The sequence below is a fragment of the Helianthus annuus genome, chromosome 16 (genome assembly GCF_002127325.2).
Source record: "Helianthus annuus cultivar XRQ/B chromosome 16, HanXRQr2.0-SUNRISE, whole genome shotgun sequence".
Taxonomy (NCBI): domain Eukaryota; kingdom Viridiplantae; phylum Streptophyta; class Magnoliopsida; order Asterales; family Asteraceae; genus Helianthus; species Helianthus annuus.
In genome coordinates, this window is record NC_035448.2 from 74,697,049 (window position 1) to 74,769,137 (window position 72,089).

Sequence of the window (72,089 nt, forward strand, 5' to 3'; positions counted from 1 at the left end):
CCTGTGTGCACTACTTGAACCTAGACTTGACTTATATGGTAACCATGTTAGGACGCGGTTGACCACTAGCAGCTTGATTGACCTGTTTGTATATCTGCCGAGCAAACCGAGGTGAGTTCACACTTTCTACAAGGCATGGGATTCCTGGTGGTTTGGGAATGGGTTAAAGAATTAAAACGGAACCTACATATCCTCCTTGGGTAGGATATGTACTGCCATCCTCCGTAGGTAGGATGCCAATATTAATCCTACGTATTCTCCTTGGGTAGAATACGTACGTTCGTCCTCATTGGGTAGGACAACAACCTTAAACTTACTAGACAAAACTCTTATGGATCGATCATGACATAAGCAATGACAATCGACTATGACGCGGAATGTGTAACTGCCAGCACAGTGAGTAGTACTTTAGGACGTGGCTCAGAATGTGGAAAGATGGACCTCGACGACAAAGAATCGTAGGGCCTCGTTTCGAGCAACAACATTGGGAGTAGCAGTCACAGCGACAACAAGGTATTCATAACCCTAGCCTACAGTAAGGAAAGAAAAGTGACTACAACATGGAATTGGCTGACGACAAGACAATTGACATTTCGTATGTTAGTTGGGATGCAAATCCAACCTTGTGGGACAAGCAATCGACATTGATTTTCCTTCTACTATCCTTCATGGTTTGAAGCAGTAGTTGGAACAGATTGGTAATCCATGCATCGCACAGATATGCCCTGCGAGAAGAAAACTTCGCGTATCCCTCTCCCTAGTGGAGAATCATCTTCTGTTTCAAAGTATCGGAATTGTTCAAAGGTTAGCGTCCTTTCTGCAATGAAAGCTTGGAAGTGCCCACGGAAGGATTATTCCGCTGTGTTAGCACTTATTATTGATGTTAAGGTTAAGGAAAAAGAGGATCGAGGATCCACCCTTTTGTTCGTGATACCTACCTATGTACTACCAGAAGAACTATCAGGTGCACCCTCACATCGTCAGGTGGTATATGAGACCAGTATCAGGTCAGAGGCAGCCTGATTTCTCGTACTCTTATCGTCCTGCACCAGGAGAGTTGCGAGATTTGTGTTAATCAACCACAGGGATTATTGAACAGGAGTTTTGTTGAACCTAGCTTTTCGCTTTGGGGAGCCCCAGTTAGATCCATGAATTTTAGTATGTTTACTAATTATCGAGAACTCAGTAAGGTGACAGTTAGGAACCGCTTGTCTCGACCATGTATTGGCCACCTGTCGAACAGTTGCAAGGAACAAGCTTCCATTCGGGGACTGGCTAGCGAACGAACTATCATCAGATGGTAGTCCAAGGGGAGGATGCTCTTAGAACAACACGTCGAACGCGATGCAGCCATTTCAACTTTGTACACCATGATCATTGAATTGATCAACACACCAACAGCTTCAGGGATCACATGAATCGACCTTATTTATTGATGACGTTCTGAATCATGATCAGGAGAAAGGGAATACCATGAGTGGCATATGTATCCTATTTTAGCGCTTCTGTGGGAGGAACCATTACGTGCGAAGCCTCGTTAAACGTCACATCTAGATTCGAGAGATGCAGCAATTCCTTGGTTTCACTAGATACTATCGCAGCTTACCTACAGGATTTTCGAAGGTCACACAGTTTAAATCTCGTTAGCACAGTAGGGTACTGTGTTCGTGAAAGACAAAACAGGAGGACGACTATTCAACTTTCGAATCCCAACACTACAATGCACTGAGCATCGCCTTTGCCTGAGGGTGCGGGTGACCTAGTGGTATACCATGATGGCCCGAATCAGATCCCGGTTACGCACAGACGCAGAGAGAGTGATGAATTATGAGATGGAGTTACAAGGGGGAAACTGCATGGCACACGACTGACGGTGAAAACCGTGGCCTTGGGATTTTAGTTGGAGGCGCTACTTGGACGGTACCAAATGAGTTATTTAGACCGATCACAAGGGCCTCCCATGTACTTTGGCTTCGACAGAACTAAATCAGCCACTGGAATCGCTGGAGGGAACGTTAGGATGATTGCAACTATGAAGCATGAACAAACACAAGCCTTGCAGCTCACTATCGACTCTAGCTTACCTGATCAGACTCGCTCTGTTTGAAGGACGAGGATTTTCAAGTTGAACCCATGCAGGGCATGGAGAAACAACCTATGACATGTCGGACGGTACTCGTTACCGCATGGAACGAACGTGGACCTCACTAAACGACTACAGTAGGGAACTCGTGTTGAGCAAAGCACATTGACCTTGATGTTCTAGTCATCTGGGTTTTGATGAGAGATATTAGGATCTATAAACCATGTACTGGAAATCAGGCATGAAGGCCCACCTAGCTAAGTATGGAGAATGATGTTTGACTTGTGGAAAAGCCAAAGTGAAGTGTTAGTAACCAGAAACAACTATATGGAAAGTGAAAACAGACAGCCATGGATTTGGTCGCTAGTCTACTTACAACTCGAAACGGAGACAATATCTACTGGATGATCGTTGATTTTCTCACGTAACTAGCACACTTTCTAGCCAGCAAGGAAACTGTAACAACTCTCACTAAAATTTAATACTTAGTATGTTAATTATCCAATAAGGAAACCCTAATTGAGACACCCAAGTGATTCTGTGCAAACGCTAAAATTTTAAGAACAATCAGAATCAGGATCAGGACCCCTAAAACTCAGGGGGGGGGGGGGGGTAAACCCTAGTTACGATTATCTAAATAAAACGCTGGCAAATTCGAATTTTACGAAGTTGTCAACTCAGCTAGGCTAGTCCCAGACATGGCTACCCTATAGTGGTTAGGTGTCCTTTACGGACCGTAAGGAAAAAAAAGTCTTACGGTCCGTAAGCAGGTCAAAATTCATGTATAAATAGAGGGCATTAGCAATTGAAATTTGGCATTTGAACGACGATAAAACTCAAATTAGACGCTGAGTTATAACAGAAACTGTCCACAACACACACCAATCTCGAAATGCTGCCGCAAAACAGGGTAATAACTCGATCGCTATTACGATTCTGTTGATGCATTTATTGTCTATCGCCTTCGTCAATTCGTGTCGTAGTGAAAAGCCGGAAGAAATCAAGCTCATAATGTTACAAGTAGATAAAATTAGCAAGGTGTCGTTTTGGTAATTAATGAGAATTCTCATTAATTCCAAGGCCTATAAATAGGAACTTTAGAATTAAAGTTTAAAAAGGGTTTGGAAGACTCTTGGAAGACTTTAGATCTCATTTTGTACATTTGGTGATTCAAGTTTAGAGAGAGAAAGTCTAGAGAGAGAAAGTCGTTGTAAACGTGAATCTTGTACCGGATTTGTCATATCTTTCAATAGATTCTCGTTACTAGTACGTTATTGTGTGTTCGGTCACGCACGTTCACGGATTCCGCACGTGAAACGTTCGTTACGCAATCGAACGGCGTAAAAACCGGTCCAACAAGTGGTATCAGAGCTAGGAGCTCGATTGCAGGATCAAACACATCGTTTTCGTACCAGATTTCAGCCGATTCAGATCCGATTTCATCTATTTCTTCATCTTCTACCTATTTCTCACGGTTTTTACGGAAATTCGTCAAATTGAACGTGTTTACACGGTCCGATTCGTCTGAATTTCTAGCATAATGTGCGAAAAACATTGAATTGCAACCCTACCAAGTTTCAGATCAAATATCCTAGTCGTTTAGGAGAAATCGCAGTTTTTCGGTCCGTTTTTGCGTGAAATTTCAGGTAGGTTCGCTCTTTTGGTATTACACAGGTCCGCTCGTGAGAAATTGAACAGGTTCGCTTTTTTGGTTATCATCAAACAGGTTCGCTCATAGAAAAAATTTGTGGTTCGCTCATAAAAACAAATTTTGGTCCGCTTATGTGACATAAAGGGTCCGCTCAAAATGTTTGTCAGTATGGTTCGCTTATGAGTCATCTTCTTCACATGATTGTCTGAACATTAAAGGTTATCGAAAACTAGGTGCATGTGCATACAAGTCTGTCCAATTAATATGCTTTTGAAATAATGTCACCGCCCCATTAAAAGTAATCGGTCCAATCATCCGTATTTTGGTTAGGGTGTTATTTTGGTTAGTGTGTTGTCATCGATCAGTGTAGTGTGTTGCTGCCCCATTAAAAGTAACAGCCCTATAGCATTAAAAAAGTTTGTCGACCCTATCAGCCTTTTATGTGATCAGATTTGTCGGCCATTTGTTGTTGCATTTGATTAAATGATATTAAATGAATGATTCTGTTGGTCGGCTTTTCATTCACAAAATGATGGCAATCAGTTGGTTATTACATGTGGCTTAAAGTGTATCGACCCAATCAAGACGTATTTTCCCACTGACCTTTCGGCCCAATCACGGTTAAAGGTGATTAATGTCGGCTGTTTGTTGTTAATTGTTTAGCATAATTGTTTGTTGATTAGTTGTCTGATATACTGCATGTGATAGAAAGATAGGTGTTGTTTGCCTCAAAACAAGAGGTCCAATCACTTTAATCACTATATTTTTGCGGCCCATGTGCGGTGTTCATAAAATCATGTTTCAGATCTAAGTTGAAATCGGATGAAGTTGTTATTGCCACGTTTTGGTTCAGAGATTTCAATATCAGATCTGAATGTTTGATTCGGACTGATACAGTTAAGTTCGTGTTAAGTCAATCGAGTTTCGAATCATTTCGATCAATTACGCTGTCATTGAATCAAATTTCGGACTGAAATAGTTGTTTTCGGTGTGATTTCGACGAATTTAGGTTCATTTCGGTGTCTTAGGATCGATTTCGGTCGATCTTCAGTGATTTTCCGAGAATTTTGAACATTTTTTTTGGTTAGATTCTGTATGCAAGTTCCGGATCTGATTTGTTGCTTTCTCGATCAGAAAATAGATGAAGCAGGATTGATTGAGTAGTGGATGTTGTGTTGAGAGTTTGCTGGATCTTACTGTTGATTAGATTTATCGAAGTTGCAGATTGTTGTTGATCGTTGAAAACGAATAAGAATTGAGAGGGATTAGTTGATAGTGTTAAGATAAAGAAGAGACGACGGCTGTTGTGTGTGATGTTTGTGACTGTTCGATATAACCAAGTTGCGGGTTTGAGATAGTTTCAACTGTGATATTCAACGAAGGAGTCTACGAAGGTTTTATTAGTTGATATTCAACGAAGAAGACAAGATTTGTAGTTGCAGATTCTTATTGACGTTCAGTAGTTGATTGATTTGTGTTGGAGAAGAACGTATAAGTGACAATGGTTTGGTGTTACTAAAAACTTTAGTGACTAAAAGGGCTTAAATCAAGTGTGCCATTGTGTGTGTGATCGTTCAAATTAAAATTCTTAAAACTGAAAGGATTTTTTTAATAAAACATCACTTGATTGTTTTACTAAAAAGATTTTGATTGAGAAATAAAATTGACAATTGATTGACTTTATAGTAGGTTACACGAATTTTAAAAAAAAATATTAAAAAAAAAAAACCAACTTTGACACTTCATTCATAGTACATCGAATTGGGCTGAAAGTTGTCGTGTTGGCTGAGTGTGGGTTCAATCTTTGAAAGATAAATTGGGCCGTTAAGCCTTTGTTTCAATAATCAAGTGGGTCAAAGATTGTGAATACATATTAGGCTTATTGTTTTGGGCCAGTTCTATACAAGGTCAAGATTTGATTTGATATTGGGTTATAATTGAAATTTTGAGGACTTTGAGCAAAAAAAAAATTTGATCCAAGTCGTTTGAAAATCAACATCAGTTCGCACACTCATTCGAGCGAATCCACACTCAATTTGTGGTCACCGGTTTATCAGATATTCATCTGATTCATTTGTTTTTGAAAAGGATATTGAACGTGTGTGAATTTTCGTATCATTCGAAAACCTGTTTTCGTGAATCTTTTCATTACCGAAACATGGATTCTGAGTTTTATACTGCACTGAAAAAATTTAATAATTTTTCAGGTATCAATGGAGAATCAACTAAAGAATTGATCAAAAGGTATATCGAGTTGTATTGGGAGATGGTGAGATTGAAGATAACCAAGACCAATGAGGAATGGGTTGACAAGTTGGCAAATGTTTTACCGGGTGATATGTGGAGAACGTATTTGTTAGACTTGAAGAAGATATACTTAAACTTGAATTTGAGCGTGTTTATCGAGAAGATTAAAGAGCGAGAACTTGAACTTCAAAAGAATAGTAATGCAGAAACTGATGAAGTAAAATTCAAATCTAAGGAAATCGTTCGAGATGTAGAGAAGCAGGTTAAAGAAATTTCAGCTATCAAGGTGGAAAAGAAAGCTGAAGCTGTAAAGATGACAGAGAAGTGCTCAAACTGTGAAAACCTAAAATCAGAAAATGCCAAACTCTTGAGGGATTTAGAGAGTTTGTCATTAGAAAACGAAAATCTTAAAAATTCAGAAAATGTTTTGAAAAATCAAATAAAAAATTCAGAAAGTGAAAAAGTAAAAATGGAAAAGGATTTTCAAAGTCAAATAAAAATTCCTGAAGATGGGAGAGATGTGTTTAGCAAAAACAATATCGAAAAGCAAAAAATGATAAATTCTCATCTTTAGAATATTATCCAACTTGAAAAAGAAGGAGAACAAGCTCGAAAGAAAATCAACGAGCTTGAAAATAAATTGAAAGGTTTTGTGACTTCTTCAGCGTATGTGAATATTTCATGCCCAAAACCCATCAATTCAGATCCAATAAGTGACAATGTCACAAACTTTGACAATGTCAAAGTTGAAGATTGTGATGAGAAATCTGATGATGAAAAAGAAAAAATTGAGAAACAAAAATTGTTTTTGAAATTAAAAGAAACGTTTCAGAAAACTGTTTTGCAATCAACCGAAACAGGTGAATGTTCAACACAGAAACCTGTTAAGAAGAGTGTAGAACAAAAACAAAACGGTAAAAATTTGAAAAATGTTAAAAAAGAGAATAACAGCTCATCAGATCGATCATCCAATCAAAAACAAAAATTACAAAAAGTAAAAAATGAAAACTCAAAAATTGTTGGTAATAAGTGGTGCAGGTCGGACCACAGTGCTCAAAAGTCAAATCCAGCAATCAACAGGAGAAAGGAATATCACCAAGCCAGACAATGTTATGATCTGAGCGTTTGGTGTGAAGGTGGTATACGGTACGATAACAGAATGTGTTACCGATGTGGTTATCAAGGACACATTGCTGTTAACTGCCGGAATTGGAGTTATGAGACCAGAAGATGCTACGATTGTCAGATCAAAGGTCACATTGCCAGAGATTGCCCAAGGAGATCGAATGAAAGATTGAGGGCTAAGTCTCAGAAATTGGCAAAGATTCCAGTCAATGTCAAGCCCCATGAACAGAAGGTTCTAAAACCTAAAGTTCAAGATCAGACAAGTCAAGAAAAGAAAGTTAAACTTTCACAGGGGCAGAAAGACAGACTGAGGAAAAAGAGGAAGAAGGCGAGAGAGTATCTCGAGAAGATTTTGTCCTCGGGTTCATCCGTTGGAAAAAATAAGAGTTCTGATGAATCAACTTCCTCGGCTGCAAAGTCAAACAAGATGAATTCATCAGATACAAATCTGAGGACGAAAGAGGAAAAGAGGAAGAAGAAAATGGTCGGCGATGAATCTGACAAGTCAAAGTCAGACAAGCCACCTGCGGGCAATGATTCTGGTTTGTCAAAACCAGAGGAGCCATTAGTTGAGGTAAAAAAGGAGAATTCAGATTTAACAATGGATGATGCAAATTTCCCACCATTGTTGAATAAGAATTCGAAATCATCCAAGGACCGTCAGGCTTGGGTGAATTTGTTTAAATGAAAAACCTGACTTGCCGGAGTTCCCAGGTTGGTAAGCGTGGAACATGAATCGGCACATTTCTTGAGAAATTTCACTCTGGTGATTTTTCATTTTACATGTGGTAAATCAGGGACATTAAGTTGTACTTGATTTTCTACAAGTGGTATTTGAGATCTAAAACTGAATTTGTTAAATCTGTCATGTGGAGGAAGAAAACAAGGTGATGAAGTAACCCCGTACCTACAAATGTTTGGTAAACAAACTAATTTTTCCAGAAAAACCATTTTGATTAAAACAAACTTAAGTGTTTTGAAATCATAATGGGAAAATAGTTTGTTGTAAGGGGGAGTTCTGATTGTTTACGCTAGGTGGATGGAAAATTGAAGTGATTCTCATCAAGTTGTCAAGTTTGTACAGTTTAATGTTTTCAAATTTTCCCAGAAAATCAAAATTGAAACATATTTTGATTTTAGGGGGAGAAAAATTTTAAAAAAATTAGAAAATTTGAAAATGTCAAAAACATTGAAAAATAAAAAATGAGTTTTTGTTGCATAAAAGAGGAAATGATAGTACATCAGTGGTCTATCACAACACGCTAAAGAATTGGAATGTTTAAAAGTGATAAACAATCTTACTGCGGACGTGTCAGTAGGTTTTCGCACATTTAGTAAATTGAAACGAGATATAAACCTAAATTCGAACTTGCTTAATTCGTGGGTAAGTATTCTTGGATATATGGGTAACTGTGACAACTCGAGCTTTCAAGGCCTTTCCTCGACACGTTACTTGTTTCACACTACCTTTTCATAATTGTTCGTGTTGTAAACTTGTGCATGTTGAATGAACTGTTGAACTAACGTGGGCCGCCAAAAATGCAATCAGTTGCATTAATCACCTTGAACCGTGAACTAAATGTGTAAGTGGGCCGATCACTTGGTGGACAAATAAGATTCTGAAGCCACACTTTGTCAATGCAACATTTATTGAATTAACTTTCAAACTCATGGATTAAAGCTATTGGACCAATATTGAATGCAATCTGATATTCACGTGATCTACTTTGAATATGATGAATCTGACAATGGAGCAATCAAGATAAATTTAATTGGGCCGCCACCACTTGTAATTGAATTCGGCCCAACCCCCTTCTTTCTCCATGTATACGTAAATTAAGTGTTGTAATACATAACTCGTTGCAAACCCTAAACCCCCCATCCTTCTTTGAAGTCGACGGCAGGCCCCACTCCCTCTTGAGATTCTCATCTATTCCATCATGTGTTCGGTTAGTGTTACTTTATTTTGTTGATTGTTTTTATTATATGTGAACAAGTATGATGTTCTGGTTGATTAAGTGATATGGATGATTGTGATTCTTGCATGATCATGGTTGATTAGTGCATCGATTCATGCCTGTCGCTGTGGTTTATGCTTGTATGTGATGTCATATGCGTTAGGGTTGCATGAACATATGATAAAGAACCATGGATACACTAGCATAATATAAACAGACTAGTTATAATATGTTAGTGTTGTATTAAGCGATGATTACATGATCTTGATATGTTATAATGTGCAATTTAAGATGCTATGTGACGTTATAATCTTTGGTGCGATGTGTGTTTATGTAAACATCATATGTGTAATAATAATAAACACTTTATTAAACTCACTGGTAGACCTAATCAAGAAATATTATGGTGATGGCTTGATAGTAAATATTTAGGGTGCATGATATCAATAATGCTGACTTAGGCGAAACGTGTATACGAACCCATAGTCGATTGATATTGGTAGATTTGGTAGCTAAGTTGATTATTGATGGATCAATGACCGTGTTTAGAAGATGAATGGTCTGTTAGAGGTTTACTTGTATTGATAATTACTTATTTGGGTTCAATCAACTAATTAATGCCGTTAGATATTCGCAGTTGATGCTTAACATGTTAGTTGAGCCCAATCAAACAAGTCATTATTAAAAATATAAGGGCCGTGAAACTGACCCGGGACAACCGAGTGGCATGACCGGGATGGGCTGGGTCAGTTGGGCCAGTCAACTCTCTAATTTTATGTTGGGTGGGGCTGTGATCTTGAATAAACCTTTAGTTGGGCCTGTTGCGAAACTGTGACCCACATATACAACTGGTAAGCATTTGAGTTTGGGCCGCAGCTGGGCTGGGTTTAAGAGTGGGTCAATGTGGGACGAATTGAGTTAGGAGACTTATGGCCGCAGTCTAGTGGGCCGTGCAGTTAGAATACTAAACTAGAGTTTACATTGTGTTGTGTTGGCAATTCGAAACTGGGCCGATGGGTGGCAATGAATCACATGAAATTGAAGAGGCTTGCTAACTTGATTAAATTATCTACTGTTGTGTTGTTAGATTTATTGTATGACGCGAACTACCTGCTACATGTCCAATAATTGTGCGATATGCAAACAAGGTGTACGTGAATTAATTGTGTATGAGATGCGTGTTTGATGTGCATACGAAACTGATTATTATGGTAATTACAATAGGGACTAATTAACCAACTTGGAATACGTGCTATAAACTTACCGAGCAAAACAAAGGTGAGTTCATCTCTCTTGAGCATGCATCCCAGTGGTTGGGACAGTCAGTGGGAATCCTGGGGAGGGATAAGTCTTTTGGGTAAAAACGGGAATGTTGGATAATATACTCTTCCTATCACCATTAAAGTCCCTCCGTGTTGTTTGGTTACCTGGAAGGTAACATGGTATTAGTTAGTAGCGCTACTTAGGTTTGGCAACCTCACCCCGTACCTGGGAGGACGGGTGTTGAACTAATGACCTAGTCATGACCAATGCTTTGATAGGAGCATTGGAGAAAGGACAAAATAATCAGAAGCCGTCTTGTATTGGGGTATTATCAACATTGTTTTCAACATTGCTTTCGGAATTAAATTCAATGGATTAACTAAACACTTGGTAACCAACGTTTTCGTAAAACTATGAATTCACCAGCGTTGTCTGATACACTTGTTGCATGCTCGCAGGTCGTTAGATGTCTTGAATTGGAACTTGCTGTCTGGTGTAGCTGGAGTGGTTGTGGGTCGATCTGGATGGATACATGTGATGGAATTATTGATACTATATATTGGTTTTGAAAAAGTTTAACTATGGTTTTCTATTTGCTTCCGCTGAACATGTTGGGTTTCATTTAAACTTATTGATAGTACTTTTCATTATTAATTGGCAATTTCATTTTTAAACTTGTGATTGGTTCAACATGATTAGTGGCTCGTTATTGGTTTGTCACACGCCTAGCAGAGTTTTCCATGGGTGGTATTTCGGGGGTGTGACAGTTTGGTATCAGAGCCACTGGTTATAGTGAACTCGGTTTTAAAACGTTTTTTATAAAACCAGACTATAACCGAACAGTTTTGACAACAAAGAATACGACCATGACACTCAGCTCCAGATTGCAAGGTTCGTCTCTTATATACTCATTGTACTGCATAACTAGTGAACACTTACATATGATATTGCATGTGATTGCACGTTTAGCACAACAGTATGAATTCATGTATTACTTGCATGTGTTATATGACTGATAGGGTGATACTTCCCTAAACATTCATGACTTACATTTTGTGATGTTCTTTGCTTACTACTCGCGTTTAAGGAACCATTTGACATGAGTTAAGAGGAGCTGGGATGAGCTTGCAAATCACAATATTATTGTGGGTGCACACATAATAATAATGTGGGGTGCATGTGAGTCCCAGTGAGACTTAACGAGTGAAAAAGGGGTTCTGTTCCGTTATTTGATCGATGTGAAACACAACAGTCTATAGGAGTCATAGTAGTGATTGTCTCCTACTCGAACATGATCTTTTTACTCCTTTCTGAACCCTTACGAATCTCGATGCTATCGAGTATTACCTAAACACCCATCTGAACGCCTAGCGAAACGTGTAGAATGTTAGGTGCTTGCACGAACGTCCTTAAGTTGGTTTATACCTTTCTCGCTTCTCTTCGTTTGCTGGAACTCTATGTATTGACGTCTTAGACTCCGAAGTGTGATCACTTTTGCAATACTCTCGCAGCATACCGCGTGTTACTCAATCGGCTTGCTAGATCGATGGACAAAAGGGTGAGCGTAGTATTTTACCGACCTCAGTAATTGGACAACCCTGATTACCGGCAACGAACACCAGCAAATTGACTTCAATCGAATTCTTAACCCTAGTCGGCGACTCATGGAAGTCAACTCTTACGAATCAATCGGGACACGGAATGTGTAACTTCCCACGCAGTGAGTAGTGTCTTTGGACGCGACACGGAAATGTGACAAGATGGACCCTGTTGGTGAAAGATTTTAGGGCTCCGTTTCAGGCAATGACGTTAGAGGTAGCAGTCATGACAACATCAAGATACTCGTAATTGTACCCAACAGTATGGAAATGGAGGCGTCAACGACATGGATTGGCCATGGTTAAATCAAGACGACAACAACCAAGGAAACGAAGTCAGTACTGGAAATCCTCGTAACGATAACAATAACATTGGAAATGATACTCATGGAAGGATATTTAGGATTGGCGTGGGCGACGCCAGGATTTTAGTAACATGGTAGCTAGCATGAGTAGCTAAACGCTTCGTCTCTGTTCTGTTTAACCCTGATGCTTCCTGAATCTGAACCTGATGTGGGATCGGCTGACGACAAGACAATTAAAACCTCATATGCTCATTGGGATGCAAACTCGACCTCATGGGACAAGTGTTCGACATCGACCTTCCTTCTATTATTCTTGATGGACACAACGCAGTAATTAGTGTGGATTGGTTATCCAGGAATCACACAAATATACCCTGCGAGGAGAAAACTTTGTGTGGAGAATTGTTATTTGTTCTAAAGCATCAGAGTGGTCAAAAGTTAGCACTATTTCAGCTATGAAGGCAGAAAGTGTCTACGGAGGGATTACTCCGCTGTGTTAGCAACCATTACTGATGTTAGGGCTAAGGAAAAAGAGGATCGATGATCCACCAATTGTTCGTGATTCCTCTCGGTTTGCTACCCGAGGAACTTTCAGGCTTACTTCCACAATTGTTAGACAGAATCTCAGATTAATCTCACGCCAGAAGCAGCGTGATTTCTCGTACTTCATACCGTCCTGCACCAGGAGGGTTACAAGAACTATCTAATCAACTACAGGAACTATTGGATAGGAGTTTTATTGGACCTAGTTTTTCACTCTGGGGAGACCCGATTATATCCGTGAGGATAAGCTTTTTGTTGGACATATGTAATGATTATCGAGAGCTCCGCAAGATGTCAGTCGGAAACCATCACTCATTACCTCACTGACGACTCTCTTGACCAGCAGCAAGGGTCAATCATCTACCCGGAAACCGACGTGAGATCGGGCAATCATCAGATGGAAGTCCAGGAGGGGGATGTTCCTAAGACAACATTTCAAACGCAGTACGGCCATTCACTAGATACTATTGCAGATTCATCACAGGATTTTCGAAGATCGCGCAGCTCTAACCTCTTTAGCACAGCAGGGTGCTGTGTATTCGTGGGAGACAAAACGGGAGAACGTATTTTCAGTTTTTGAATCTCAACTCTGCAATGCACTAAGCATCGCTTCTATCCGAACCAGAGTCTCAGTTACACACCGACGCAACACGCAGAAAGTCATGATCTACTCGGTGGATTTATAAGAAGATTTGCACGCGTCACAAACTACGGTGGAAGCTATGGTCCTTGGATTTAAGCTGGAGGCATTACTTGGACGGTACCGGATGCACTACTTAGACCGATCACAAGGGCCTCCAGTGTACCCTGGTTACTAAAGAGCTAAATTAGTTAATGGCACCGCTGGATGGAACTTTTGATTAAGTACGACCGTGAAACCTGGACGTGCACGAGCTTTGCAGCTCGCTATCGACTTTAACAGACCTGATCAGACTTGCCTTGTTCAAATTGGAGAACAGAAGGAAGAGAGTTCTCAAGAGTGACCCATGCAGGGCATGGGGAAGCAACCTTTGGTAGGTCGGACGGTATTTGCTACTTCATGGAACGAATATGGACCTCACTATACAACAACATTTGGGAACTGGTGCTGGCAAAGCACACGGATGTCGGTATCCTATTCATTGAGTTTTGGATAGGATGAATTAAAACCTGAAGACCGTGTATGGATGACCAGGCCTGAAGGCCCACATAGTAACGCATGAGAACGATGTTTGACTTGTGGGAAAGTCAAGGTGGGATATTAGCAACCAGAAACACATGTATGGAAATGAGGACAGACTGCCATGGATTCTATCACTGGTCTATTTACAACTCGAAACGGTAACATTATCACCTGGGTGATCATTGATGGACTCAAGTTACCAGCACACTTTCTTGCAATCAAGAAAACTGACGAGTCTTCACAGTTGTGAATGTTCCTCTAAGAGAGGCGGTTTTTGGCACGAGGTGCCAACTCCTGTTACCCCTGATTTTTTTAACTATATCCGATTTATGACAGGCAATACACAACACATTACTTATCACTGTAGGACAACCGGATAGAGTAACGAGCCATCCTGACACACGAAGACATGCTGTGAGCATGTGCGTGATTGACTTTAGTAAACATATGGAAAGGATACTTATCTTTGGGTAAGCTCTACTGCAGTCGTTACCATTTTAGTATGCATACAGCTCCGTTTGAGGCATTACGTGGATGATAAATCTCCTTGTGGATGGAGGTGGAAGACAACCTAATCACGGGTCTAGGACTTGCACACGGTATTGGAAATTGTGTGGCGACAACGCGTGATCGCCAGGAACCCGGATGACTTAGGAGACACCGGGAGTTCGCTGCAGGCAAACGTGTCATATTGGAAGTCTCACCCTGGGAGGGTGTGGCACGCTTGGGAAGCGTGGCAAGCCTAATTTATGTACACTGAGTTATTCAGAATTCTGGAAAGAATCGGTCACGTCGCCTACAAACTCGAGTTACACGATGAATTGGGTAACGTACATGATATCATTTATGCCTCGAATCTAAGGCGGTGTTTGTTCGATGGAACGCTTGTCATACCTTTGTTAGCGTCTGAGGTTAAAGACATGTTGCAAATGTTGAGGAATCTATCGAAAACATGGACCAGGAGGTCAAGGTTCGTTAGCATAGTTGTACGACAATCGAGAGAGTTCGTTGGAACGCAAGACGTGGACCGGAGTTCACGTGGGAACACGAGGGTCAGATGACGCTTAAGTATCCTCAATTTTTTTTTTCTAATAACCAATCTAATTCTGGTAGCACTGGCGAATTTCGGGACGAAATTCCATTTCAAGTTGGGGATGATGTGGCACCTGAGGAAAATCTAGAACCATCTTGATCTATCACCTCACTTCTTTGTGCTTGCTTATCAAATTTTGGGACGAAATTTCTTTCAAGTTGGGGATGATGTGACAACTCGAGCTTTCAAGGCCTTTCCTCGACACGTTACTTGTTTCACACTACCTTTTCATAATTGTTCGTGTTGTAAACTTGTGCATGTTGAATGAACTGTTGAACTAACATGGGCCGCCAAAAATGCAATCAGTTGCATTAATCACCTTGAACCGTGGACCAAATGTGTAAGTGGGCCGATCACTTGGTGGACAAATAAGATTCTGAAGCCACACTTTGTCAATGCAACATTTATTGAATTAACTTTCAAACTCATGGATTAAAGCTATTGGACCAATATTGAATGCAATCTGATATTCACGTGATCTACTTTGAATATGATGAATCTGACAATGGAGCAATCAAGATAAATTTAATTGGGCCGCCACCACTTGTAATTGAATTCGGCCCAACCCCCTTCTTTCTCCATGTATACGTAAATTAAGTGTTGTAATACATAACTCGTTGCAAACCCTAAACCCCCCATCCTTCTTTGAAGTCGACGGCAGGCCCCACTCCCTCTTGAGATTCTCATCTATTCCATCATGTGTTCGGTTAGTGTTACTTTATTTTGTTGATTGTTTTTATTATATGTGAACAAGTATGATGTTCTGGTTGATTAAGTGATATGGATGATTGTGATTCTTGCATGATCATGGTTGATTAGTGCATCGATTCATGCCTGTCGCTGTGGTTTATGCTTGTATGTGATGTCATATGCGTTAGGGTTGCATGAACATATGATAAAGAACCATGGATACACTAGCATAATATAAACAGACTAGTTATAATATGTTAGTGTTGTATTAAGCGATGATTACATGATCTTGATATGTTATAATGTGCAATTTAAGATGCTATGTGACGTTATAATCTTTGGTGCGATGTGTGTTTATGTAAACATCATATGTGTAATAATAATAAACACTTTATTAAACTCACTGGTAGACCTAATCAAGAAATATTATGGTGATGGCTTGATAGTAAATATTTAGGGTGCATGATATCAATAATGCTGACTTAGGCGAAACGTGTATACGAACCCATAGTCGATTGATATTGGTAGATTTGGTAGCTAAGTTGATTATTGATGGATCAATGACCGTGTTTAGAAGATGAATGGTCTGTTAGAGGTTTACTTGTATTGATAATTACTTATTTGGGTTCAATCAACTAATTAATGCCGTTAGATATTCGCAGTTGATGCTTAACATGTTAGTTGAGCCCAATCAAACAAGTCATTATTAAAAATATAAGGGCCGTGAAACTGACCTGGGACAACCGAGTGGCATGACCGGGATGGGCTGGGTCAGTTGGGCCAGTCAACTCTCTAATTTTATGTTGGGTGGGGCTGTGATCTTGAATAAACCTTTAGTTGGGCCTGTTGCGAAACTGTGACCCACATATACAACTGGTAAGCATTTGAGTTTGGGCCGCAGCTGGGCTGGGTTTAAGAGTGGGTCAATGTGGGACGAATTGAGTTAGGAGACTTATGGCCGCAGTCTAGTGGGCCGTGCAGTTAGAATACTAAACTAGAGTTTACATTGTGTTGTGTTGGCAATTCGAAACTGGGCCGATGGGTGGCAATGAATCACATGAAATTGAAGAGGCTTGCTAACTTGATTAAATTATCTACTGTTGTGTTGTTAGATTTATTGTATGACGCGAACTACCTGCTACATGTCCAATAATTGTGCGATATGCAAACAAGGTGTACGTGAATTAATTGTGTATGAGATGCGTGTTTGATGTGCATACGAAACTGATTATTATGGTAATTACAATAGGGACTAATTAACCAACTTGGAATACGTGCTATAAACTTACCGAGCAAAACAAAGGTGAGTTCATCTCTCTTGAGCATGCGTCCCGGTGGTTGGGACAGTCAGTGGGAATCCTGGGGAGGGATAAGTCTTTTGGGTAAAAACGGGAATGTTGGATAATATACTCTTCCTATCACCATTAAAGTCCCTCCGTGTTGTTTGGTTACCTGGAAGGTAACATGGTATTAGTTAGTAGCGCTACTTAGGTTTGGCAACCTCACCCCGTACCTGGGAGGACGGGTGTTGAACTAATGACCTAGTCATGACCAATGCTTTGATAGGAGCATTGGAGAAAGGGCAAAATAATCAGAAGCCGTCTTGTATTGGGGTATTATCAACATTGTTTTCAACATTGCTTTCGGAATTAAATTCAATGGATTAACTAAACACTTGGTAACCAACGTTTTCGTAAAACTATGAACTCACCAGCGTTGTCTGATACACTTGTTGCATGCTCGCAGGTCGTTAGATGTCTTGAATTGGAACTTGCTGTCTGGTGTAGCTGGAGTGGTTGTGGGTCGATCTGGATGGATACATGTGATGGAATTATTGATACTATATATTGGTTTTGAAAAAGTTTAACTATGGTTTTCTATTTGCTTCCGCTGAACATGTTGGGTTTCATTTAAACTTATTGATAGTACTTTTCATTATTAATTGGCAATTTCATTTTTAAACTTGTGATTGGTTCAACATGATTAGTGGCTCGTTATTGGTTGTCACACGCCTAGCAGAGTTTTCCATGGGTGGTATTTCGGGGGTGTGACAGTTTGGCATCAGAGCCACTGGTTATAGTGAACTCGGTTTTAAAACGTTTTTATAAAACCAGACTATAACCGAACAGTTTTGACAACAAAGAATACGACCATGACACTCAGCTCCAGATTGCAAGGTTCGTCTCTTGTATACTCATTGTACTGCATAACTAGTGAACACTTACATATGATATTGCATGTGATTGCACGTTTAGCACAACAGTATGAATTCATGTATTACTTGCATGTGTTATATGACTGATAGGGTGATACTTCCCTAAACATTCATGACTTACATTTTGTGATGTTCTTTGCTTACTACTCGCGTTTAAGGAACCATTTGACATAAGTTAAGAGGAGCTGGGATGAGCTTGCAAATCACAATATTATTGTGGGTGCACACATAATAATAATGTGGGGTGCATGTGAGTCCCAGTGAGACTTAACGAGTGAAAAAGGGGTTCTGTTCCGTTATTTGATCGATGTGAAACACAACAGTCTATAGGAGTCATAGCAGTGATTGTCTCCTACTCGAACATGATCTTTTCACTCCTTTCTGAACCCTTACGAATCTCGATGCTATCGAGTATTACCTAAACACCCATCTGAACGCCTAGCGAAACGTGTAGAATGTTAGGTGCTTGCACGAACGTCCTTAAGTTGGTTTATACCTTTCTCGCTTCTCTTCGTTTGCTGGAACTCTATGTATTGACGTCTTAGACTCCGAAGTGTGATCACTTTTGCAATACTCTCACAGCATACCGCGTATTACTCAATCGGCTTGCTAGATCGATGGACAAAAGGGTGAGCGTAGTATTTTACCGACCTCAGTAATTGGACAACCCTGATTACCGGCAACGAACACCAGCAAATTGACTTCAATCGAATTCTTAACCCTAGTCGGCGACTCATGGAAGTCAACTCTTACGAATCAATCGGGACACGGAATGTGTAACTTCCCACGCAGTGAGTAGTGTCTTTGGACGCGACACGGAAATGTGACAAGATGGACCCTGTTGGTGAAAGATTTTAGGGCTCCGTTTCAGGCAATGACGTTAGAGGTAGCAGTCATGACAACATCAAGATACTCGTAATTGTACCCAACAGTATGGAAATGGAGGCGTCAACGACATGGATTGGCCATGGTTAAATCAAGACGACAACAACCAAGGAAACGAAGTCAGTACTGGAAATCCTCGTAACGATAACAATAACATTGGAAATGATACTCATGGAAGGATATTTAGGATTGGCGTGGGCGACGCCAGGATTTTAGTAACATGGTAGCTAGCATGAGTAGCTAAACGCTTCGTCTCTGTTCTGTTTAACCCTGATGCTTCCTGAATCTGAACCTGATGTGGGATCGGCTGACGACAAGACAATTAAAACCTCATATGCTCATTGGGATGCAAACTCGACCTCATGGGACAAGTGTTCGACATCGACCTTCCTTCTATTATTCTTGATGGACACAACGCAGTAATTAGTGTGGATTGGTTATCCAGGAATCACACAAATATACCCTGCGAGGAGAAAACTTTGTGTGGAGAATTGTTATTTGTTCTAAAGCATCAGAGTGGTGCAAAAGTTAGCACTATTTCAGCTATGAAGGCAGAAAGTGTCTACGGAGGGATTACTCCGCTGTGTTAGCAACCATTACTGATGTTAGGGCTAAGGAAAAAGAGGATTGATGATCCACCAATTGTTCGTGATTCCTCTCGGTTTGCTACCCGAGGAACTTTCAGGCTTACTTCCACAATTGTTAGACAGAATCTCAGATTAATCTCACGCCAGAAGCAGCGTGATTTCTCGTACTTCATACCGTCCTGCACCAGGAGGGTTACAAGAACTATCTAATCAACTACAGGAACTATTGGATAGGAGTTTTATTGGACCTAGTTTTTCACTCTGGGGAGACCCGATTATATTCATGAGGATAAGCTTTTTGTTGGACATATGTAATGATTATCGAGAGCTCCGCAAGATGTCAGTCGGAAACCATCACTCATTACATGATCTTGATATGTTATAATGTGCAATTTAAGATGCTATGTGACGTTATAATCTTTGGTGCGATGTGTGTTTATGTAAACATCATATGTGTAATAATAATAAACACTTTATTAAACTCACTGGTAGACCTAATCAAGAAATATTATGGTGATGGCTTGATAGTAAATATTTAGGGTGCATGATATCAATAATGCTGACTTAGGCGAAACGTGTATACGAACCCATAGTCGATTGATATTGGTAGATTTGGTAGCTAAGTTGATTATTGATGGATCAATGACCGTGTTTAGAAGATGAATGGTCTGTTAGAGGTTTACTTGTATTGATAATTACTTATTTGGGTTCAATCAACTAATTAATGCCGTTAGATATTCGCAGTTGATGCTTAACATGTTAGTTGAGCCCAATCAAACAAGTCATTATTAAAAATATAAGGGCCGTGAAACTGACCCGGGACAACCGAGTGGCATGACCGGGATGGGCTGGGTCAGTTGGGCCAGTCAACTCTCTAATTTTATGTTGGGTGGGGCTGTGATCTTGAATAAACCTTTAGTTGGGCCTGTTGCGAAACTGTGACCCACATATACAACTGGTAAGCATTTGAGTTTGGGCCGCAGCTGGGCTGGGTTTAAGAGTGGGTCAATGTGGGACGAATTGAGTTAGGAGACTTATGGCCGCAGTCTAGTGGGCCGTGCAGTTAGAATACTAAACTAGAGTTTACATTGTGTTGTGTTGGCAATTCGAAACTGGGCCGATGGGTGGCAATGAATCACATGAAATTGAAGAGGCTTGCTAACTTGATTAAATTATCTACTGTTGTGTTGTTAGATTTATTGTATGACGCGAACTACCTGCTACATGTCCAATAATTGTGCGATATGCAAACAAGGTGTACGTGAATTAATTGTGTATGAGATGCGTGTTTGATGTGCATACGAAACTGATTATTATGGTAATTACAATAGGGACTAATTAACCAACTTGGAATACGTGCTATAAACTTACCGAGCAAAACAAAGGTGAGTTCATCTCTCTTGAGCATGCGTCCCGGTGGTTGGGACAGTCAGTGGGAATCCTGGGGAGGGATAAGTCTTTTGGGTAAAAACGGGAATGTTGGATAATATACTCTTCCTATCACCATTAAAGTCCCTCCGTGTTGTTTGGTTACCTGGAAGGTAACATGGTATTAGTTAGTAGCGCTACTTAGGTTTGGCAACCTCACCCCGTACCTGGGAGGACGTGTGTTGAACTAATGACCTAGTCATGACCAATGCTTTGATAGGAGCATTGGAGAAAGGGCAAAATAATCAGAAGCCGTCTTGTATTGGGGTATTATCAACATTGTTTTCAACATTGCTTTCGGAATTAAATTCAATGGATTAACTAAACACTTGGTAACCAACGTTTTCGTAAAACTATGAACTCACCAGCGTTGTCTGATACACTTGTTGCATGCTCGCAGGTCGTTAGATGTCTTGAATTGGAACTTGCTGTCTGGTGTAGCTGGAGTGGTTGTGGGTCGATCTGGATGGATACATGTGATGGAATTATTGATACTATATATTGGTTTTGAAAAAGTTTAACTATGGTTTTCTATTTGCTTCCGCTGAACATGTTGGGTTTCATTTAAACTTATTGATAGTACTTTTCATTATTAATTGGCAATTTCATTTTTAAACTTGTGATTGGTTCAACATGATTAGTGGCTCGTTATTGGTTGTCACACGCCTAGCAGAGTTTTCCATGGGTGGTATTTCGGGGGTGTGACAGTAACCCCCGAAATCTTGTTTGAAAGGTCCCTTATTCTGAGATACTAGGTCTTTATGCTCAGTGATATCTGGGGTATTATCCCAGGACTTCTGCTGTATGGAAGTACTGACCTAGTCCCCGGATAATGCTTTTCGCAAATGCTTGAAACACAGCATCGCCCTCAGCAAGCTGATGAAACAATAAAATTGATAGTCGCTGCTGTTGTAATCAAAAGACCCTCTAAAGGGGACACACCAAAAGTCGAGCCGTTATCTCTCTGCTGAACGGAAGTTCTGACCTGAGCTCTCACGGTTTCGCATTTAACCCCTGAACAGATATCATCTGTGGTATACTCACCTGTAAGACTGAATATTGGGATCTGGATACGGGAGTATATTCAAGTGGAGTGATACACAATTAAGTTTTAGTTTCTAAAACATTGATAACGTATCTCGAATCAATTGAAATCTGTGTGAAAATTTCAATGGACAAACATACTGACAATCTAGGTAAATTGTTTAGAACTTAATATGTAATCAAGCTTAATGGTGTTGGTGATGTGTCTCAAAAACTGATATGATCCTCTTGCACAAACTCACAAAAATATGTTTGTACATATTTCATTTCTGCATTTAATTTCTGCTATTGCATTTATGTTTTATAAAATCCAATAAGATTTTCGACAACTGATGGTGAAAAGCAGATATTCAAAATCTCAAAGGCTAAACAAGATGAACAGTTGGATTAGTTAATTGGTTTGAAATGTTGAATCAGAATTTGGAATGTTTCAAATTTTGAAAAATTTTAAATGTGAAAGATTCTCAAATGTTTAGTTGATTCATTTAGTTGAATCACAATATTGTTTGTTATAAATGTATGTTTGAGATTTGTGTAGGTGTTTGAGCTGAACAGAGAAAAAGCCAGGATATAATTTCAAAGGTGATAACGAATTCCAGACAGCGATCCCAGCTCGATGATAGGGGGAGTCTGACGAGAGTTAGATCCAGAGAAAGATCCAGGTACATGATTCCAGGTAGAAGTTCCTGAAGAAGACATGATTCCAGGAAGAGGTCCTGAAGAAGACCGATCGAGATTTCTGTTAGTGCAGTTGTCTGTCGACTACATCCTCGTTCGAGTCTTAGTTAAAGAAAGACAGGCCACTACGAGTTTAACTACGAATTGACTGCGGTAATATCCAAGGGGGAGTTTGTTGATGCATTTATTGTCTATCGCCTTCGTCAATTCGTGTCGTAGTGAAAAGCCGGAAGAAATCAAGCTCATAATGTCACAAGTAGATAAAATTAGCAAGGAGTCGTTTTGGTAATTAATGAGAATTCTCATTAATTCCAAGGCCTATAAATAGGAACTTTAGAATTAAAATTTAAAAAGGGTTTGGAAGACTCTTGGAAGACTTTAGATCTCATTTTGTACATTTGGTGATTCAAGTTTAGAGAGAGAAAGTCTAGAGAGAGAAAGTCGTTGTAAACATGAATCTTGTACCGGATTTGTCATATCTTTCAATAGATTCTCGTTACTAGTACGTTATTGTGTGTGCGGTCACGCACGTTCACGGATTCCGCACGTGAAACGTTCGTTACGCAATCGAACGGCGTAAAAACCGGTCCAACAGATTCAACGTCCGATCGATTGTAACTATCCAACGATTGTTTGGGTGCTGCTCAAATTGAGTTTATACTTTGTTATTCATCGTGATTCCGACTTGAATGTTTGAGTGTTGTACGAACTCGGACTATACTCTGTCATTCGTTGTGAATCCGCTAAATTGTTAAGTATTGCACTTTATTAATCGTTGTGAGGGTTTAATCTCGTGAATTGTCGTAACTGTTGTATTAGTTACTAACCCCGTTTGTGTGCATTGTTATTTAAATTAGGTTAATCAAGGCTAATCAGTAAGCTTATACACTGCTCGTTAAATCTGCAATGTGAGTCATTCTCTTTTTATCAACTGTTTTACAAAACTCCAAATATTTTTCAAAGTTATAATTACAGGGATTAAGTCTTTGTAGACACCATATTACATCCGGTATGTGGGGTTTTGTATACATTACTTGATAATCTTCACCATTGGGGCAGCCAATGGGTGATATTACCATAATCACAGAAACCATTGGACAATTAGAGGGCCAATGGATCGAGTGACAAAGTACCGTGGGTAGTTGGTTTGATATCAGAAACATTGTAATCGCTCTTAATACTGTAATTTATAACCAATGTGTCATTTTTAGTAAACTGAATGATTCACTCAGTATTTCCCCGCTGACAAAACCTTTTTCAAACATGTTTCAGGTGATTTATTGTAATCCAAGAAAAGTGCCATGAAGCACTACAAGCATAGAGAAGTGGCTCAATATAAATAAATAAAGAAACATGTTTTGTAAAATAAAGATTTCCTAGTGAAATCACCTTATTGTAAATTACAAGGTTTTATCCCTAATTTATGTAAACGGGCAGTTTTAATATTAAAAGATTCCGTTTTAAAAAGACTTCCGCTGTCGCTTAAAATTTAATACCGTGGGATTTCCTACCTCGCGGCTCTGACTCGGGTCAAACCGGGGACGAGGGCCGTGACAGGAAAAGGTGGTATCAGAGCCACTGATTTAAGCTTACTACTGATTTTAGCCTATTAAAGTAATTGAGAAATACTTAGTAATTTCAATTGCCATTCTGTAAATATGTGTTTTATTAACTGATTAATTGTTAAGTTACAATATGGGTAAACAAAGACTTTCTGCTATCTACCACAAATTAGATACTGCACCCACAGAAAAAGGAATCTCTTCCTCCAAATACCCAGCAAATCTGGAAGAAGGGATTTTTTTCCGTAACGCACAATATGAGAATCCTCTTACCCCAGAGAAAAGAAATTCGATTATTAGGAAAAGCCAGAAACCCCAAGTCAAGAAAGTGAGGTTTAATCCGGAAATCCAGGAATTAGGCAATAGTCCACCTTGGGAAGACAAATTAGATGAAAAATGGGCAAATCTTTATATGCTAGCTACCGTAGCAGAGAGCGCAAACCTCTAAACTACCAATAAGCCTGGTCTAGTAGCAAATTACTACTCCGTAAATAAATAAATCCTAGTGTGGTTTAAATTTTCCATTATCTTTTGTAAAATTAGTCTTTCAATATGCAATAAAACTAAATATTTGTTTAGATTTCTTATAAGATTTTAACTCAGCATTTTTGTGCATTTTGCATATATGCTAAACAGCATGAGTGAGCTATCTGAAGCATTTCAGAATCTCAATCTATACCCAGTACCAATCGAAGTCTCTCACGATTTTACTGGTTATTTTGCTGATGTGGAGGAACCCCTGGAATTTCAAGCTCCACCCCCAGAAAAAGCAAAGCCTAAGAAAAGAAGAAGATATGTAGGATGGAGGAAAGTACGCAGGAGGAAGGCAACCACTAGGAAACTTCCCAAAGTAGAAAACCCTATAGACAAAGGAAAAGGAATCGAGACCGGAGAGAGTTCTAAACCAGCAGAGATAGAAACTAGAGAAAATTTTAAACAAAGGGGAATAGAAGTAGGAGAGAGCTCTAAACAACCCGAAGAAATCACGTTTCAAGACGAAATAGACCGTCTACTGGCAAATTGTGATGTCATTAGCCCTATCAACAACAATCTATACCCTTACCCGGCCGAAATCCAACTTCCCGTAAATCTGGAACCAGTTATTCCGGACCCTCTAATCCACACTCGACCTTTAGGCGAAATGGAAGAGTGGTGGACGAATGACTGGCAATTTCAAAACATAATTAATAGTCCTTATACCTTTCTCCCACAGTTTGATCCAGAACCTATCCCCAATCCTCCAATGAGCAACGAAAACTTAGCCGAACTTCGTCAGTTCGGTGAAGAGCTGGTAGGTACAGGGAATAGGATCCGGGAAATGGGGGAACAAATCTCCTGGAAATACGACGAGAGGGAGCGTCGCTACTAAAATGCCAGTTGATGAAAGAATAGTGGGGTGGGAAGAATGTCTATATAATAACAGTAGTAGTAAAATACAACTCTGTAAAATAGGAAATAAAACATTGTAAGATAAATAGTGTGTATGGATGCCTATATAATCTATAAAACAAAATAGAAGTCTAGAAAATCGACAATTTTGACTATATATATATATATATATATATATATATATGTTGTAAAATTTTATGTGCTTCTGTGTGATTGTTTTGTTATATCTAACTATCAATTATTGGATACTAATAATTCATACCAATACTAATTAACATATGGAAAACGCGAATGAACCAGTTAATGAAGTAAACCAATATGAGCAAAATCAAGAAAATCAATATATGACTAGGCAAGATATCGAAAATATCGTTGCTCAAGGGATAGCTAATGCTATTCCAGAAATTATGGCTGCTGCTCAGAAACCTGCTGAACCACAACAAATCATTCCTAGCAAACGTACTCCAGAAGATAACGACAGTAACAGCATAAATGGAGGCGGCAATCATGACGATAATAATCCACGACAGGCCCCACTTCCTAAGAAAATGAAAGCTGCAACGCATGGTTGCACTTACAAAGAATTCCTTGCCTGTAAACCAGCAGAATTTGCAGGTAATAAAGGGGCAACTGCAACACTACGTTGGTTAGAGAAAACCGAAGCAGTAATTGCAATAAGTAAGTGTGCCGAAGAAGATCAGGTCATGTATGCTTCAAATTTGTTCAAAGAAGGGGCGCTAGAGTGGTGGAACACAGTATTACAAGCAAAAGGAAGAAGTATGGCTTATGCTATGAACTGGGAAGAATTTAAGAATCTTGTAGAAAGAAAATTCTGTCCCAAATATGAAAAGGAACAAATGGAGAATAAGTTCCTAAGCCATCGTATGGTAGGCGTAGAATGTCGCGGTTATACCTCGACATTCTTTGAATATGCTAGAGTGGTACCAACACTGGCTTCGCGAGAACCGGTACTCATTTCTCGCTATATTTGGGGACTAATTAGTGAAATCCGTAACATCGTTAAGGCTGCACGACCTCGTACTATTGACGATGCTGTGGAATTAGCTAATACCCTAACCGATGAACTGGTACGCACAAGAGATGAAAACAGGAAGAAGGAATTAGCTCAGAAAATTACCCAAGGATTTCGTACGGGTAATAATAACAGCTTCAAAAGAAGAAGAATAGGGCAATCTTCAAACCCACCATTCTGCAGAAATTGCAAAAAAGAAACATTTTGGAAGATGTAATATAACCTGCAATTTTTGCAAATCTGTGGGACATAGTGAAGAAAACTGCAAAAAGAAAACCATAGTTTGCTATAACTGTGGAGAAACAGGACATTACAAAACAGAATGTCCTAAATTGATTAAAACGGCAGACAATAAAGGCAAACCAGCTGATGGAACAACAAAGAAGAATGCCCGAGCATTTCAATTGACTACTTAGGAAGCCGAACTAATTCCTGACGTCATAGCTGGTACGTTTTTAGTGCTTGACGTTTATGCGAAAGTATTATTTGACTCTGGTGCAAACCAAAGTTTTATCAATACTTCATTTTGCCAAGTTCTTAATTTACCCTTAACCACCCTTAGGTAGGTTTTTACAGTTGAAACAGCAGATGGGAATTCTGTTAACATAAATAAAGTTTTGTAAGAAGGAAAGATAGAACTATTAGGTCATAAGTTCTCTGCAAACCTGTTACCTATGAAATTAGCTGGATTCGATGTAGTATTAGGAATGGATTGGTAAGTAGCCAACCATGCTCGAATCCTTTGTGATAAGAATTCCGTAGAAATCCGTACCCCCACAGGAGAGGTAATTTTAATTACAGGAGATAGACCTCGAAAGCCACTGAAATTCATTTCAGTAATGAAGTTGGCTAGTTATTCAAGAAAACAAGAAATGGTGTATATGATTTCTGTAATCATTAACACTAAAAGTAAGGAACTCCAGGACATCCCTATAGTCTCAGAATACCCAGACGTCTTTCCAGAAGAATTACCTGGGTTACCACCCGATAGAGAAGTAGAGTTTAGAATTCATCTAATTCCGGGTACTACACCAATAGCCAAGGCACCTTATCGATTAGCACCCACTGAAATGCTAGAATTGAAATAGCAATTAGATGAATTACTAAGCAAAGGATTTATACAACCTAGTTCATCCCCTTGGGGAGCACCAGTGTTGTTTGTGAAAAAGAAAGATGGATCGATGAGGATGTGTATCGATTATAGGGAACTAAATAAAGTTACAATTAAGAATCGATACCCATTACCTAGGATTGATGATCTTTTTGATCAACTCCAAGGCGCTAGGTATTTTTCTAAGATAGACCTAAGATCCGGATATCACCAGCTGAAAGTACAAGAAGAAGACATACCTAAAACTGCTTTCAGAACTAGGTATGGCCATTATGAGTTTACAATCATGCCCTTTGGACTAACAAATGCCCCAGCAGCATTTATGGACATGATGAATCGGATCTGTAAACCATACTTGGATAAATTTGTAATCGTTTTCATCGACGATATACTTATTTATTCCAAAAGTCAGGAAGAACATTGTGAGCACCTACATGCACTCTTAACTTTGTTAAGAAAGGAAAAGCTTTACGGGCAAATTCTCGAAGTGTGAATTCTGGCTGCAAGAAGTACAACTTTTAGGTCACATGGTGAATCACGAAGGAATTCATGTAGATCCTGCTAAAATAGAAGCAATCACCAAATGGAAGGTCCCGCAAACAGCTATGGAAATTAGAAGTTTTCTAGGCTTAGCTGGATACTACAGACGATTTATTAAGGATTTCTCTAAGATAGTTGTACCTTTGACTAAGTTGACTTGTAAAGCCGTTAAGTTTGAATGGGGACCTAGACAAGAAGAAGCTTTTAAGATTTTAAAGCACAGATTGACGAATGCTCCAATTTTAGCCTTACCCGGAGGAACAGAAGATTTTGAAGTATATTGTGATGCTTCAAAATTAGGATTCGGATGTGTGTTGATGCAACGCAAGAAGGTAATTGCGTATGCCTCCCGGCAGTTGAAAAAGCACGAAGAAAATTATACGACTCATGACTTAGAATTAGGAGCCATAATTTTTTCCCTTAAAATCTGGAGATATTATCTGTATGGAAGTAAGTTTATTATTTATACAGATCATAAAAGTTTAAGGTACATATTTGGGCAAAAAGAGTTAAATATAAGGCAAAGAAGGTGGATGGAAATCCTAAGCGATTACAACTGTGATATTCAATATCACGAAGGAAAGGCAAACGTAGTCGCAGATGCCTTAAGTCGTAAGTATCAGGAGAAACAAAAACGAGTATGTGCTCTTAGATTAAATCTACAAGTAGATTTAATGGAACAATTGAAGAAAGTTCAGGAAACAGCAATCAAAGACGATGCTGAAGGAATGAAAGGTTATATAAAGGAACTAGAACAAGGAAATGATGGAATTTGGAGATTCCACAAGAAACGAACTTGGGTACCTAAGCAGGGAGAATTAAGAAATAAGATTTTAGAAGAAGCTCATAAATCTAGGTATACCGTACATCCAGGAAACAATAAGATGTACCAAGATTTAAGAAACAATTTCTGGTGGATAGGAATGAAAAAGGATATAGCTGAATACGTATCTAAATGTCTTACTTGTTCACAAGTTAAGGCCGAACACCATAAACCTTCAGGACTACTACAACAGTTGGAAATGCCTGTATGGAAATGGGAACTCATAACAATGGATTTTGTTACTAAGTTACCCAAAACCAGAAAAGGTAATGATGCAATTTGGGTAATTGTGGATCGATTAACCAAATCAGCTCATTTTCTACCAATGAAGGAAACCTTTAGCATGGAAAGGCTAGCCAAGTTGTACGTAGATGAAGTAGTATCGTTACATGGAGTCCCACACTCCATTGTATCAGATAGGGATAGTCGTTTCACTTCCCATTTCTGGACTAGTTTCCAAGAAGCAATGGGAACCCGACTAAATTTAAGTACTGCATATCATCCTCAAACAGACGGACAAAGTGAAAGGACGATACAAACCCTGGAAGACATGCTCCGAGCATGTGTAATTGATTTTGGTGGTAATTGGGATAACCACTTACCCTTAATTGAATTCTCCTATAACAATAGTTATTATTCAAGCATCGAAGCTGCCCCATTCGAAGCACTGTAATGATGCAAGTGCAGAACTCCAGTTTGTTGGGCAGAAATAGGAGAAAGTCAATTATCAGGTCCAGAAATTGTACAAGAGACCACATACAAGATAACTCAAATCAAAGAAAGACTGAAGACTGCTAGAGATCGCCAGAAAAGCTATGCAGACAATCGCCGCAAGCCACTAGAATTTCAAGTCGGAGACAAGGTACTTTTGAAAGTCTCTCCTTGGAAAGGAGCTAATACGATTCCAATCGCACAAGTGTAGTCCAGTCGCACAAGGCCTACTTTGGCGGATCGCACAATTGGGCCAAACCTGTCTGGGCCGAGTGTTATGATTGGGCCGCACATACCGAATACATAGCCCAAAAACCAATCGCACAAATGACTCTGATCGCACAAGATTGTTTGAATTGCATGAATCGCACAAGTTGATTGTCTGTATAATTGTTTGGGCTGTATAGTTTTGGGTTGCATGTTTTGGGCCGGATGTGTTGGGCTTCAATATTGAATCGCACAAGATGATTGGGCTCGTACAAGCTCAACGGCCCAATCATCTGAGCCGTACAAGTTTGGGTTATGTCTATATGAACTGTATGCTATTGTTAATATGATCGATGTGTTTGCCATGTTCGCTATGTGTTGTGACTTGTTAGCTTATGTGTAAACATGCGTGCACTACTTGAACCTAGACCTGACTTGTATGGTAACCATGTTAGGACGTGGTTGACCACTAGCAGCTTGATTGACCTCTTTGTATATCTGCCGAGCAAACCGAGGTGAGTTCACACTTTCTACAAGGCATGGGATTCCCGGTGGTTTGGGAATGGGTTAAAGAATTAAAACGGAACCTACATATCCTCCTTGGGTAGGATATGTACCGCCATCCTCCATAGGTAGGATGCCAATATTAATCCTGCGTATTCTCCTTGGGTAGAATACGTACGTTCGTCCTCCTTGGGTAGGACAACAACCTTAAACTTACTAGAAAAAACTCTATCATTAAGTCCCTCATTTTATATCGACTTAATCGCTGAGGCCGATGGCGAGCGGGTCATTAGTTAATAGCGCTATTAGGTTCGACAAACCTCACACCGTGCCGTTCGGACGGGCGTGTACTAATGGACTTAGGCAAACTGTCAATGATGATAGACATTGACGTAGGGCACAACTTACTTTCGTCAGTAGTCGATATGGTAATGGTCTAGTAGTGTAAACATGGGGAAGCCCCCACGGCTAGATGGACAGAGTAAATGGAAATAAACAAATCAGGATTTCAACTATGGGGTAACCCCCACGGCAAGTAAGCCAGCTAAAGAAAACTATGTTTTTGAAACAACTTAAAACGAATACCCAACTGTGGACTCGCTCAACTTTGTTGTTGATTCGTTGTTACATGCCTTGCAGGCCTTTAGGTGCATATCATTGGGACTTGCTGTCTGCGAAGCTGGAGTGGTCATGGGTCGAGATACATGGAAACACTATACAAGACTATTAGCTTTTACATGTGGTTATAAACACTTAACGAATGATTTATGTTTCCGCTGTACATTATAAAATATAATGTAACATTGTAACACTTATTGTTAATCAATAAAAGTTTTATTTACATATACCTATGAGTTCAATGTGATTGGTGGCTAAGATCCTGGTACGTCACACGCCCTGCGATGTTTACGCGAGTGGTATTTTGGGGGTGTGACAATCAATGTCCGCCAGGCTCAGACTGACAACAATGTTGTCAATGGTACGTTCCTTGTTAACGGTATTTATGCTTCTTGCTTGTTTGATACTGGAGCCGATAACTGTTTTGTGTCATTTAAATTCGAAAAGCTTTTAAAACGTAAATGCGTTAATCTCCCAATGACCTTCGATGTAGAAGTTGCCACCGGAAGAACTGTCACCGTCAGCTCCGTTATTCGTGATTGTACTCTTACGCTCAACAATCACGTTTTCCCAAACGATCTCATCCGTATGCAACTTGGTAGTTTTGACGTCATAGTAGGCATGGACTTTCTTCGTGAAAATCGCGCCGAAGTCATTTGTTTCGAAAAGATGATTCGCTTCTCTCTTTTAAACGGTGATCAATTATGTGCTTATGGCGAAGTATCCTCGAAAGAACTGAAACTTATGTCGTGTATTCAAGCAAGCAAGTATCTCTGCAAGGAATACTTGGCTTTCTTAGCCCACATCGTAGTAGCGAAGGAGGAAAAGAAGACGATGGAAGAAGTACTTGTGGTTCATGATTTTCCTACTGTCTTTCCTGACGATTTACCCGGTCTACCCCCTACCCATGATATCGATTTTCACATTGACCTCATTCCTGGAGCTAACCCTGTCGCTAAAGCTCCTTATCGCCATGTACCCTCCGAAATGCGTGAACTTTCTAGCCAACTCCAGGAGTTACTTGATAAAGGCTTTATACGCCCTAGCACATCACCATGGGGCGCACCCGTCCTTTTTGTGAAAAAGAAGGATGGATCGTTCCAAATGTGCATCGATTATAGGGAACTCAACAAGCTTACTATCAAGAATCGCTACCCTCTACCCCGCATCGACGACTTATTTTATCAACTCCAAGGCGCTGTCTGTTTCTCTAAGATTGATTTACATTCTGGTTATCATCAGTTACGAATACAAGGGCAAGACATTCCAAAAACTGCTTTCTGTACCCGCTATGGCCATTACGAATTCGTGGTCATGCCTTTTGGTCTCACAAATGCACCCGCGGTCTTCATGGACTTGATGAACCGAGTGTGTAAACCCTTCTTAGATCGATTCGTTATTGTGTTTATCGACGATATTCTCTTCTACTCGAAGTCGAGAGTCGAACATGCACAACATCTTCGTTTAGTTCTCGAGCTTCTCCAAGGAAATCGTCTCTACGCCAAATTCTCCAAGTGTGAATTTTGGCTTGAGGAAGTTCAATTCCTCGGTCACATTATCAACAGTCAAGGAATTCACGTCTACCCCGCGAAGATCAAAGAAGTTAAGAGTTGGATTACGCCAAAGTCTCCGTCCGAAATCCGTTCATTTCTCGGATTGGCGGGTTATTACCGTCGATTCATTGCTGACTTTTCTAAAATTTTCGTACCACTTACCGCTCTAACTCAGAAGGACAAGCCTTTTGTTTGGGGTTCCAAACAAGAGGAAGTGTTCCAAACCCTCAAGTATATGCTTTGTAACGCTCCTGTTCTAACACTTCCCGACGGAAACGATGATTCCGTTGTTTATTGCGACGCCTCTAACCTAGGTCTTGATTGTGTTCTTATATAACGAGACAAGGTTATCGCGTATGCGTCTTGACAACTCAAGGTCCACGAGAAGAACTACACTACCCATGATCTCGAACTCGGTGCAGTTGTTTTTGCGTTGAAGATTTGGCGACACTAACTTTATGATACGAAGTGTACAGTCTTCACCGACCATAAGAGCCTACAACACATCTTGAACTAGAAGGAACTAAACATGCGCCAACGCAGATGGGTCTAACTTCTCAACGACTATGATTGTGAGATACGCTACCATCCAGGCAAGGCAAACGTCGTAGCCGATGCTCCTAGTCGACGAAGCTATGTGTATAGCGTTCGTGACGTCCAAGCCCAGAATAATCTCGAAGCCCTAATTCGCGACGCCCAGCATGCATGCTTCATTGAGAATACCTTGAAAGAGGAAATGAAGTGTGGTGCTAAAACTCAGCTTGTCACCAAATCAAACGGTATTTATCATTATCTCGACCGCATCTGGATTCCTAGTCGCAATAACCTTAGGGAGACATTGATGATTGAAGCCCACAAGTCCCAATATTCCATTCACCCCGATGCTGACAAAATATACAAGGATCTCCGATCTAGGTATTGGTGGCCAGGAATGAAGAAGGATATCACTTTGTATGTTTCGAAGTGCCTAACTTGTTGGAAAGTTACGGCTGAACATCAACGACCCTCTGGCTTACTCGAACAACCCGAGATCCCGATGTGGAAATGGGAGAGTATCGCCATGGACTTCATTACGAAACTCCCTCGTACGCCATCTGGTCACGATAGCATTTGGGTTATCGTTGATCATCTTACAAAATCCACGATGGACTTCATACCGATACATGTACGACTCTTAATCTCAGTACTGCATTCCACCCTCAGACCGACGGTTAGACTGAGCGCACAATCCACACCCTTGAAGACATGCTTCGTTCGTGCGTTATAGATTTTGGTGGTAATTGGAATTTGCATTTACCTTTAGTAGAATTCTCGTACAATAACAGTTATCACGCTAGTATTCAAATGGCACCCTTTGAGGCATTATATGGTAGAAAATTTCGATCGCCTATTGTATGGCACGAGATCGGAGACGCTCAGATCACCGGTCCTGAGTTGACACAAGAAACAACAGACAAGATCCACCAAATAAGAGACAATCTCTTGAAAGCTCGGAGTCGTCAAAAGAGCTACGTTGATAAACGCCGCAAGCCCCTTGAGTTTGAAGTTGGTGATCACGTACTCCTAAAGATTTCACCTTGGAAGGGGGTGATCTGATTCGGCAAGAAAGGAAAGCTAGCGCCACGATACGTGGGTCCCTTTAAGATTCTGGAAAGAATTGGCAAAGTGGCCTATCGACTCGAATAACCGGTTGAAATCAGCAACGTACATCCGACTTTCCATATCTCGAACCTCAAAAAGTGCCTAGCTGAAGAGAATCTTCATGTACCTCTCGAAGACTTGCAAGTAAATGAGACCCTGCACTTTGTGGAAAAGCGGGTAGAAATCATGGATCGAGAGACCAAGAAACTTCGACGCTCACGCATTCCCATAGTGAAGGTTCGCTGGGAAGGTAAATGCGGCGCCGAGTTCACTTGGGAACTCGAAAGTGATATGAAAGCTAAATATCCGCAACTCTTTGTTACGCCTGCTCCTTAATTTCGGGACGAAATTTCCTAAAGTAGGGGAGGCTGTAACAACCTGACTTTTCGGATCGTTACCCGTTTGCTTTTGCTTCGATTTATAACCACCTTGTATTCCGAGATTCGATATAAATAAAGGGTTATGTTATACTAAATACATTTTTCATCACACCGCACCGCTACACGTTTAACACGCTTTATATTCGCAAACGCTTACGCAACACGAATTATAGAGAATCATGCTACTTAAATTACCGAGTGTGTTTGTTTGGTTACCATACGCCTCCGCATTCGCTTATCACGACTAACACGCTAAATCGCAAACGCTGTTATTAATAGTAGTAGTAATGTTATGCTGTGTGTTCTTATGTGCTTTACTTGTGTGTGCTTATTATGTGAATTGTTACTCGCAAACGCTATCGCAACGCAAACTCAACGCTACTCACACAACTCGATTTATCACTCTAAAACGCAACGCAACTCGAAACTCAGTGCTACGCTAAAATATTTAAAGTACCAATACTAACTAATGCAAAAAAACGCATTAAACAAGCATCTTATACGCAAAAACAAGGATTTCTCGCACAAAACAGCACCTTCGAATGAAGCCAAGTCGCCTCGTACAAAGGCACTGCCTTCGTACGAAGGCAGCTGGTTCGAACCAAGGGCTGTTGTGCGAACCCAGCTTCCCTATAAATATCTAAGCCCCTCCTCATTCATTCTCACTTGCTAATTTCATACTGAAACTCTGCCGAATTGCTGTCCAACCATTTTCGAGTAAGATTTAACAGTTTTATTCAGTTATACATCGTTTTCCACTTCGATTTCCACAAGAATCACTTTATTTTCATCTAAAATCTTATGTTCTAACTTAAAACTTCATCCTTTCACTTAAACTTCTTCTTTTCTTCATAAATTCCTGTTTTTACACAAAAATCTTCATCTTTTTCATCAAACCTTCTTCTTTTACAATATATTTACACTTAACCGAGTGTATTGGGACTAGCTACGGCTTCCCAAGTTAGAAATTTGTTGATTTCACACTCACCAAGTGCTAGATCTAAGTAAAAACCTTTTAAAACTTTCTTAACCATAATATTTACACTAAAGCAGACCAAAAACGGCATGTATCTCGCACACTGAATAGTGGAACGAGGTAATGTCGAAAGCAGCTTGAAGAGACTCGGAAACACATTCGATTCAGGCGAAAACACAGCACCGAATGCCAAAAACAGCCGCGTTTGCGAACTGGACTGACCTGTGTGAAGCCAGCTTCGTACGAAGGCACTGCGTTTGTACGAAGGCACTGGTTTTACACCTAACAGCCAGATTCCCACTCATGACGTAATCAAAGACCTCACCGACTTTAAGTTTAATCAGTAGCTTAAGGTTGGAGGGATGAACACTCGATTTTCTGAAAACAGACGCGAAGACACTCGATTTTGGACAACGGAAGCCCCACGTGTGCAAAGACCCACCTTCGTACAAAGGCACCAGCTTCGTACGAAGCTTCTATTTCCCACCGACACTCAGATTTTCGACCGTTTCAGCACTATGGAGGATATACGCTTCTGTTCCCGTACGCAGGCTAAACTGGTGCTCCCTTCAATCCATTGAGGACCGTGTTTCTAGATTAGTACACGCTTTGTGAGTATACTCGAACCCATTTTCATTTAATGTACTTTTGGGTGTTACATACCTTCTTATCAAAACACAACACACAACACAAACACTTTATAAACGCTAACCACTCACGCATGCTATACGTGATTTGTTGAATGCTTGTTACTATACTTACACAATATTATGCCAGACCGCCTTTAGCAACGATAGTGCTATAATTTGGACTCAGCACCTGTTGTGACAGGGGTTGCTAAGGATCACATTGCTTTACTTTACGTGTTTACTTCGGTGAACATGTGTCGCACATACTCTACATCGCAGTCACGTGGTTAGGTTGTATCATTGTTGGTAGTTACAGGCTTCGCCCGTTACGTGTTACATGTTGGTTATGCGTAAACGCTTTTTATACCATATCTATGCAAACTTGTGTACTCACCTTTACTTTATGTATTGACTTTTATTTTAACGTATGTGGCAGGCTGATGGTCTGTTTCCTGCAAGGGATTAGGAAGTCTAGAAACCCGCAAATAAAATCTAGGTTGTCAGACTTGTTTTGTTTAAGATATGTGAACTCTGTGATGACTGTTTTTGAAATATTTGTTTATTGGTACGGGACAATGAACCTTTTAAATATTGTCATTTAATAGTTGTTATGGAGTCTCTTGAGGAATCTGGTTCGCCTAGTGTCGTGCCCCGATGTTTCCGCCATCGGTTGTGGTGTGACACTAAGCATGTCTTCCAAAGTCTAGATTGTATGCTCACTTTAACCACCAGTCTATGGATGGTAAGCCATACTAAAATTTAGGCGCATGCCTAGAGCTTGTTGAAAACATTTTCAGAAATGAGATGTATATCTAGTATCTATATCAGATACTATTGACAATGGTACTACATAGAGAGATACAATGTTGTCAACATACTACTTAGCCAATTTATCCGAATTAAAAGCTTCCTTAATTGGCAGGAAATGTGATGACTTAGTCGTCTGTCGAGTATAACCCAAATTGTGTCGTTGCCACGACTTGTTCTAGGTAACTTAGTAATTAGATCTATTTTTACCATTTTTTCATTTCCATTTGGGTATTTCTAACTGTTGTAGTAAACCCGATGGTTTCTGATGTTCAGCCTTAACTTGCGAACACGTCTGAGATTTAGCGACATAAGTGGCTATGGATTTCTTCATGCCCATCCACCAATAATTCTTTTTCATATCTTGGTACATCTTATCTCCACTAGGATGTACATAATATATTGAATTATGTGATTCCTGAAGAATCAAATATCTCAGTTTTCCAAAAATGGGAACCTATATTCTATCATTCAATCTTAGAATTCCATCTGATCCAGGTGTTAACTGATTCACAGGTCCACTCAGACCTTCTGTTAGAGCATTCTCTTCCAACAAGGCTTGCTTCTAAGCATTTAAAATTTGCCCAGTCAAGCTAGTCCGTAGCTCAATTCTTCTAGCATGAACCCTTATGAGTTTAACTCCTTCTTTACGTTTAAGGGCATCTGCGACGACGTTAGCCTTGTCCAGATGATAAGGAATTTTGCATTCGTAATCATTAAGAGTTTCCATCCATCGGCGTTGCCTCATATTCAGATCCTTTTGATTGAATATACGTTGCAAACTTTTATGATCCGTGTATATAATACACTTTGTGTCATACAAATAGTGTCTCCAAAGCTTCAAGGTGAATACAACTGTACCTAACTCCAAATCATGAGTTGTGTAGTTCTTTTCATGTACTTTGAGTTATAGTGATGCGTAGGCAATAACATTGCCTCTTTGCATTAACACGTAACCTAATTCTGTATGCGAAGCATCACAATACACGACAAAGGGTGTGCTAGCCGTGAAAAATGTGATAAACCTTTTGAATTATCTATATATTAAAAAAACATCCCTATGAATAGTAACTACTGTATATTACAGGGTAAATTACAGTTTTCGTTCTTTATATTTTATCGAATTGCAATGGATACCCTTTAACTTCGATAATTACAGTCACAATCCTTTATTTGTAAAACCATTACACTCTACGTCCTTTGGACCTAACCAAGGCTTTACCTTCGTCAATGGATCACCCCATTAATTCAACATAGCGATTTACATGAAATACATTTGATTGCAAACCATTTTCTAATTGTATTTTAAAACGAAAACTCTCCATTTGCATTTAATTCAGTTACAGGCCTTTGAAACTATGATTTATAATTTTCTGTTTTAGTTATACAACTTATTTTTATTTACGCACCGATAAAATTTTTATTCAAAATTTAACGGGCCAAATGTAATGGAGTCTTTTTTATCGTGACGAACCATATCAACACCGTGCGAACAACCTCCGTAGCGATACAAAGTATTTCTTTTTTGTATCGTAAGCTATAGCGAGTATTGGTACTGTACTGATATTGTGACGAACCGAATTGATATCGCCTCAACAGTATCGGTACCACATTGATTCCAACTGAACAAGATATTTACTTTTATGGTTTTCCATAGATGTAAACGCATGTCCATATCCATTTGGGCATATCATGATTTTTTTAGGTTTTATCTTTCAGTTGCAATAACAAGTGTCAGTGTCGTTTTGATATCATAATAAAGTAAACTAATACCAACCGAACGCCCATGTGAATTCCACACTAGTTTAATTAATATTCCTAGATCAAAGGATGTACAAAAGTAGGTGACACTGCCGGCAACCATAGTCCAGTTTCAACTATCCAATGTTATACTCAGTCACTCATCGTCATCGCACTAGAACCCACATCCCCAAATCACTCGTCATCTCCTTGTTCCGATCCTCTTCTTCCTCCTCCTCATCATCCCCCAGAAGCAAATACCACAACTATTATCTCAGAAAACGAAGAAAATGGCCGCATCCCATTTACAAAGCTCGTTGGCACGAGAAATTAAGCCAACAAAACGCAATGCAAGCTCTTCGAACTCAAGCTTCTTCTTCTTCATCCGTTAATCTTCTTTCATCTCTCACCGAATCTTTCGCTCTATACAACTGCAACCCAACCCCCAATTCCTACCATTTTATCCTCAAAACCCTAATTCAAACCTCACAATTTCACCAAATTCATTCGGTCCTTAACCACCTAGAGAAAAACGAGAAATTCGAAACACCCGAGTCCATTTTTATCGATTTGATCCAGTTCTACGGACGCAAAAATGAGTTTCAGGAAGCAATTGAATTGTTCTTTAGAATACCTAATTTTAGGTGCGATGTTAGTGTGGATTCCCTCAATTGTTTGCTCTGGGTTTTGTGTAGGAGAAAGGAGGGGCTCCAAATCGTGCCCCAGGTGTTGTTGAAGAGTAGGTTGATCAATGTTCGTCTTGAAGCGTCTAGTTTTGTGATATTAGTTGAGGCTCTTTGTAGGTTTAATAAGCCGGTTCATGCCATCGGTTTGTTGGTTGATCGTGCGAGTTTTTCGTTGATTTTACGCACATTGTGCCAGCAAAACACTTTGGAGTGTGATCATGTTATGGGTTTGGTTGAAGAAATGAAGAAATTAGGGTTTTGTTTTGATGGAACGGATTGGGGGAATGTTATTCGCTTTTTGGTTCGGAGGAACAAGGGTGTGGAAGCTTTGGAGGCGTTGAATGGGATGAAACTGGATGGGTTTATGCCTGATGTTATCTCCTATACTATGGTTTTGGATGCTGTGATTTCTGCAGGGGAGTTTGAACGTGCAGACCAGGTGTTCGATGAAATGCTTGTGTCGGGTTTGGTTCCTGATATTCATACTTACAATGTGTATGTGAGTGGGCTGTGTAAACAGAACAAGTTTGATGATGGGATCAAGATGGTTTCGAGTATGGAGGAGCTTGGTTGCAAACCGAATATGATCACTTATAACATGTTATTGTCGGCGATCTGTTATCGTGGAGAGCTTGGTATGGCACGCGACTTTTTTAAACATGTGAGAGGAAAAGGTGGTGTTATGAACTCTGAAGCGTATGAAATGATTATCTCCAGGATGGTTAGTGTGGGTGATGTCTCGGAAGCTTTAGATCTTTTGAAGGAAATGGTGGAGAAAGGGTTAGTGCCTAAACCTTCGACATTGGATGAAATTGTTTCTGGTTTGTGCCAAAATGGATTGGTTTCGAAAGGGCTGAGTTTGTTGACCGAAATACTTGGAAAGAATGGGAAGCACTGATTTGAGTGATCAAATGATATTTTGTTCTTCAATGTGGAATAGGGATTTCAGAATGTTACAAATAGTTGAAAAAAATGGCTAACCTTATTTTGAATGATACAAAGATGAAATAACGTCTCTTTGCGAGTGTAATGTTGGTACCCATCATTTCACAACAGTTTTATTTCACCACAGCTGTTTTGTTTTGAGTCCTTTTTTTTCTTTACTTAACCGAGCTCCGGATCAAGCGATCTTAAACTGAGTCTGCTCAAAGCTTGTGGGTTTTAAAAAGTGGGCCTGAGGGGTGCAAGCCTGTTCCCTTGTGACTCGATGATGCGCAGTTCGTACTAAAGGCACACAGAAAAGCGGCATGAGGCATGTAGCTGGTTAGGTTGTACACATAGGTTATTTGTATATTAAGCCATGCTTATTTATATATTAAATTTGTGTAATTGATGCTAAAACTCTCTGACGAACAAAAGCGGTGTGTTTTTTGTGTCTCCATTCACGACCTTATCGTCTCTGTGCTCGTCACACTTTTTAAAACCAAGATTCAAATGGAGCTGAAGTATCTCATGAAGTAGTTTAAGAGGCTCATTGGAGTGGATATATACGATTTGGGATAAATATATTATATCTCATCATTTCAAATTTCCATACGTGTAGCTAGAGAAAGAAATTGATAAATCTCAAACTTTCCATCTTTATACTTTTAAACTGTGCATTCTTGATCTCTAAATCAATATTTTCTAGGCTTGTGAAACTGTGAAGTTTGCTTTAGCATTTGCATACAGTTACAAGTGTAAACTTTTTATTACAATAACTTTTATATACAGTTACAAGTGTTACTTATATAATTATTTTTAAAGTTTAACCAAAGACCACTAAATGGATACATAAACATCTGTTATAAAATCAAAGTTTTTTTTTTTCTTTTTTCATAAATCCTATTTTTAATAAGGTATATAACTGCTCATAAGATTTTATATTAACCTGATGGTATGCAGAAATTTATTTTAATAAAGTAGATAACTGCTCATAAGATTTTTTATTAATTAACCTGATGGGATGCAGAAATTTATCTATATATTAACACAGAATTATAAAAATTAAGATTTTTTTTTTTTTTGAAACGTAAACTTCATAAAACCTAACCGAACCTGAAAATCGGGACGTACAGAAACAACCTGAGAACTACATAAGAACAAATTTACACCAATCTAACCAACTTATCGAACTATACTTTGATCTATACTTGAAGCACACATAACTTACAAATTTAACTTCACTAAAACCTCCTCCACCTTGAATTGTTTCCCCGCTAATCAATTGAGAATAAAAAAATCATGAGGCGATACTTAAGGATAGTACGGTATTCCACCGGCGACATATGCTGGCCTAACCCATCTATAGGTATAGCAAGAAGAAAATCTTGTGCATGTGGTGCTCGAAGACAGTAAAAAACGACTTTTTATCTAACGGTCAAGTCATTCTCTCCTAAAAATCGGACACATTTTTATTTGGCCAAAATTACCTCATACTTTGCCAGAAGATGAATAGTGTATATTTGTTATTTAATCTATTTCGTCATTTAGTGTAAACTTTTTTTATTTATAACCCGTATTTTTTTATTTTATTTTAACCAAATTATTTTTCTACCCATAATTAGTTGTTTTTAACAAACATGTTATAATACCGTTTTAGACATATTTTAAACTTTTATTTTTCTTTGCTATAACAAGTGTGTCAAATGTTTTTTTAGTTTAGTTTTTTTTAATGAACGCGCCAATATTCTTTTGAACATATTTTTAACTTTTGTTTTAATTTGCTATAACGAGCGCTCTGAAGCCGTCTGAGTTTTTATCGTTTTCTTTTTCGTTTACCTTTGTTATTTACTATATTGTTTTACCTTTTCTTATTAATTTGATATTCAAAGCCGAGTTACGACACAAATAACATAACCGATTTAGATATCATTTTATTTAATTTTATAAATTTATTTATCAGTTGTCATGGTATGCTATATGTTCTAAATTCCAACTGTGCCCCTACGCAACGTGCGGGTAACTACGACCCTAACAAACTACTGACGTTAACGTGAAACTATTCAAAGCAAAAAATTTAAATACGGCGCAAACTGTACACTTTGATACATTAACAAACAAATTACGCTGTAGTTATTTTTCTAAAAGCAACAAAAGATGGTGAAATTAAATATAAAATGAAGAGGGTAAATCAAATAAAAAATGTTAATTTGAGAGCATTTTCCGCTGAGATTTATACCATACGTTCTTCTAACCATCCATCTTTAAAAACCTACACAGCATATTATGTGGCCATTTCTTTTGTTGATAGAAAATTGCTAGTTTTAACATAAAGAGATAGAGAGAAGATTAAAACCTAGATAGATATATTTCCTTCTTGATCATCCAAGACGAGTTAGGCCATTGCAACAAGGAATGTCATGATGGTGGTGGTGGATGCACAATTCATTGAGCCATATACAGTTGATCTTGCGGTTCAAAAGAAATCTGGAGTGGCGAATTTAAGTGGAAATTTCACGATTATCGACGTCAAGGGAAACATGATGTTTAAGATCAAGGACACACTGTTCAGTTTTCATGATCGTCATATATTGTATGATGCAAACGACAAACCTGTTCTAACTTTCAAGAAAAAGGTCTTTATATTTATTTATTTGAATGAATTTTGTTTTGATGATTCGGTTTAGACAAATAATCCTAGTTTGTTTTGGATATATGAGGTCTACACTTTATAACCCGGCTAATTAAAGGGTGTGGGGGTCATGGTTGAAAAATGATTTGTCACGTAGAAATATGAATGGAAGTCTATACCACCCTCTTCCCTAATCCACCATGGTTTGCATGGATTAAACCATGACAACCATGGTCCTCCTTTAATTTTTAAAGTAATCATTTTCTTTTTCTTTAGACAAAGATAAATTAAAATAAATAAAGGGATAGTGGTTTGGGTCATGACCACGCACTTAGTGTAGTGGTTTTGAATTGTGGATTAGAGGTGTGTTACATAGCACTGACACGTGAAGGGTCATGATAGTCATGAAGGTCATGACCACACCCTATACCTTAACCCATATACATTTTTTTTTGAATAGCGGAAAACTATATAAAAATATATAGCAAAGGCCACCATGTAGCTGTAAAACCCGAACAAGTGCAAACTTACATGTTAATATTATGAGCAGACTTATTTCAGATATGGTCCGTAAAACTATACACCCATGCATTTAACTAAATATTAAATGATTACTTTCCAAAAATTATAGAGTATCTATAAGATATGCATCCCGGAACTTTTATTTTTTCCAAAACAAAAGTTGATTTTTAATAAGCCAAACTTTGAATTATTATCTGATAATAATCCATATAGAAAATTTGACCAATAATATTTTTATCTTTCACTTTTGTAACCAAAATCGATCACTCGCATAAATATCATAGATTTACACTTCAATTCTAATCGATTTCACTCACCTAGATGATTATCAGCTAAATAGGGAAACATATATACATGCTTTGTGACCAAATATAAATCGAGTGTAAAATTATGATGATTATGCTTGTGTGATTGCTCTTGACAACGAAATGAAAAATATAAGCTCCACGATTATTATGTATCGGCCAATAAGTATTTTGAATCCAATTTCGCTGTAGAAAATAACATTAATTGTTTGAAATATTGTAAACTTATGTATTACCCTCTCTTTCTCTATTATGATTAGCTCCGATCTATCCATGGGAGATGGCAAGCTTTCAAAGGAGAGAGCACAACAAATAAAGATTTACTTTTTAGTGTGAAGAAATCATCTGCACCTAAACATGAGACGGAATTAGATGTTTTCCTAGTTGAAAACAAAGAAGAGACCGAATGTGATTGTAAGGTTATCGGAGATTGGGATACAAAATCTTGCACAATCTATGCACAAGATGGTTCTACTGCTCTTGCTGAGGTAACATAAAAGTTTCATTATTGTCGACAATCTTTCCAAATTAATTTGTTACTTTACGTGAATGTATATTAGGCTTTATGGTAGTAACAAGTAAGAACTTTAATTGTTAGGGTGAAGGGGGCACCCCCCTAATGAGGTGAGGGGAAACTTTTTTTAACCCAATCATACGTTGCCATGTCATTTCCCCTCTATAACTTCCCTCTTGTCCAAAAACGTACGGGGTGCATCCCTCTTAGGGGAATTGTTTTTTTATTCAAAAAAAAAAAAAAAAGAAAAGAAAAGTTCTCGTTGGTTGAAATGAAGGCTGGCCCACCTTCTCTCTCCTTCCTTCTTCGGCGCCTCCTCCCCGAAATTGGTCCCCCATTTGGCTCCACGCCTGGATGGCGGCACCGCCCCCGCTCGGCAACAATGGTCCCCGAAGGGAGTCACCGAGGGTGCCCCGCTCCCCCTTAATCGTTGTTTGAGTTTCTCTAAAACACAATAACAAACATAAATGGTAAAAGATTGATGCGGTTCATGTTTCCTACATTATACGACAGTTGTGTTGGCTAATTCATCGCTGAATTGTGTATGCATAAGCAGGTGCATGATAAGCAAAATATTACGAACGTTGCGCAAGGAAAGGACACTTTTGGCATAACAGTCTACCCAGAGGTAGATTATGTTTTTATTGTTGCACTTGTGGTTATTCTTACTGAAATCAAAAGTTATGATGGTATTGGAAAGAACAAGAAGAGAAAGAAAAAGAAAGAAAAGAAGAGCAGTGACAGTAGTGATGAGGATAATAAAAAAGAAAACGCGAAGATTGATGAAGAAAGAAATAAACCTGAGGTGATAAAAGAACTAGAAGTAGAAAGTAGCGAGGAGGAAGACGAGGAAGAAGAATATGAGGAGGAAGACGAAGAAGAAGAAGAGGAAAACGAAGAAGAAAAAGAGGAGGATGAATATGAAGATGAAGACGAAGAACATGATATGTCTAATGAAGACGATAACAACGAAAGTTACGAGGGGGAACCAAAATTCGACGAGTATTATGACGACGACGGAAATGACAGTAGTTCTAGTGAAGATGAAAGTCCAAAGGAAAAGTAAATACTGAAGGAAATTATTTGGTCAAACTTATATTATATGTAAAATGGTAACACATGTACATGTAAAGTGATGGTCTAGTACTACATGATTGCTGAATGTGTTTAGAGAAGATAGAGGTGTCTTCTACCAGTTAAGGGCAACTCTTATATGAGCTTTAGATTATTTCAAGATGTAAACCAGAATTTTTTGTGTAATACAGACAAGCTAGAGTGCCTTTTTTCTTCCAAATAAAGTAGGTGGTTGTTCTTAACAAACCTTCATTGTGACCCATAGTCAATGCATAAACGAAAAGGTGATAAACAAGATTCTGGGTTACATATAGTGAATAATCAATGGTTGTTCCAGTGTTTGAGCTGGAATTAAGCTAGAGAATGTAAGATTAAATATATTATGTATTAATATTTAATCTATAGTCATTATAATCATTTACACAATATAGATCAAAATATATAATAACCTATTAAATAATTAGTTGATAATTGTTGATGGACCGTATTACCCTTATTAACTAATTAGGTTTCCTCCTGGGTGCTTATATAAGGAGACTTATATGGAGGTTAAGGGGTTAGACAGTTACACAATTAGACATACCCCATAAGCATAACATCACATTCGACCTCCATCTCCATAACCGATTCCCATGTCGGTTTTCATTATCACCATCATCAGTCAGCATCCTAAGGAGGAACCAGATCACACTAACATCTATGTCGAACTCGATGGCATCATCTATCACTGGATTCTCCATTGCACTGTCTGCTGTAACAGGTATGTTTTCATGTTTTCCATTATGTTTACACAGAACTGAACCAACATGTGGTATCAGAGCATATGTTGATTAGTCAGTTCTGTTTTCTTATCCATTAATTCTGGGATTGAAATCTGTTGGTGCATATTCTGTGACAACAGCTTAGATTTGGTCTTTGGATACCTTGTAATTAGTTAAATGATAAACGGTTAGCGGGTTTAGCTTTGTATCAGTGAAATAATAGAGTTTGGGCTAAACAAAACCCACATTGGGTAATGGGGGACGAATTGGGCCTAGCCCATGTAGTAAACCCTAGCCTAATGTTGCAACCTTGTGTTATATAAACAAGGATTTGCATTAGGGTTTAGGTTAATCAGCCAAAAACAGTTTTAGAGTGAGAATTCGTGAGAGCATTAGTCTTGGACGAATTTGAGAGAGTTAGGGATCTTGATTGATTGTAATCAGTTTGATAGATAATCAATAAAGATCCGGTTTGAAAGTGATTTCTGTTCTTCTACCTATTTCTGCTATATTCTGATCAAAAGGATTCCGCACTCTTGATTGGATTGACAATTCTGTGAAGATCCATAAACATCAAGGGGACCTACAATTGGTATCAGAGCATTAGGCTCTCGAAGGCTTGGTTCAGAATCGTGTTTTGTAGAAACAAGGAGTTTTTCGAATTTTGTGTTAAACCTGACAATTAGGGTTTCGAATTTTTTGAGTGGTTTGATAAAAATTTTCGAATTTTTTGGCTGTTTTGATCTTCTGCTTTGTTTGTTTGCTGATTTGTAGGTTTGTAGGACAGTTCTTGGTTGATTGTTTGAAGGATTTTGGCTGGAAACTCTTGAAGATTCGAAGATTGTTCTTCGTGTTCTTCACGTTCTTCGTCCTGTTTATTACTGATTTTCGAAAATCACTAATAATTTGCTTGTTTTGATTTTGCAGATTTGTGTTGGAGAATTAGAAAAATCTTCAGAATTTTGATCAGATTAAGTTTCCATTTTTACTGGTCCAGCGAAATTGACAAAGCAGCGAACTTGTGTTTAAATATCTCGGTGATCGGCGAAGTTAAATCCAAAGACGATGTCACACCCTGGCTTTGCGGAAGCGTGGTTAATTTGGTGTGACTTCTTAATACCATAGCTTAATCATAACAAGCTATATGAATTAAAAATATGCAAGATCATCCATTGATAATAAAAATATTAAACATTGTCTTATCGGGTTAACACCCAACAACCATAACTTTGTCTAAACATTACAAATGCAAACTTAAAGTAAACATGGTTCAGGGACTGTGACTTGTCCAGGAAAGAGTCACAAGTCTCGAACCCTGGATGACCTCGGGCCTAATGCAGCGGAAAACAAGCCATACCGCGCCAGATCGTTAGTTTCCTGAAATACATGTAAGTTGAAAAATCAATAATAATGTTGAGCGAGTTCATGCGAAAGTGTGTAAACAAACCTTTATCTTTGTCAAAAACCTGGTATGTAGCAAATAAGGAAAAAGAGATCACCAATGGTTTGCAAGGCCATTGATATGTGTGAAGTGCAAGTAGGAAGACTCAAACCTAGCGGATTTATGCGTCGGGCACTAAGTCACCCCGAGGTCCGTTCAGCTGGACCTGGGGCTGGGCTCGCTACACCCAGATAGATCTACCGCTCCTGTCCCTCGGTCCTACTATGAGGATTAATGGCCTCAAGTTTCCGCCTACCCACTCACATGATCTAAGTAACAAACCTCCTTACGCTAATCATACCATGTATAAACATATTCATAATCATTGTAACATGTATTTCACCCCCGCAGTTTAGAAAACTGAAAACAGTTAAGAGAAAAGGGGGACATGAACTCACAGTCAGTGCGTCGCTAAATCAAGCACTCCAAATGTCCGAAAGCTGTGCAACGACCTACATGTGCTAATTCTATTAGACGGATGGCCGTGCTTTAGCTTTATAGTTTAATTTTCGGGAAACAGTTAGACAACTGTTCCTTGTACATAATTGGTAGTTAATCTCCTTCCCAAGGATGGGGGAATTAATACATGCGCGTTTATAATATTAAGTCTCACTTAATATATTTTACTTCTCATTCCAGAATATAATTATTTTTCTCAAAAATAATATATTTTCTCTTCGTATAATACTTTCCAAAATAATACGTTGACAATATCCGTATTTACGAATATTTCCCTATAAGGCGTAAGTTACGTTTTGGCGATTAAGTGGTAATAGTAATTACCGTTGTAACTTATACGTTCGTCTTGTAAGCGTTTGTATTATTTTGGGTTCGTCACAGTTTGTAAATATTATTTTTACTCTAAAAATAATATTTATATATTTTCACAAAATAATCATAAACAGTGTGGTGAAAAATATATTTATCGAATAAATATTTATCACGTTTAGTTTTGTGAAAAAAATCCCACCTCCGATTATTTAATAAATGAAGTCATGGCGAAAAATATTTGAAAATATATCAAAAATAGTCTAACACTTGTAAATAATTCTAAGTGTTAGATTTTAGAAAAATTTCGCCAGAGTTTCCCCTGTAACTGGAGGTGGCCACGCTTTCAAGCGTATCATTTTCTTTTACAAAATTATTCCAACACTTCTTTAAATCAACCAATCAATTTCCGATACTTCAAACTAGTTTCAACACATCAATCTTGTAGACTAGTATGTAAAGTCGCGTTGTTACATGAACTTGTAATTTTTCCGAAAGTCGTAATGTAGATCACCTTATATTTAGTGGATCTATGTATAAAATAGTTTAGTCTTGTAAAAACCCCGTTTTTGGAACAAATCATCCTTTACAACTTCCCGACAACTTTTATAAAAATTGTTATTTTGTCGGATCTTTTGTTTCACAAGTGTTTATACACTTGTAGTTTGTAAAAATCATATTTGTTAACATGTCATCCAACTTTTATAAAACATGATTTTCTCGACACTTGGTTCTACGAATATACCACTTGTACATACGTAGATCGGCTCGTTTTAAATACTATTTTACAAGTCAAAATACTTTTACACAAGTTCATGTTTCTCGTGTGGTGGAGTTTCACCTTTTAACCCTTGTACCGATAAAAACAAGCTTATGTCAAGATTTGTGATCTTAACAAAGTCGGGTTAAACGATGATAAGAGCCACCACAACGTAGATCGGGCCTCAATAATCAACATATTCGAATACTACGACTTTTACACGCGTTATAAGCTTTTAACCAACAATATTCGAGTTTTAGTAGCCTTTAAAGATTCAAAACGCATGATTCCGACTTTTAACCGTTAAAAATAATATTAACCACTTTAGATACGTTCAAGAGCGAGTTTTAAATGTTATACCTCTAGCTCGGGGCTAGGGAAGATCTTTGGCGAAAATGGCGTGGATAAAAGCAAATGGGTGAGGTCCTTCAACTTCCGCTTGCTTCAAGCTTCCTTATACGTGACCCGAACACCTTGTATATGCTTGGAATAGCAAGATCAAGACTCGAGAATGATGGATGGATTGTGGGTGCTCTCGGCCGAGAATAGGGAGGAGAGGAGAGAGTAGAAAGTGTTGGTGATTTGTGGTGTCAAGTCTTGTGGGTTTAGTGTGGATTTTATAGACAAAACATGAGCCATCGTCCAACGGTTTCTTATGTTCTCTAGATATCCACAATCAACAAATAAAATATTCAAAAGCTTGTACCCTCTTGTCCCTTGGTTTGACCGATCCCATTAGGGGGGTGGGTTATCCGGTTGGATCTCAAATGTCCAGTTAATGTTCAGTTACGTTAAGTAGGTTACTTTTAGGGATTAACCCCGTTAGTTGCATGACGCGTTATAAAGCGGGTGTTAGGGTAATCAGGGACCCTAACTGGCTCAGAAAAAGACTAATAATATTTCTGACAATATTTTTATGTTCCGGGTATAATCCGGTTGTTCGGTTGGATAGTAATCCGTTAAAGTGCTTAAGTAATCCTTTAAGCGTCGTAAATAATATTTTTAGCGACACAATTTATTCTGCAACGTGTCAGGAATATTTCCTCATATTTTGGCACTTTATTAATTAGCTAGAAGCTAGTATGTTGATAAAAGTGCTGTGTTTCGTGCTTAGAGTACGTTTTAGGCACATCCAATCTCTGTATCTTATTCCTAGAGACGCAGTTTAACAACCCTTGTATTCCTACACACACTATGGGTGTAGTAAAATATTTCTGGCTCATTCAGGCCTTTAGAGGCAGTGTTTGCCTGATGCTGGCTATATCAGCATGTTCAATAGGTTATCCGTTCAAATGCTACTGTGCTTTTGTGCATCATGTTTGTCACTAGAGTTCAGTGAGTAAATAATGTAGTGACGGAAAAATCAAAGTATGATGCAGATATGTACAAGTATCAACAATCAAGTAGCAGTTTATCAGAAATCTCAGTTAAGCACAGTAATTAGGCAACAATTAATAGTTAATTAAATCGTACGGATACCTGGTTTGGTGAGGGTTGTCACATTCTCCCCCCGTTAAATAAATTTCGTCCCGAAATTTTAAATTCTGCTTGTAGAAGCAGGGTTCTCAGGAAATAAGTGGGGGTATTTCTCTTTCATTCGGTCTTTACGCTCCCAGGTGAACTCAGGACCATGCCTAGCATTCCAGCGAACTTTGACGAGCTTGACACTGCTCCGACGGGTCTTGTTTACTTTCCAATCCGTGACCTCGACAGGTTCTTCAACGAAGTGGAGCGTGTCATCAATATGAATTTCGTCGGTAGGAATGGCAACGTTAACTTGAGTTGGACTTCTCTTCAGATTGGATACATGAAATGTATCGTGAACATTATTCAGTTCTACAGGTAGATCCAACTTGTATGCTACGGTCCCAATTCTTTCCAAAACCTTGAAAGGACCAATGTAGCGCGGATTCAACTTCCCACGCTTCCCAAAGCGTGCCACACCCTTCCAGGGTGATACCTTCAACAAAACCATATCCCCAACCTCAAACTCCTGAGGTTTCCTTTTCAGATCTGCGTAGGTCTTCTGACGGTCACGAGCCGCACTAATGCGATCTCGGATTTGCGCGATCTTATCTGTAGTTTCCTGAACTACATCGGGACCTACCAATTGTCTATCACCTGCGTCAGACCAACAGAGCGGCGACCTGCACTTACGCCCATATAAAGCTTCGAATGGCGCGACACCAATACTGGTGTGGTAGCTGTTGTTGTAGGAAAATTCAACCAGGGGTAAATGCTTATCCCAGCTACCGCCTAAATCCATAACACATGCTCTCAGCATGTCCTCCAACGTCTGAATCGTCCGCTCGCTTTGTCCGTCGGTCTGCGGGTGAAAAGCAGTGCTCATATTCAGCTTTGAGCCAAAAGCTTCCTGGAAGGATTGCCATATCATCGATATGAACCTCCCGTCTCTATCAGAAATAATCGAGAGAGGTACTCCATGGCGTGTAACAATCTCTCTCATGTAGATTTCGGCCAATTTGCTTTTATGATCCTTCTCGCGGATAGGTAAGAAGTGTGCTGACTTCGTTAAGCGATCCACTATCACCCAGATAGTGTCATGGCCTTTTGGCGTTCTTGGCAACTTCGTAATAAAATCCATGGAGATTTCTTCCCACTTCTACTGGGGAATTTTTGGTTGCTGCAGAAGTCCCGAAGGCCTCTGGTATTCCGCCTTAACTTTGGCGCAAGTTAAACATTTGCTCACGTAAATAGCAACATCGCCCTTCATCCTAGGCCACCAGAAGTAATCCTTAAGATCCTGGTACATCTTATCCGCTCCAGGGTGGATAGAGTACCGCGACTTGTGGGCTTCATCAAAGATAACCTCCCTTAAACCACCAAACAGAGGAACCCAAATCCTTTTCTCAAAACACAACGTTCCTTCCCTGTTTGGCACCAATATCTTCTCCATCCCACGGAGATATTCTTCCTTAAGGTTTCCCTCCTTGAGAGCTTCCTTCTGTGCTGCACGAACGTGCGAGGAAAGGTCGGTTTGAATTATCATTTCAATAGCCCTAACCCTTATGGGCTTGATTCTCTCTTTACGACTTAGGGCATCAGCGACCACATTCGCCTTCCCTGGATGATACTTGATCTCGCAGTCGTAATCGTTCAACAACTCGACCCATCGCCTTTGCCTCATATTCAACTCCTTCTGATTGAATATATGCTGGAGGCTCTTGTGATCTGTGAAGATTGTGCACTTTGTACCGTAAAGGTAGTGTCTCCAGATCTTCAAGGCAAAAACCACTGCGCCTAGCTCCAAATCATGAGTGGTATAGTTCTTTTCGTGCACTTTCAGTTGGCGTGATGCGTAGGCGATAACCTTTTGGCGTTGCATCAACACACAACCCAATCCTTGACGCGATGCGTCGCAGTATACCACGAAATCATCAGTGCCTTCTGGTAGAGCTAAGATTGGCGCGTTGCAAAGCTTATCCTTCAATATCTGAAACGCTTCATCCTGTTTGATTTCCCAATCAAACTTCTTATCCTTCTGCGTGAGGAGTGTCAACGGTTGAGCGATCTTTGAAAAGTTCTCGATGAACCTTCGATAATAGCCAGCCAAACCCAAGAATTGCCGAATCTCAGTTGGTGTCTTTGGCGTTTCCCAATCTTTGATCGCCTCGATCTTGGTGGGATCCACGTGGATTCCATCTCCGTTCACCACGTGCCCAAGGAATTGCACTTCTCTTAGCCAAAACTCACACTTAGAGAACTTGGCGTACAACTGTTCTTTCTTTAGCAGCTCCAAAATAGCTCTAAGATGTTGTTCGTGCTCAGCCTTCGTCTTTGAATAAATCAAAATGTCGTCGATGAATACAATCACAAACTTATCCAGGTACGGCTTACAAACTCGGTTCATCAAATCCATGAACACTGTAGGTGCGTTTGTCAATCCAAACGGCATAACGAGGAACTCGTAGTGTCCATATCGAGTTCTGAAGGCTGTCTTCGGAATACTCTCTTCCTGTATCCGTAGCTGATGGTATCCAGATCGAAGATCGATCTTTGAATAGAAGCTTGAACCTTGAAGCTGGTCGAACAGATCATCGATTCTTGGCAAAGGATACCTATTCTTGATCGTCAGCTTGTTCAACTCTCTGTAGTCAATACACATACGGAAACTACCGTCCTTCTTCTTCACAAACAAAACTGGAGCTCCCCAAGGCGAGAAGCTTGATCGGATAAAACCCTTGTCTAACAACTCTTGAAGTTGTGTCGACAGTTCTTGCATCTCAGACAGAGCAAGTCTGTAAGGTGCCTTAGCCACAGGCGCAGCGCCTGGAACTAAGTCGATGCGAAACTCCACTTGCCTTTGAGGTGGCAAGCCAGGCAAGTCTTCTGGAAAGACTTCTGGGTATTCCCTCACGACAGGGATGTCTTCGATCTTCGGCTCAGCAGCCTTTTTATCCACAATGTGTGCCAGAAAAGCAACACATCCTTTCTGCAAACACTTTCTCGCTTTCAGGCAGCTAATCATCCTTAACGGCGTCTCACGCTTCTCCCCATGAACAACAATGGTCTCACCATCATTGGTCGGAATACGAATTATCTTCTCGTGACAAACTATCTCTGCCTTGTTACTCGATAACCAATCCATTCCTACTACAACATCGAAGCTTCCCAACTGGACTGGTAGTAGATCGAGAGCAAACTCACGCTCTCCTAGTTCGATTACGCAACCTCAAATCACCTCGTTAGCTTCTACTAACTTCCCATTCGCTAATTCGATCGAGTACGGAATATCTAACTTACTAGCGGCTAAACCAAGCATGTTTCTAAATTCTAACGACACGAAGCTATAATCGGCACCAGTATCAAACAAAACGGATGCATAGCGTTGGTTTACAGGGAACGTACCAGTGACAACATTGGGATCCTGGCGCGCTTCCCTGGCTTCCATGTTAAATACTCTTCTGCGTGCCTGGGTTAATTCTGGGCAATTCCTCTTGTAATGCCCCTGATCTCCACAGTTGAAACATCCGGGCCTCTGCCCGTTTCCACCATTGTTTCCAGCTTGATGGTTTCCCTGGTTCCGATTCATGGCGCCCGCTTGGTTAGCATTATTGGCACGGTTCCCATCACCTCCCTGGTTTCCTTGTGGGCGGTTCCCATTACCACCACGGTTATTCCTATTCCCAGATCCTCCCTGGCCTCCCCGGCCAGCACTAGCCCAGCAAAAATCCTTCGTATGACCAGTCTTCCCACATGATTCACAAACTCTTAGGCTGCAACGACCAGAGTGATGTCGTTGGCATGAGTTGCACTTGGGTTGTGCACCCATGTATCCCTTCCCTTTCTTTTTACTACCAGCCGTATCTGGCGCTGGCGCGTTCTGCTCTCCTTTCTTAACCACCATCCCGGTGCCCTGCTTGAAATTCGAAAATTTTCGCTTGTTTCCACCTGACGACTCCACGTGAGTCTCTTTCTTCTTCGGCTCGCCTTCATCAAACTTGTTCAACCGAATTGCCTCTTCGGTGAGAGCCACACTCAAATCAATGGCTTCAGTGATTGTTGCAGGTTTGGAGGAGGTCACCATACTGATGATTTGAGGAGCTAATCCCCAAATGAAGCGTTCAATTCTCTTGAACTCAGGCGTAACCATGTAGGGTACCACATGCGACAAATCGTGGAACCTCTGAACATACTCAGCTATCTTAGAACCTTCCATCTTCAGGTGCCAGAATTCGGTCTCTAACCTCTGGATTTCAGCGCGAGAACAGTACTTTTTGCGCATGAGTTCTTTCAACTCAGTCCACGTCAGTGCGTAAGCCGCAGCTTCGCCAAGGGTCTGGACCTGTAGGTTCCACCAGGATAGGGCTCCATCCACAAATAGCCCTGAGATGTAAGTGACTTGTTGATCCAGCACGCATTTGCTCATGCGAAGTACGGACTCGGTTTTCTCAGCCCAGCGGACAAAAGCAACAGCACCACCTGTGCCATCGAAGTTTATGGGCTTGCAATCCAAGAATTGTTTGTAGGTGCACCCTGCACATACATTATTTCATAGGAACGGCATTAGCATCTGCTAAAGGAATCCATTTAGGCCATGGTATGTCTTATTGACTTAGGGTTACCATGAGGAGGATTTTGGTTGCCGTTAATGTTCGAGCTACTCCCGCTTGGTCCTCCTTGAGAGGCAGCATATTGAGCAATGGCATTAGCGATAACTTGCTGTAGTTCTTCATGAGTGGTAGGCATCGGCTGTGGCTGACGTCTTGGCGCCATCTTCTAAAGATATGTACGTTGGTCAGGCCATAGTAAGCATACGATTATAGTAATAGTAATAGCACATAACATCTCATGTTATCAATATGTCACACACAACATCCCATATTATAATCATTTTACACACAACATCCCATGTCCCAACATCCCATATCACAAGTATTATATACACAACATCCCATGTCCCAATATCCCATGTCACAAAAATATAAATAAGAAATCAAGTGCATCAGATATGGTGAGAATACCGCGATTGCTACATATATCGAGACCATAAAGTGTAGTAAGTGTGTCATACAACCATCAATCAAATAGGGGCTACATCACCCCTGTACAAAACTATATCATATCAGTATCACATACATCCGGTACATCAAATAAGTATCAACAAAAGTCAGAAATCATCAAATGGTCTCCAAAAGGCTGTGCAATCACAATCGCTGTCGTCTCACCAACGTCTACCACTATGGCACCGATGAGCTCTATGCGGATGGGGGTGGAGGAGGGGGAAAGTGAGTGTAGAGTAAGCGGCGTAGATGAAGCCAGTCCTCCTCCATTGCCTGCTGAGTGTGAATAACAGAAGCGATCTGCTGCTCTAAAGTCGAAAGTCGGGCAGCAAAGTCCGGGGGTAATGATCGAAAAGGCTGAAAAGATGAGGATGTCTGACCATGATATGGACCTAGTGCTAGCTGAGCTCTCTCGAGCTCCTGGAGTCGCTGTGTATGGGACTCATGCTGATGGACAAAGGACATCAAGACGTCCTCTATGGTATGTCCCATATGGAATGGATGATATGGATCAGTGGGTGGCATCGGAGAGGAAGATGACCAAAGTAGTGGCGTGCTGGTGGGATCGAATGGTGCTACATGAACAGGTGAAACAGAAGATGGAACAGATGTCATCTGGGGCATGAATGGCATAGGCATCGGTATGTGCCCAAAAGGGTGGGCTGAAGAGCCCTCTCCAGGCCCCGCTGGAGGTACAAACGGTGGGATCTGAAAGGTGAAATCATCGGATCGTGTCACAGGGATCTGAAATGAGAGATCAGCATGATGTGCATCAGTGTGATGTGGGGGTAACGGTGGAACATCCTCGTCAGCAGGTATCCAACCGTGCTGAGCCTCCTGATCGAGTGGATCCATATGCTCTGCAAATAGAGCGTGCTCAGGCTCGAGGGGTACAGGATCAAATGGAGCAACATGCTCAACTGGGTGGTCAACAGGGATATCAGCAATCAAAGGGGGATCAACAAAAGGTGGATCAATAACAGGATCATCAGCTATCAAAGGAACATCACCAACAGGTGGGTCAGCCAAAACGGGCTCAACAGGAACGTCAGCATGTACCAAGTCATGCTCATGCACAGGATCTAGAGCAACTGCCTGCTCTGGGGCCAAGGCAGGCTCTGGGTCATCAAAAGCCATATCGAAATCAAACTCCGGATCAAAGGGATCGATAGGATCAACGGGATCAACAGGGTCCTCCATATGCTGGTCCATAGGAATATACTCAATATCGCGGTCAGGATCAAATCCTGGAGGAAAAACGGGATCAGAATCCTCAATGTCGTCGTGCTCGAACACGAAGCTCGGGATGGGTGCGGCAGAAGATGCCTGATCGGGGTCCGAGTCATGTACAAAATGCTGCGTGCTCACCTCGTGAGACGGTACAGATGCCACAGACTCAAAGGAGTCTGGGACTGGCGAATGGGCGGGCGAGTCCTCAACTGGAGCACCAGCGATCATCAAAAGATCGCCAGCGGGAAGAGGGGCTGCATCAGGAATCTCATCCTCGTAAGGCTCGTCCTCAAAGAGATCAATGTCGCCGTCAGCCTCGGCGTCGGGTAGCAAGTCGTATGCTGGATAAGAAGCAAGGGGTATGGGAGCTGGAATCGCTACCAAGGGAAGATACTCAGCAGGTGGGTCATCGATATGCTCATCAGCGCCGTCGGGCAGAGCGAAGGGCTGGAAGTCATCATCATCGGTGCTGGTGAAGTCGGAGGTATGCACCTCGTGCTCTGAAGACACAATGTCGTCCGATACTACGGGTAAAGGTCCGGTGGTATCTGAATCACCCGTGGCTGGTGAGTCCATGGTCTGTAACATAAACACAAAATATGCACAAAATCAATAAATCAGGTAATCACACAAGTTACCAAGTAATAATCACATAATCCTCCTAGTCCCACTAGCCTCCCAGCCTCCCAGACTGTCCTTCCTAGTCCCACTAGCCAACTTTCCCAGCCTCCCAGACTGACTCCCTAGTCCCACTAGCAAATTCTCCCAGCCTGCCAGACTGACTCCCTAGTCCCACTAGACAACTACCTCGATCCATTAGATCGAGCCTCGGCCTCCCAGATCGAGCCTCAGTCTCCCAGACCGAGCCTCAGCCTCCCAGACTGAGCCTAAAAATAATAAATAAAATATGCTCAACATTTGTTTATAAAAACGTTTTGGATCTGGACTTAAGTGGTATGCAGTAAAAATGTTTTCGTGAGAGCCCTAGTGATCATAGTCTAGACTCGAGAAGGAATCCTAGTTCGCTATGATCAGAGCTCTGATACCAAGCTGTCACACCCTGGCTTTGCGGAAGCGTGGTTAATTTGGTGTGACTTCTTAATACCATAGCTTAATCATAACAAGCTATATGAATTAAAAATATGCAAGATCATCCATTGATAATAAAAATATTAAACATTGTCTTATCGGGTTAACACCCAACAACCATAACTTTGTCTAAACATTACAAATGCAAACTTAAAGTAAACATGGTTCAGGGACTGTGACTTGTCCAGGAAAGAGTCACAAGTCTCGAACCCTGGATGACCTCGGGCCTAATGCAGCGGAAAACAAGCCATACCGCGCCAGATCGTTAGTTTCCTGAAATACATGTAAGTTGAAAAATCAACAATAATGTTGAGCGAGTTCATGCGAAAGTGTGTAAACAAACCTTTATCTTTGTCAAAAACCTGGTATGTAGCAAATAAGGAAAAAGAGATCACCAATGGTTTGCAAGGCCATTGATATGTGTGAAGTGCAAGTAGGAAGACTCAAACCTAGCGGATTTATGCGTCGGGCACTAAGTCACCCCGAGGTCCGTTCAGCTGGACCTGGGGCTGGGCTCGCTACACCCAGATAGATCTACCGCTCCTGTCCCTCGGTCCTACTATGAGGATTAATGGCCTCAAGTTTCCGCCTACCCACTCACATGATCTAAGTAACAAACCTCCTTACGCTAATCATACCATGTATAAACATATTCATAATCATTGTAACATGTATTTCACCCCCGCAGTTTAGAAAACTGAAAACAGTTAAGAGAAAAGGGGGACATGAACTCACAGTCAGTGCGTCGCTAAATCAAGCACTCCAAATGTCCGAAAGCTGTGCAACGACCTACATGTGCTAATTCTATTAGACGGATGGCCGTGCTTTAGCTTTATAGTTTAATTTTCGGGAAACAGTTAGACAACTGTTCCTTGTACATAATTGGTAGTTAATCTCCTTCCTAAGGATGGGGGAATTAATACATGCGCGTTTATAATATTAAGTCTCACTTAATATATTTTACTTCTCATTCCAAAATATAATTATTTTTCTCAAAAATAATATATTTTCTCTTCGTATAATACTTTCCAAAATAATACGTTGACAATATCCGTATTTACGAATATTTCCCTATAAGGCGTAAGTTACGTTTTGGCGATTAAGTGGTAATAGTAATTACCGTTGTAACTTATACGTTCGTCTTGTAAGCGTTTGTATTATTTTGGGTTCGTCACAGTTTGTAAATATTATTTTTACTCTAAAAATAATATTTATATATTTTCACAAAATAATCATAAACAGTGTGGTGAAAAATATATTTATCGAATAAATATTTATCACGTTTAGTTTTGTGAAAAAAATCCCACCTCCGATTATTTAATAAATGAAGTCATGGCGAAAAATATTTGAAAATATATCAAAAATAGTCTAACACTTGTAAATAATTCTAAGTGTTAGATTTTAGAAAAATTTCGCCAGAGTTTCCCCTGTAACTGGAGGTGGCCACGCTTTCAAGCGTATCATTTTCTTTTACAAAATCATTCCAACACTTCTTTAAATCAACCAATCAATTTCCGATACTTCAAACTAGTTTCAACACATCAATCTTGTAGACTAGTATGTAAAGTCGCGTTGTTACATGAACTTGTAATTTTTCCGAAAGTCGTAATGTAGATCACCTTATCTTTAGTGGATCTATGTATAAAATAGTTTAGTCTTGTAAAAACCCCGTTTTTGGAACAAATCATCCTTTACAACTTCCCGACAACTTTTATAAAAATTGTTATTTTGTCGGATCTTTCGTTTCACAAGTGTTTATACACTTGTAGTTTGTAAAAATCATATTTGTTAACATGTCATCCAACTTTTATAAAACATGATTTTCTCGACACTTGGTTCTACGAATATACCACTTGTACATACGTAGATCGGCTCGTTTTAAATACTATTTTACAAGTCAAAATACTTTTACACAAGTTCATGTTTCTCGTGTGGTGGAGTTTCACCTTTTAACCCTTGTACCGATAAAAACAAGCTTATGTCAAGATTTGTGATCTTAACAAAGTCGGGTTAAACGATGATAAGAGCCACCACAACGTAGATCGGGCCTCAATAATCAACATATTCGAATACTACGACTTTTACACGCGTTATAAGCTTTTAACCAACAATATTCGAGTTTTAGTGGCCTTTAAAGATTCAAAACGCATGATTCCGACTTTTAACCGTTAAAAATCAAATTAACCACTTTAGATACGTTCAAGAGCGAGTTTTAAATGTTATACCTCTAGCTCGGGGCTAGGGAAGATCTTTGGCGAAAATGGCGTGGATAAAAGCAAATGGGTGAGGTCCTTCAACTTCCGCTTGCTTCAAGCTTCCTTATACGTGACCCGAACACCTTGTATATACTTGGAATAGCAAGATCAAGACTCGAGAATGATGGATGGATTGTGGGTGCTCTCGGCCGAGAATAGGGAGGAGAGGAGAGAGTAGAAAGTGTTGGTGATTTGTGGTGTCAAGTCTTGTGGGTTTAGTGTGGATTTTATAGACAAAACATGAGCCATCGTCCAACGGTTTCTTATGTTCTCTAGATATCCACAATCAACAAATAAAATATTCAAAAGCTTGTACCCTCTTATCCCTTGGTTTGGCCGATCCCATTAGGGGGGTGGGGTATCCGGTTGGATCTCAAATGTCCAGTTAATGTTCAGTTACGTTAAGTAGGTTACTTTTAGGGATTAACCCCGTTAGTTGCATGACGCGTTATAAAGCGGGTGTTAGGGTAATCAGGGACCCTAACTGGCTCAGAAAAAGACTAATAATATTTCTGACAATATTTTTATGTTCCGGGTATAGTCCGGTTGTTCGGTTGGATAGTAATCCGTTAAAGTGCTTAAGTAATCCTTTAAGCGTCGTAAATAATATTTTTAGCGACACAATTTATTCTACAACGTGTCAGGAATATTTCCTCATATTTTGGCACTTTATTAATTAGCTAGAAGCTAGTATGTTGATAAAAGTGCTGTGTTTCGTGCTTAGAGTACGTTTTAGGCACATCCAATCTCTGTATCTTATTCCTAGAGACGCAGTTTAACAACCCTTGTATTCCTACACACACTATGGGTGTAGTAAAATATTTCTGGCTCATTCAGGCCTTTAGAGGCAGTGTTTGCCTGATGCTGGCTATATCAGCATGTTCAATAGGTTATCCGTTCAAATGCTACTGTGCTTTTGTGCATCATGTTTGTCACTAGAGTTCAGTGAGTAAATAATGTAGTGACGGAAAAATCAAAGTATGATGCAGATATGTACAAGTATCAACAATCATGTAGCAGTTTATCAGAAATCTCAGTTAAGCACAGTAATTAGGCAACAATTAATAGTTAATTAAATCGTACGGATACCTGGTTTTGTGATGGTTGTCACAGACGACTTTGGTAACCGTATAATTGTCCACAGCGAAATTATTACGGTTTTCGGTGACTTTACCAGTCATCGTTATCGCGAAATTGACCGGCGAAATTGTCCAGCGAAATTGACCAGCAAAATTAACCATTCAGCGAACTTTGATCAGCGAAATTGAACAACTAACAGACCAGCGAAATTAATTGACTAAGCAGCGAAATTAACAGCAAATTTAAAGTGGTGGAATTTCTGTTGGCAAACGTCGATAAAATTTTAGTTTTTTGCAAATAGAAAGTGAACCGTAACTCATTTGAAGAAACCGTCTGCACCGTGGGAAAAAAAAACTCTGGAAAATCCCGAATTCGGTTTTTGACATTATATATCATTGGATTCGTCTTTTCGAGACGATTCTAACGGTGTAATATAGTAACCACTGTTTTCGGAAAAATTTTGTACGGTTTTATCAGTCTGTTACGTTAAAATGTCGAACATGTCTAGCTTGAATGAGCTGTTAAGAATGGCGCATAAGGTTGGCACTACCAACAAACCGCCTAAGATGATGAAGGTGGAAAATTAGCTGACATGGAAAGATCGTTTTCAATCCTTCATTGAATATCAGGATACTCGCATGTGGATATGTATCGAAGATGGGTACACAAACCCAACATATGACTTTGAGGGCAAACCACGTAGAACAACCTATGTGAACATGCAAGAAAATGATAAAAAGATGTATGAGGCTGAAAAGAGAGCCTTGGCTGCAATCAAAATGTCCTTACCTGATAGCATCAAGCATACCTTCAAGAAGTACACAAATTCAAAGGATATGTGGGATGCATTAGAGAAAAGATACGCGGGAAATGCTGATGTCAAGAAGAACAAGATTGACCTACTGAAAAAGCAGTTTGCTGTTTTCAAGTACATGAAACATGAGTCACTTGAGGACATCATCACTCGTTACTACCATCTGATGTCAGAAATGGAAAATTATGAGATTGATTGCTATACTGACATAGAGAAGAATGACAAGCTGCTCGATTCCTTACCTACCAAGTGGGATATCTACACTCTCATGATCAAGGGAGAAGCTGATTATGAGACAAAAGAGCTTGAAGAAGTCATTAGTAAGCTGAGAGCTTATGAGCTCAGTATGAAGAAGAAAGACACTGGATATGATCAGGTTCAAGATCCAGGGGTTTACAATGGGCTTACATCTTCTTCATCTCACAACGCTTCTAGCGACTCTGCTACTGCGTTTCTATCTTGTGAGAATGAGCAGGTCACAGTGAATGAGGACGCTGATGTTTGTTTTGTAGCTGCTTCAGGGGGATCAACAGGAACAAAGAGAACCCCAACTTCTAAGCAGGGTAGTAGTGCTAAGTCGATGCCAATGAGTGTGAAGTCTGCTGAAGAACATCTTACTCTACTTGCTTCGTTTGTTGCTTCTTATGAGAACTATATTCAGGGGAAGATATCTGATCCTGCTACTTTAGATGAAGATTATGATCAGATTGACCCTGATGATCTTGAAGAGATGGATTTGCAATGGCAAATGGCCATGATTTCTAGGCGAGTCAAGAGGTTCATGAACAGGACAGGAAGGAAGTTTGTAGGGAGGTCTGTTGGGTTCCACAAGACCAAAGTGAGGTGCTTTAACTCTCAAAGTTATGGGCATTTTGCTAGGGAATGTCAGAAACAAAAGCAAGATAATTCGAGTCAGTGTTCAAACAACAGGAATGCATCAAACAACTCTAGCTCAAAGGCTTTGATCTCTACAGCACGAGAAGGTTCATATGATTGGAGTATTCATCTTGAAGATAATGAGAATGCCACTCAGGCATTCATGGCAGAGATCGTGCCTATTGATGATGATAAAGCTGCTGTAGGAGATGCTGAGGCAAAAGTCAATGCTGAGGACGAGGTGAAGATAGAGAATAAAGCTGAAGAAAAGAAGGTTGATCAGACAACAGTTGCTGAAGAGGAAAAGTAAAAGTCTGACAATGAAAGGGAAGCTGGAGAAAAGGATGCAAAATACAAGAGAATAGAAGCTCAACTTGCGGCTCTAATGGCCAACCTTGACAAACAAACAGGAGAGGTAAAGTCTAATTCTGTGTGTTTAAAATGTCGTGAACTACAGGGTGAAGTTGACAGGTTGTCCACACAAAACCAAAGTTTGGTAAGCGAAATGTCTAACATTAAAGAATCAATTTTTTTCGCTAAAAGAAATGAAACGTCATACTTGAAGAAAATAAAAGGTTATGAAAGTGAAATTGAAGCCGTAACCTGCAAATTAAATGAAAAACTTCAAGTCATAGACTTAGCTCATGAAATGATGGCTGAGAAAACAAAAGAGATTTCTGAAAAATGCAAAGAGTTGTCAGATGCACAACTCAAAATTGTTGAACTTGAAAAGAAATTAAGTCAATTCAGGGACTCTACTTTTGTTATGAAACACATGATGGGTGGGTTAAAGAAGAGTAATGACAAGAGTAGTTTGGGATTCAAAGGCTATAATGAAGTTCCACCTCCTCTTAGTCATGATTATTCATTCCTACCTGATGAAGATGAGCTAACCAAATTTATGTCAACAGCACCAAGTAGTTCCACATCAAGACAAGGTGATGAGGGTACATGTGATGATGCTAAGAAGAATAATAACAGCAAACCAGTTTTGAAAAAGAAAACTTCACATCCTAAGAATAAGAATCCAACTGTTGTTAAACAGATTAATTTTGTTCAAGGAAGTAACATGAAAAACGAAACAGGTGTTATTGAAAACGAATCTAATGTAGAGTTTGCTAAAAACAAGAACAAAAAATTCTGAAAACAAGCAAACTAAACCAAATTCTTCTAAGGCATCATCATCATAACCTGAATCTAGTTCAAAGGCTTTAGACAAGAAGTCTTTGAAAAAGAGATCGTGCTTCAAGTGTCACACAAAGGGACATGTTGCTAGCTGCTGTCCTAACAAAAAGAGTGAAGCACAAGTGAGTGAGAGGAAGAGAGAGAAGTCACTAGAGAAGAGTGGTGATAAAAAGGAGAAAGAGTTAAACTCTCTGAAGAAATCTGCTCCCAAGCAACCAGAGAATGTTGCTGTTGGTGTAGATAAGGCTGAAAAAGGAACTCCACAAGTTCCTCGTTTTCAAAGAAATCAACCAAGATTTCAGCCTAGATCTCCACCAGGCAGATTTGAGAGGCCTAGAAGCAGTTCACCAAGAATGAACAATCATAATTCTAATAATTTCAGAAGTCAAGGTCAATATCAAAATTGATACCAAAATAATGGTAGTCGAACTTTTTATAACAATGGCTTTAGAAATTATAACAATCAAGCTTCTTGGAATCAAAATTTTCAAAGGTCAAATAGTTCAAACACATATAGGAACCCTCAGGACCAAAGACCTAGTGGAAATCAAAATCAAATTCCATCAACAGGTCTGAGATCCAAGACTCCAGTTAGGAGTAATGGATATTGGATGGATGTTCCAGTGATTGGTGAATTTGGACGACCCAAGACCATTAAGGCTTGGGTCCCCCAATCTAACTAATTTCTTGGTTGGTGTGTGCAGGAGCTTCTAAGGAGGATTATCAACTTATGGTATGTTGATAGTGGCTGCTCCAGGCACATGACGGGGGATGCGAGATTGTTGACTGAATTTGAAGATTATGATGGTGGACATGTGAATTTTGCGGGTGCTAAAGGTGGTAGAATTACAGGACGAGGGAAAGTGACCAATGGGAAGAGCACACTGGACAAAGTGAATTATGTTAAGCAGTTTAAACACAATCTGATGAGCGTGTCACAAGTCTGCGACAAGGGTCACTCGGTCCATTTTACCAAGAATGAAGCATTAGTGTTGAAACCAGGTTTGGAGATTCCGGACGATTGGATAGTGATGCGTGCGCCAAGGAGAAATGACAATTATGTCATGGACATGGGTGCTAAGGATCCGACTGCTGTGGTGGCGTGTTTACTATCAAAAGCATCTGAAACTGAATCGATGTTGTGGCACAGACGCATGGCCCATATTCACTATCGAAAAATGAATTACCTTGTTAAACATGAGCTAGTGAAACGAGTTCCAATGCAGAGGTTTCAAGTGGAACACAAATTCTAACAGCCGGGTTTGAGTCGAATATGTCCACTCGAGATCACTATTTTCGGAAAAGGTTAATCACATGTTCATTCGAAATCAACTGGATTATGTTTTGACCGAAATCTGTTTAGAAACTATTAAAATTCAGGTTTCGGGTTCCAGAATTCATGTTTTATTTTTTTAGGGTTCATCATGTTCTTAGGAAAATTCAAAAAAAATTCCGTTATGTTTTGGAATGTAATTAGGATTAATGAGTGTTTTCCATGTTTGATCCAATTTTATCTTTTAAGTTTATTCGAAAACTGTTAAAAGATATACAGTTATAATTTTTCGAAATATTTTGATAAAATTAGATCATCTTAAAATAGGAAATCATATCTCATAGTCCCTTAGAATTCAAGTTTTCAGTTATTATCACAATAAACAGCTATCAACAGTGGGCTCGAGACCATTAAGTTACGACTCGAGACCATTAGTCTCGACTCGAGACCATAAGGTCTCGACTCGAAATTATCAGGTCCTTAAACCTTCACAACTCGAGACCAACAGATCTCGACTCGAGACCATAAGGTCTCGACTCAAAATCATAAGGGCTCAAAAGTTTACAACTCGAGACAAAGGTCTCGACTCGAGACCATAAGGTCATAACTCGAGACCATAAGGTCATAACTCGAGACCATAAGGTTGCGACTCGAGACCATAAGGTTGCGATTCGAGACCGTGGTTGCGACTCGAGACCTCATAACTGACTCGAGATCTCATGACTCAGTCGAGACCTGACTCGAAACCTCATTATTTTACAAAATAATTGGTTTTGTAATTACTTAGTTTAATTTATCAGAATCAGATAATGTTTTACAAAACCAAAATGGCTTTACTTGAATGAGCTTCTGATGTATCATTTCTAGCCAAAGCTGATTTGATACATGTAACACCCCAACCACGCTAGGGCTGACGTGTCACTTTTACAGATATCAAAACTAAAAACCAATCCATAGCATTAAATAAAAAAAATCCTAATTACATTTGTTACATTACTGAAATAGAGAATCTTGACCAGCGACTTCCTAACGCTCCTAACTGAAATCCCAGATCATCCCATATTACCTGTATAACAAATAGGAAAAATACAAAGAGAAAAATACGGCTGAGCCAAAAATTGCTCAGTAACGGAGAAATCAACAGTACAAGTAAAGTCATATCAGCGGAAGCAAAACACAACATAACTAAGACAGAACTGCAACGGTCACTGACACGAGTACTAAAAACAAATGCAGACACAAGACTGACACAGAAACTGATACACGAACCGATCTGAAATTTTAACGTGAACTGATACGGAAACCAAAGTCAGTCATATACATAACTGATATCGAACCCAACACAAAACCGTTGTAGAGACTGGTACGTAGCTGACCACGATGACTAAAATCTTTTATCTTGTATAAACGAACTTATTGAAAACCTTGTTTAAATAATCTAGTATCTGTATAACCAGAAAAGTTTCTAACCTATTATTCGTAGTTTGTACATGAAATGTTTAAACAAATCCAAGAAATAATAACTATCAAATATTTTAAACAACGTTTAATAATGCTATTATTTTTAAAACAAGATACTTGGCAAAAGTATTTTCTTTTATTGAGCGTTTGAATGTTATCAAAATAAAATAGTTTATCACGTTTCATAGTAAATCAACATTAGACAAAAAGAACTAATTTTCTAACTTTGAAAAAAAAAGTTATAACTTAGAAATATAATAAATGTCATAAACTGGGTTTCAAATGAAATACTTATAAACGTTTCGTAAACCGACATGGAAAGACGATACAGAATCAAAACGAAATACGTAAGCCTAAACATTTTAAATACCACTAAAAATCTTATAATCTTTAAAAGAAAAGAATTGTCGAACTATTATCTTTAAATAAATGTTTAGATTCAAATCCATCTTTATTAATTAATCAAATTTCATAAGTGATTATTTAATTAAAATAACTATTTATATAGCTTTGGAGATTTCTATTTAACAACCAAAATAATCTAGATAACTTGAGTTTAAAAGTAGAATGATTTAATGCTTGCGAAATTTCTTAAACAGATAAGAAAAATGGACACGGAACAAAGATAGATTCAACGATAAATATCGACAGGCACCGAATCAAATACCGAATACAGATATTGTCGGACACAAACTAAACGTATAACACGAAATCTAAATCAAACTGAGACTGATACTGATCGAGACAAATCGGATACAAACCGGTACAGATACTAAGTTAAAACAGACATAGCTAATACATAACAGAATCGGATACTAAACACAATCAGAAGCATAATTAACCCAATACACGATTGGAAACAAAACCGGATGCGTACAAACATATCAGTCATATCAGAACAGATACTTAACATATTCACATACAGAAACATATACTGACTTACACGATAACTATATATCAACAAAATAAATCGTGTAACACAGAAGCACCCAAAGCTACAAACAAACAGAATGGTACACAGCTAGCTAGTCCATGCACCTATGAGATGGTGAGTGTGGCGTGCACCCAGTATTCCATCTCCAGACAAACAAACTCAAACTCAGAGCTAAGATCGATCTATACGCCTCTAGTGGCCAAGGTGCTACACAAGCACAAGCTAGAGACGCCGTGAACTTTTATTACGCACTGTCACGATAAGTGCCATGTCGTTGACGCCCAAACGACAAGCCAGACATTCTTGGGTGACAGAATACATATACTAAGGTCTTGTAAATAATTTACACTCAACTGAAAATAATAATGACAGGAACATGCGACCATGAGTACAAGTCTGAGGTATGGCATGTTACAACTCACTACTAAACAAACATATACAAACTGACTCATATAATGTAGCACATGTCAAACGAGTACTAGTATCAAAATCATGAAAATCAAACTTTGAGACAGAGACGAAGATCCACACTACAAAGTAACGGATACGTTAAAGATGAATACTACGATGAGAAAAACAAAGAAGTCATTAAATAAAATTATACTACGATGTAAAAGGTCACGAATCCGTACCTTGATTCAGCTAAGTAAAGCAAAATCCAAAATTGATTCCTCTTTAAAAATATTGCCAACCTAGATCCGATATATTTTTTTTATCTTGATTAGTTTTGTTAAAATTCATTTAGGCTAAAATAACGTTTGTTAAATTTCCGACGACCACAAACTAGATTTACCTGATAGTAAAATACGCTTTCTATTTAACACTCACAATAGTTAATTTAATTGTTTTGTTTTATATATTATAATTTATTAAGACTCTAGTAATAAGTAATATGTATTATAGACATACATACACACTTACCCATCGTGCACACATATATAACACCCAATATATATATTACAAATTGAAGACACCCACATGCATGCACAATACATTCTCACACGTAGTATTTGATAAAATTTTAACACACACATATGACACATGCAACACACACATGCATACAGTTCACACAAAACAAAATTAAACACACAAACAACAAATGCACCCTAATGCACACATCACTTCTATTTCTTTTATTTTCTTATTGGTAGCAACCCAAAAGAAACCCATGTACTGGCCAAAATCAAATATCATGTTTCGCCATTTTTTAACAAAGAGATCGTAAATATGTTCTTGTTTCATACAATGCTCCTATGTCTTTTATTTCAATTTTTTTATTTAGATATATTAGTCGCCGGAATTTAAAGCAATCACAAAACTAACTAAGCGAGTACGTTAACAAATTAACAAAACGGATCGATTTATTACCTTAATAACCGAACAGGGTTGACCGGAGGCCAACGAATAGAGTTGTCCGACGATTAATCAGAAACGAATGGCGGCGGCAATGGACTGGTTTATGGCGAAGATGCAACAACGGTGGCGCGGCTATTCGTGAATCATGTTTCACTTAACGGAAAGCGGGTGGTACGAGGGCGATCATGGTGGAGTAGTGACGGTGGTGGTAACATTAGTCGGGGCTGATGACAGATGTGAAACTGTGGCGGTGTAGCACGACAGGGGTGGTAGCGACCCAATTCGTGGCGGCAACTGGTTGTGGCGATTTGTGGTGATCGGAATTAGTGCGTCTGAAACTTGCGAGACCCCTTTTGTTTATGACCGCCATCATAAACATAGGTCACAGATCCTAACAATACTCAATTTAATCAAAATTCCCCATCATGTATTGTCGCCATTCACGGAAGTTATAAACGGAATTCATACAGTTTCCTTCTAATTGCAACTAAAAGTCTAATGACTTTAATTCAAGTTTTATATTTCACCCCTAGGTTTAGAACATTTACACATTAAACCCTTAAGGTATTTGTTTTAAATTAAAACATAAAGTAAACTTAAAATCATGTATAATTAATTAAATTTTGTTACAACTTCTATTATTATACTTAGTGTATTATTAATTTACAAAGAGTGATAATACATTATTGTTACATCGTCTCCACTATATAAATTAAACAATTAAAAGAAACAATAATACTTTTGTCGAATTTGAAATGTGTTAAATTCGTTTGGAACTGACATAACAAATCGATATTCATTACTTTAGGGTTTTCAAATTTTCGGGTATGACAATTTTACTCCCCTAAAAAAAATTTCGTCCTCGAAATTGCTAAATGTGAGCGTCAAATGTAATTCAAACATACGGATACAAAACAAACAAATTATATTCAGATACATGACACCATGCTTTATTAATACGGAATTTGAAGATGACAGGTAAGGGAGGACCGAATCAAATCCAAATTTGTACAAGATAAGACAAAATCAAACACTTTGAATATCGGAGTACCAAGACATAAATGGACTCGAATACTAAGAACATATAGAAGTTCCTCTAGTGTGGTACGAAACGAATAATGAACTTGAATCGAATTGGACAATCTCTATTGACAAGAGAGATAAGAATAGCAACTCACTAAGAAAAAGATATCAAAAGAGGTTTTTAAGAAGTAGACATGTATCGCACAGCAAGCGAAATATTATTATTATTATTATTATTATTATTATTAATATTATTATTATTATTATTATTATTATTATTATTATTATTATTATTATTATTATTATTATTATTATTATTATTTAAACGAGAAGGTCAAACAACCTAAACATGAAAATCCATTTATGATTGTATAATCCGTTTAATGTATCTAGGATTAGATTTTCAAGTTACAAAAACCATTAAAATTTACTTTATTACTATTCAAGTTACAAAAACCATTAAAATTTACTTTATTACTATTTCTTTAATAGTCATTCTTTTATTCTCAGTTGCATCATATATTTATTTATATATCATACTATCAATTATGTATTTTTCTTTTTATTTCTATCATGATAATTACGGAAATCACCCAAGACAAATTTAAAACAACAGTTACTACACCATATGGGTAAAAAAAAATAATAATACATTTGGCTCTTATCTATATGGTTCACGTGTGTGTAAAAAAAATATCCATGTATTACACCAGATGACATACTCCCATGCTTAATATATTGCATTTGTTTTCAAATAATCAGCCCATCTTCTAATTCAAATAACCTTCCTCAAGTTAAAAATATATGTCTCAACAATAGTACTACGGTTACTTCTGATTGGATTACGACGGACTAAAAATAAGTTTGATGGTCTAGAAGCCTTAACCCAACATAATTATGTATCAGCCAAAAGAAGGTGCTAGGGAAAATTTACGAATTCTTGTGTAGGTGAACTAATCGTAGAGTTTTAGTAAACCAGTTTCAGATTAAATTCAACGACATAGTGATAAACTAAGAGACTTCAACTAGCTTGTATATGTATCAATTCGTAAAATCAAGTTCAGTCACTTTAGAGAGGAACACAATTTTCGCATCTCTTAAAGTTTAAGTTTCGATCTGAAAGTTTGAGTCGTCGGGTCGGTCACAGTAGTCGTATCAGAACAAAATTTGTTAAGCACTAAAGCTGAACAAATGGGATTAAAGAGGGTCAAAAATGTTACGCCAATAATTGAACAGAGACGGATATGCGAACGAAATAACAACAGATATGCAAGGATGCGTAGAGGGGGTTGCGTCAAGCGATAAGGAAATTCTCCAATTCTGTCAAGGATCTTGAACGGTTCGCTGAATCTAGGGTTAATCTTCCACTTATATTCCAAATCAAACATGCCTCTGCAAGGTTAAGCTTGAGGGAGTATATGATCACCAACTTTAAACTCCAATGCTTGATGACGTCGGGTATGCATAACTCTTATATCGACTCTATGGTAATCGACATTATAAGCACGTAGACATGTAACATTAGACAACAAGAAAGGATCTTTCAAAAGACTTAAGTACGATAAAATCTTCGGATCTCAAAACATTCGAATAGACATCAATCTACATAACAGGAATTCAGAAGCGCACATATGTACCTATAATTCACGATTACGTTCATGACCGTAATTGTCAATTATCTTACAACTGTGCCCTAACAGTCCTCCCGCCATGCATCTCAATGACCTATTTAAATTGTAAGGAAATAAATGAAGGGATGATAAACAAACCAAGGTCAATGGTTAAAATTCTGAGAATTAATAGATGATAACAAAAGCATATGCGTC

The 72,089-nt window shown here is 39.1% G+C and overlaps 2 protein-coding genes across 2 annotated transcripts; both read left to right on the forward strand.

Moving 5' to 3' along the window:
• Nucleotides 1–39,127: 39,127 nt before the first annotated feature.
• LOC110892614 (pentatricopeptide repeat-containing protein At2g38420, mitochondrial) lies at nt 39,128–40,363 on the forward strand. Its single transcript, XM_022139768.1, has one exon. The coding sequence runs from the start codon at nt 39,128–39,130 to the stop codon at nt 40,361–40,363; it is 1,236 nt and encodes a 411-aa protein (XP_021995460.1).
• Nucleotides 40,364–42,809: 2,446 nt separating this feature from the next.
• LOC110896505 (protein LURP-one-related 15) lies at nt 42,810–45,425 on the forward strand. Its single transcript, XM_022143815.2, has 3 exons — nt 42,810–43,022; nt 44,106–44,333; nt 44,916–45,425. The coding sequence occupies exons 1-3, from the start codon at nt 42,810–42,812 to the stop codon at nt 45,423–45,425; spliced, it is 951 nt and encodes a 316-aa protein (XP_021999507.2).
• The last annotated feature ends 26,664 nt before the right edge of the window (nt 45,426–72,089 follow it).

Coding starts and splice junctions, on each gene's coding strand:
- LOC110896505 (XM_022143815.2), top strand. CDS start 42,810: ATGGTGGTGGTGGATGCACAATTCATTGAGCCATATACAGTTGATCTT. Junction 43,023..44,105: donor TTCTAACTTTCAAGAAAAAG/GTCTTTATATTT, acceptor TATTATGATTAG/CTCCGATCTATCCATGGGAG. Junction 44,334..44,915: donor GTTCTACTGCTCTTGCTGAG/GTAACATAAAAG, acceptor ATGCATAAGCAG/GTGCATGATAAGCAAAATAT.
- LOC110892614 (XM_022139768.1), top strand. CDS start 39,128: ATGCAAGCTCTTCGAACTCAAGCTTCTTCTTCTTCATCCGTTAATCTT.